Below are 72,089 nucleotides of genomic sequence, written 5' to 3' on the forward strand. Positions count from 1 at the left end.
ACTTTTTTTTCTACCTTCCCCAAAAGTTCTAATTTTACGTGTTTCTCCCAATTTTCTTAGTTCACATCGAAGATAAATACATCAAAATTAATAATCTTTTTTTTTTTTGTTTTCAGATGAAAATTGCAAGTTGTATCTTGTACAGAAGTTGGATACTTCAGTGGCAAGGCGCTCTGGGAATCTATTGATAACTCGGCTTAGAATATATTGTTGGAGATTGTACAAATTTTTTTTTAGTTCAAATATATATTAAACTATCCCCAAAACTTCATTTGGCTAATTGTTTTTTTTTCTCGTCCTACAACGCTTCGCGAAAACTACTGAATTTAGGACATCTAATTGGCCCGCCGGCCTTAAATTACTTGCAGAAAAATAAAACAGGGGCTATTTATTATTATTATAATAACAGAATGAACTTTTATTTGAGAATTACTCAAAAAAAATTTTTTTTAATATTTTAAAAATTGTTTTTTTTTTAATTTTTTAATAATAAATTGTTTATTTTTCTTTGACCTAGTTTTTTATTATAGTTTCTCAAGTAGTTAGCTGAAAATGTACTAAAATTAATTTATATTAAAAAAGTCGTTTTTGCATTATTCACGCATTCAATTATTTCATTCAAATGTATTATTTTAGCTAAGGCCTCTTAAAAACCAGCAAAATAAATTACTTTGTTTCTTTTTCAAACCAAAAAATATTTAATTATTATTTCGAAAAATACATATTTCATATTTCACATATTTCAATTTAAATTTTTTGTGTGACACTAATAGTTCCGAAAGTGCCATATCGCTCACATACACAAAAGCTATTGCCTGTAAGCCGAGATCGAACTACAAAACTTATGAATGCCTGGAGAATGCGCTTAAATTGGCAAACCTTGATATAAATAATGTAATTTCGCCATCTGGTTTGCAAAAGCGTGCGACAACTCAGAAATGAGAGTTGTTAAAAAAGTTATAGAAAAACTGTATACCATGCCTTACTTTAATTCAAAACAATTGTTTTTTTCTTCAATTGCACCTGTCTTTGATCCGAGTAGTTTTCATATTCCAAGCTCGTTCATAGACATCTTTGAAAGGGATTATTAAAATCAGCGTAAGTTCAAATATTTGATTATTTTCTTAATGCTGAATGTTGAAAAACTATTTTGTATAACAGTCAGAAAGTTATAAGTTATAAGTCAAAATAAGGAAATTATAAGTCAAAATAAGGAAGTATTAAGTCAACAAATTAGCAGATATGTGAAGGATTTCACAATAGTATTTCAAATATCAATATTTCATGTTCAAGGCCCGCTAAACTCTCCAATTCCCAAATCAAACAGAGTGAAAAAGGATTTGGTATTTTTGTTTTTGAGTTAAATTCTTTGTACATTTACATTTTATGGCATTAAGTGACTAAATAAGAAATTTAGGAAACTGTTAACTAAATTTAAAAAAAAAAAATGTCATCATAATATAGCTGTATTGTGCAAAAAGGTGAAGTAGACTTTTTAAATAATAAAAAAAGACTATTTTTAAATAATAAAAAAATAATAATGATTTACCAGGCATTCCCTATTTTTGGTCAATAATTGCACTGGAATTGCTCTTTCAAAGAAAGTAATAATAAAATGTTCATTTTCTCTTAAGAAATAGACATTATTGGAAAGAAATAGACATTTGATGGTTATAAACGGGTTAAAAAAGGTGTTACAGAATAAAAAAACCATAAGCCCTAATTCCTTTACTTTGGTGGAATTTAACTTAACTTAATTTAATAAAAGGAAAATTGTATTTAAAACATTTTTTACTCAATAATCTATTCAATTTGTTTTTACTCTTAAGATCAGATGTGAAATTATGGTTCGTTGCTAACTCGAAACCCCATACGACCAGGCCGACGTCACTCGAACGACTCGAATTTATATTGAATCAGCACTTACTCCAGCTGCATGTCCCAAAAATTTGTTAGCAGCGTTTTATGCTGCCCCTTGGGGGAGCCTGTTATCCCTAGAGGGCGCGTTCCCGGGTGGTGGATAGGAAGGTAGGAGAGTAGGTCTCCCGCGAACCACACAGGCCGAAGACGTAAACTTCGTTAAAAAAACTCCCTCAACCCAAGGTGTGATGCGACCCGTGCCTATTGGGTGGGTTTGGCAGCCGGGGGACTAAACAAGGCTGTCTTCGAACGGAGCCCTCCTGATATCAGGCCGCCTCAGGTTGTAACGGTGGCCTTGCCATGGTATGGGGCGCTGCCATGGTCGACGGGTTATTTCCCCTAATTCCTCCTTCGTCACCGCGCATGCCGACATGCGCAGCTCCTTGGGCGGGGCAGGTGACCGTACGAACCAGAAAAAATTAAGCCAAACAAAAAACAAAAATCGGATAGTGGCAAGAAACAGACGGACAAAGTGACGGACAAAGTGACGGAAAGACAAACGGACGCATTGACAGCACAAGACAGACAAACGGACACACATACTAAGCGACAGGACAAACAATCGGTCACCCATGCCAAACTGGGGATCGGACCTTCCTCCGAGGATGAGCTCCTGGCCTCTAGCCAGGAAATAGTTGCCGCCACAAAGGACCCAGATTTGCACGTTCCCCCCAACAGTCGGTTCTACTTAACCGGAACGTCCTGGATTTATATCCAGCCAGGGACTGTCACTTCAGCAGCATTCCTCGTATATGCATGGGGAATGTTTATGCTGCTACAACAACAACAACTACCCAGATTTGCATCCGACTGAAGCATTCCCCAAAGATGCATATGTAATTTTTCATGCTGCTTCAACATGAAACCTGAATCGAAATTTTAATTTACGCAATGATCTGACAATTCAAAATGAATTACAAAATAATCACTCTGCTCGAAACGAATAGATATTTGGACGCATAAGTGGAGAATCAGACGCAGTTAAATATTAAACAAAATATTAATTTTCTTAGTTTCTCTTCAAGTAATAAAATGATACCCAGAAATATAAAAAAAAGAAATGTTTACTTGTCTGCAAAATAATCAAGGTTTGCTGAAGAAATATTTGAAAAAGTTTTAATGCTCTTATGGGAAATAAAGTATTAACAAAATAAAAAACCCAAATCAATTAATAACTCAACAAAAACAAAGTCTCTAGTGACGGGAAATTCTCATGGCACCCGCACAATTTTTTTTCCAAAACTTCAACCGTCGAAACCACACCATCGAAAACCAATCATCGTCATGCAGTAACAAAAGTTAAAAAAAGGTAAGGTACACACTCATCCAAGTCAGTCAAGCAAGCAGTCATGCCGTCGCTGACACTCCTCGCTTCTTTACACGCTTCACATTTGCACATTTCCTTGTTTGAAGTTGCATCTTAAAAAAGCTGTTGTTGTTGTTTGTTTTTCTTTTCTTTTCTTTTTTGTCTCGCTTTGTTGTCGTTTATTACCACTAATATATTGTAATTATAATTATTTAGTACATAACTTTTAATATTAACATTAATATTAATTTGTTTTTAAAATTTAATTGTAATAATTAAGTTTAATTTATTCATTATCATTATTAACTATTTACAGTGTTTTTTCATTTCCATTCTTTTTTTGTTTTAATTTTTATTCAATAATTATAGTTTGTTTTTGCTTTCTCTGATTTGTAACGTTTATGAGTGTATGTGTATGTGCGAAATAGTACTAGTTGTTTTAGGGCGTAGGAAGTAAGAAAAGAAGATGGATATGAGTGACTCCACCCACTCACTGCAGTAGAGCTAGGCAAATGAAGCAAAATGTTTTCGAAAATATTTTTGGTGAAATAAATGTTTGTATAGGATTTGGATAGTTCAGTTTGCAACTGTTTTAGATTGAAAATTTTAAATTTAGTCTTACTAACAACGCCAATTTAAAACAAAGAGCTTTTATTTAAGTATTTTTGAATTTTCAAATTTTAAATTTAGTCTTACTAACGCCAATTTGAAGAGTTTTTTATCTAGGTGTTTTTGAAGTTTCAAATTTTCTAGCTTACAATCCATATGAAGATTCGAAATAAATCCTGTTGAATATTTTAATAAATGCTATTTTTGTTTTTTTTTTAATCTTTGTTCATACATTTTTTGTTATTCTTATTTATTCATTCTCTAACGGGTCTTCTCTCCCTGCGGTGCTGCTATATTTATACATATAAACGTATGAAATGCGGAAGTACATGGGCGTGTTTTGAAGAGGTGAGTGGATTGTATGAAGTTTCATAATGGCAAACAACCGATTGCCTTACGAGTAAACTACAGTGATTACAGGTCCTCACAAACTCGTTCAGAAAGTGGAATAACCAGGGAAAGTGGAAAAACCATAACCAAATGAGTATTTGCTCTTCTACAAAATTTGAAAATTTTTAAAATACTGGCTTACGAATTCGATTTTTTCACACTTTTTTTAACTTAAGCACACATTGAGTGTTTGAAATTTATTCTCAAAAACTGAAATTGGCGTGAAACATTTCTTTATACATAGAAACTGGCCTTTATTCAAAAAAACTTCTGTAATTTTAAAGTCAAAATGTTTTTGCATAGAAATTTTGCTTTGGAAATAGATTTTTAGCATTGGGCTAATCAACGTACTTAGGCTTTTTGATTATCCGTATTACTATATGATAGTTTGCATTTCAAGTATGGAAGTTATTTAACCCCTTGAACAGAATTGCAGCAGACAGCGGGTAATGGGTTGTCGGATATGCGCTGTCAAAATTAGAACACATTTAATGGCATGAAATTGCACAGAATTGTGGCGCGGACGGATTTATTGCCGTCGGTTATTTTTACGGCGGCAAAATAATTAGACCCATTGGTATTTTCTCCGACGGGTTGAAAACTCAGGATTGCTTTTCTGATCATTTGATGACAATTTGTTTGCTTACAAGAGAAAAAACAATTTAAAATTCAGAAAAATCTGCGCAGGCGTTTTTTTTTTTTTTTTTTTTGTAACAATCAGCTTCATCGGGTTGCTTCTCAATATAGCAAACGAAAATAGAATTAATTTTATTGTAAACACAAAATGTCAGCTGAGCACCGTCCCGTCGCAATTGTGTTTAACCGACCGAATTTCCCGACGGAAGTGGATTAGCTGATCACCACCCGTCAACCCGTTACCCGCTGTCCCGCTGCAATTCTTTTTTGGGCCTGATTCTCAAAAACTGAGTTTTAAACTGACAATTGAAATCACAATTTCAATTCACATTTCGTGAATTTTGGGTATTTAACAATACAGACGAAATGATTAATTGCCCGTTTAACTGTATCCGGGATTTTTTTTTAATATAAAATATTCGAAAACAAATTTCCAAAGACAAAATAAAAACCACCAGCTTTTGAGCGAATCAATAGACTCGAAATAAATGGTTTTTCACTTGTAGTTTGCAAATAGAAATTTGAAAATGTTTGGTTTGATTGGTTGAAAGCTAATTTTTAATATCAAAATTCCAACCATCAGGCACATTTTCGATTTGAGCTAATTAGCCAGCCCACTCTAAATAATGGATTTGTCGCTTACATGTTTCAGAACGTAAAACTGAATTCTTGATAATAATTTTAGGAAATTAAATTTCAATCTCATAATGTCAGCCGTTGCATTTTTGAAATTTTGCTAATTAACACATGCCGTATAGTAAACGATTTATTATGCTGATGCTTCAAAAATCCTTTGGGGACAAGCATTTTATACCACACAAAACAAAAAAAAAAAAATTAAGACTACTGTACATCATTAAGTATCCAAAGAAACTTGTGGCCTTAGTTGCATTTTGCAACTTCAAAATTGTTGTTACAGAATTGTCCAAGAATAATTTCTAACTGAGAATTCGTGAAAATGAACCTTATTTCGACTGTAAGTTCATATAATATTCGCTTGCATTAATCAGAAATTAAAATAGTTTTGAAATTTTAAAACGTATTTTTAAGCACGGCAGCAAACTCGGAGTTTGAAGTTTTACCATTAATTGAAAATGCAACATTTTCTAATGCCCTTTCAAAGCTGAACACCCCGCTATTTTCCGCCTAATTATAAAATTTGTATTCACTTTCAAAACGAGTTACACCGCAGCAAGTTCCGAATTTGGGATAAAACATTAAATGCAAATCGGTTGTAAGCTTATATATTAATAGTTTTTGATTTATTTTCTTTGATTTTATTAAAATGTAAAAAGTCGATCTTGAAAATAAGACCTGATATACATATATCATAATAAGCGAATGTTGTATTCCAACTTTCGGCGGTAGCTTTTATTTCACTGCCGCCTTCTTGACGTATCTAACTATATATGCTCTCTCTTTCTCTCTCTCTCTCGTTTTATTCTCTTCTCGAGGCTAACTTTTATTTCTCGCTTTCCATTATTTCTTCTCTTTTAAAGATTTACAATTTTTATTAGCGTAGAAAAAAAACTATGGTAGTAGAAATTAAAATCTAAAGCGTTACTTAATTTATAGCTAACGCTACTTATAATTGTATTCTCTATATAACGGATTTGTTTAGTAAAAAATAATGATAAAACAAAAACTTAAAAAAAAAGTAACTGAAAAACAAAATATGTATTTTAATTACAAAAAATGAAAATGCATTGTTGTTTTTTTGTTTTGTTTGTTTTGTTTGTTTTTATGTAACTTAAAGCAAATGTAAATAATTTAAATGAAATACAAAAAATCGTTCTCTTTCGCATTTCTGAGCAGCAGCGTGAAGAATTGTGTGTGTGTGTGTGTGTGTGAAGTCATGCGGGGAGTCGCAAAAGTGGTAACTTTAATGTTTTTTGTTACGCTTGTTAATGATTCGATATACAAAAACACTTTACAAAACACTAGCATCCTTCTAAACTGCGACCAAGCGGAAAGAAAATATTGAAATCGTCACTTTTTTTATTAATTTTTGTAGTTTAAATTTGAAACTAATTATAAGGTCATTCTGTTACTAAAAAATTTGCGCTGAACAAGCATTAATTCAATAAACTTGCAAAGATTTAAGAAATACCATCCAAAATCGTTTTTACATGGTACTCGTACAATTTTGGTATTGAAATTTTTGTTTGTTTTATTATTGCTATTAAGAACTGCATGTCTGACACAACAGACTTCGCCCCAGATATTCTTAATTTCGGCGCAAGAAAGAAAAATTTAATGCAGAAAATTTGTTCAATAACTTGTGTTTTATACGCTCTCGCTCTCACTCCCACTCCCACTCCCTTCCTACCCACTTACCCAATTCATTCAACGCGTGCTCTTTTCTCTCTTTGATTCTTCGTCTATCATTAATTAGGACTTTTCTTTATACAATAACACTTCATTTGTTGTAACGATGATTTTGTTTTCAACGAATTTCACTTTCTTTTCCATTTAACTCTCTTTTTCTTTTCCGTTTTTCTTTCAGTTTCAGTTTTTGTTTTCCTTTACTTTTCTTTCCTTTTCAATCATAGCTCAACTCATTAAGTATATATGTATGTATATATATGTATAGATGCATATATATGTATATATAAATTAATATATAATCTACAAGTAATCTACAAGTACATTATTAATTATTAACAACAACATCTAGTAAAATTACAAGAGATTGGTAAGGTATAAGTTGTTGTGTTGTCGTTCTTGCTGCTGCTACTATACTGCTACTGCGGCGCCTACTCCTAGCGCTGTTGTCAATACTCAATTTGATTGAAGTTAGTTGAGAATATATTTTTGGGTTGATTGTGGCACATATCATGACGGTAACAGTGGTAACGCAACTGTTGAATGAAACGAAACTGTTAATGTGCATTGTGTTTACGCGCTTCTCATCCGCTCTCTCGTTTTTCGCTTTCGTAGCCGCTCAGCTTTTTTGGCATGTACTAGCAACTTTATACACTAACCAAGTGTGGCAAGGAGCACCTCCTCGAATTTGTATGCCATCTTCATCACAATAATCAACATAATCGTCGTATTTTCAAAGCATTTTGCGCTCAGAAGGCAAAACTGTTGTGGCAATAGCGCAATAACTACAGCTGCTGCAGCTGCAACTGCAGTGGAGACACACCAAATGCGACACATTGCTGTCGCCGCTCGACCTGCGACGACGACGGCTGCACACAATTGTGCGGCGCACTTATTTTCATAGTCATAAATTCTTATTGTTAGTTAGCTCCCCGTGTCTCACCTGTTGATTATTGCGGAGGCGAGTGAGCCCATCGTTGCCGCAACCATTGAATTACCAGCACTACCGCCACCACCGCTACTACTGTTATTGCTATTATTATTATTGTTGCCACTACCACTGCTACTGTTGCCGTTGTTGCTGTTGTTGCTACTAACACTCTCAATAACCTTGAGATCATTGCAGCTGGTCGTCAACGCACCGCACGTTGTCGTTGTTATAACATCCACAGCCGCCGCAGGGGAATTCGAGGAGGCTATACTCACCAACGACTGTTGGTGTTGTGCCGTCGAATTCGTAGTCACTTGCGCCAGACTGACACTCATCCCGTTGCCACCACCACCACCACTGCCACCGCCGCCTGCCGCTGCTACCTGCAGCTGCTGCACTGTGGTTGCATTACTTACCGCTGCACTTGTCGCTATCGGCACCGTACGCATATTAGTGAAGATCGTTTGATTGTTGCCAATGCGTCCGCGCAAAAGCGCGTGAGTCATGCCTCCAGGCCCAATTTGCATTTGCATTTGACCGGAGTTGTTCTTTTGCAGCGGTTTCATATTCAGCAGGCTTGTGTACAACACGCGTTTACTATTCTCAACAGCACCGCTGCTGCCCGCACTAACTACGGTGTTCGTGACATTCCCTGCGTTCACCTCCATATTCGAGGCGCCGATTATATTTAGTATACGCTCGCGCTTCAATCTTTGCTGTTGCAGATTTGCATTCGCCGACGATTTATTCAACACAACCGCTTGTTGTTGCGACGTTGCCTGTTGTTGCTGCTGATGCTGCTGTTGGGAGTGACTGACTGCAGCCGCCACTGTTTTCGCATCCATAACTATACTACCATGCTGCATGCTAACTGTGCTGTTACCGCCGCCGGAGACGCCACCACCACTACCACTATTGCCTGCTGAATTAGAAGTGGACACAAAGTTCACCTTCAAATTGGAGTTTTGCAGCTCTTTATAATGATGCAGCTTCTGTGTCATGCTATTGCTACTGTTGCCGTTACTGCTGCTGCCGCTATTGTTGCTATTGGACTGTTGTACAGCAACAGCATTAGCCAGCTCGCTAGCTGTAGCGATTGTGAAATTGGTGCCGCCACCACTAGTATTGTTGCTGGTGAGATAAATTTTATTACCACTGGTGGTGCCCTGCTGCGTCACTGATTGCGACGATGTGATTATCGCCGTTGTAGGTTGCAGACTGTAGTTGTGATTGGAAGCAATTGCGGCGGAATTGTGCTTCTGCTGTTGGTGCTGTTGTTGTTGTGCGACATTCAACTCAGAAACGAGCAGTGGGTACGAGGACATTTTTATCACTTTGCCACCTTGCATCTGCACTTTCTGCAGTTGCTGAGCGACCTGAGATGTTGTGCCAACCAAAGTTGTTGTCACACCAGTACCGGAGTTCGTCTGCCCATCATGGATAGCATTCACGCCGCTATCATCATCTTGATGCTGTTGCTGTTGCAACTGCTGTTGTTGGTGATGCAAATGTTGTAAATGCTTTGTGATTTGGATTTGATGTTGTTGTTGGGTGATTATTTTTCGTTGTGAGAATTTGCGGTTCAACAACAATTTGTTTATGTCTGAAAATTTCGATATCGAATTATAAAGTTATGCTGTTTAATTTTTCGTCAATAAATATAGTAAAATGTTAAAAATTAAATGAAAGGAAACAAATCCTCTGAGACTAAATTTAATAAAAATAAACTAAATACATATAAATTAACTTGATCACACACCTATTTAAATTTATCGTAATTATACTCAATTCCAACTTAATCACCATTTCCTAAATAGGGTAAACACTATAAACCCATATACCTCAACAACAGACTCTTACAGATGTTTAAATTTCTCGAGTGCACAATATACTAATATTTTAAGGCATAAGTCATAAGCCTTATGAGAAAGAAGCGCAAGTATGTGTGCTATTCTTTCTGTAATAAATAATTAAACGCCGTTTCTTCTCAAAATACACTCACCTGTCGCACCATCTGGCCCATTCAACTGCCGCTTTTGCCCTGGTCTACTGGCCCATACAATTTTGTTGCCCGACGAGCCTGCCGCGGCTGCTGCAGCCGCCATTGCCGCCGCAGCATCGGCACCACTCACGGTGGTAGCCGCACTTGACGCCGAATTGGTTGTGCTCCCACTTATCTGACGCCATACAATTTGTTGTGTTGGCTGATGCACAAGCTGTTGCTGCTGCTGCTGTTGTTGTTGCGCTTGGCGCGTCGTTGTTGTAACAATGAGTGGCGTCGTGCCTCCGGATACAGATGACGACAAATGTTGCACCGTGCCACCGCTGTTGCTCGCACTAGTCAAATGCTGCATTGTACCGCCACTAATACTGTGTACCACTTGATGCCCCCCCGACGTACTAATGATGTTTACACCCGAACCAGTTGAACTCATAGTCGGTGCCGTTACGGCATTACCATCAATTGTTAGTATATTTGTTGTCGTCGCTGACGTCACCCCCTGATTTGAAGATACACTACCATCACTACTGTTCTCCAGCTTCACATTGGACAGCGTAATAACAGAAGCCGGTGCTGTGCTTGTAGACGACTGGCTGTTAGAAGTTTGCGCTGTCGACGCAGATAACATTGCGGTTGCGCTGGTGATTGAGGGTGTGGCTTTCTGTATGTAAATTTTTTGTGAGCCACCCATTATGCTGCCATCCGCCGATGTGCTAGTGGTATAGATGGTATGATTTCCAGTAGCTGTGGCGCCAATAGGTGTGAGAGTGGGCTGGCGAAGTGCAGTTGTTGTTACGGTTGTAGTGCTCGCATTTGTAGGCGTGGCCGATACATACTGCGTTATGACTGGACCACCGGAGAGCAGATCACGTTGCATCTGCAGCAGATGCTGACGTTGCTGCTGTTGCTGTATTTGCTGCAACTGCTGCATTACATTCTGTAGCCGTGGCTGTCGCAACTGCAATATTTGATGCTGCTGCTGCTGCTGTTGCTGCTGCACCTGTGCTTGCTGCAGGTGTTGCTGCTGCAATGCTGGCACATTCGTCGACGTCACCGTAATAATATCACCCACGGCAGCCACCTCCTGCAACTGTACTTGTGACTGATGCTGTGGTTGCGGCTGCTGCGTAACTAATTGCTGTTGCACATGCAGCTGTGGTTGTGGCTGGCGTTGATGTACGACTCCGGATGTTGCAATAAGTTGCGGCTGCGCGCTGTTCGCAACGAAATGTGGTATGCTGGCGAGGGTTGTTACACCGCTGCTGGCGCCGCCGATACGGACGCCAGCTGCAGCTGCAGGCGTATTTTGCAATATTTGCGCGGGTATACTTGCTATCGACGTTGTTGTCTGCCTTTGCTGCGTCGTTACTGCCCCACCAACTTCAAGTGTTGGTGGACCAGGTAAGTCATCAGCGGGCTCGGTTTTGACAACTGTATCAAGTTTTTCAGACGTAGTAGACGCCAATGCGTCAGTCGCACCGGTCGGTTCTACCTTTGGCTGCACTTTTTGGAAAAATACATCATCTGGAAGTGAGTCACTAACACCCGATGTATTAAAACTTGTGCCGCCATACATTGCACAGCTACTGCGCCACTTGCCACTACCACCACAGCCACCTCCAACGCTGCCTTTGGCACGAAATGCACGTCTGCCGTCCTTGTGTTTCGGTTTGTCGTCGATGCAGGCCATTAAGTCAGTCTCCACATCCGCAGCTACTTCATCAACTTCTGCTTCACCTTCCAATATGCCATTCCAAAAGTTCGTAGCCTGATTCAGTGTCTTTATGTCATCGCATTCCTTCAATATATTCACAAGCATATTTTCGTCCGTTTCATCACCGTCACCTAATAGATTTATGTCGGTTAGTGAGTCACCGCTCAGGTTGAAATCTATAGCCGAGTTCGAATTGCCCGCTGCTCCAACGTCTGGACTCTTGCTACTGCCGCGAGTTACATCTGCCGCAAAGTACGTTTGCAGTAACTGCGTGTCTGGTTCGAGTTCGGCATACTTGAAGCTATCACTTACGAAGAGTGCATCGTCGGAATGTGTGTCCCACAGACTACTCAGTGTCTGTCCAGAGATTTTATGCGGGTGCTGTGTTTTACGTGGCTCAACATTGTCACACGGTACCCGCAGCATTTCAACAACTATTGGTGTCTGTTGCGTCCACTCAACCAGAGGTCCCGCCGGCACCAACTTGCAATCACTACTATCAGACAACACATCGGTTGGTGTCTTCGGACGAAAGTGTAACCAATCACGGCGTATTTCGGAGAGCAGTTCATTGCACACGTCCAAACGCTGGCTGGATGTCGGTGAAAGACTGCCAATGTAATCATATTTATCATCATCACAATGTGTCGGTGATTCGTTGTCGATTATGACGTTAATGCCAGTACTACATGCTTCATCGACACGCTTTTGCTCACGTTTCAATTCCTTGTTGAACTGCAGAGACTGCCGGTACTGCTGGCGTATGACATCGGGCATCTGATTTAGCGGTGTTGACACAGGATCATCCTGGTCGCACATTTTAGTATATACACAATTTGTGGAGTTGAATTTTGTGGCCTTAGTAAACGATGCATGCGCTATGCCGCCGTCATCCAGTGGTTCCTTTTTCACGGTGTGTCGTATTAGACTGCTTAATTGTGCCAAATTTACATTTTCTTCATCTTCCAGCACTTGCAAATCTGAAGTGGTTGCAACGTCCATTAACGCAGACGCGGTTTTCTTTATGCTGCTTAAAGGTTCATTCGAATCATCGGCCGAGGCACCGCCGCTTGTGCAGTCTATCAGTTCTTGTTTGATAGCTTTTGTTAGTGGTGCTACCGACGACGTAAACGTTGCTGAACTAGGTGTCGTTGTGGTCGCCGCAGATTCTGCCCCTCCTGCAGTTGCTGCCACTACTGCTGCTGCTGTTACTGGCCCCGTCGCCGATGATGGTGGGCTGGTGCCTTCGCTTTTTATCACATTGAATTTATCGCTAATGCTTACATTCTTATTTATATTACTACTACTATTGTTGTTGTTATTGTAGTTCATTAAATTGTTATTAGAACGGTGATTTGGCCATTGTTGTTGTTGCTGCTGCTGCTGCCGCACTAAATCGATCACCACTTCGTCGGACACATCATCTCCATTCAATTTCTCACGCTTCACTTTTTCACCCAGCAAGAAATTACTTATTCCGTTCATATTCTTGTCATCGATTAATTTGGACAGTCGATGCAGTAAGCGGCGTGGCAATGGCTCTTTTGCTGGAGGAACTGTTTGTGCCTCAGATACTGCCTTTGCATCCACGACAACAGCATCGGTGTGATTGAAGCGACGTCGTTTTGTACTCTCGCCATCAGCTCCATTCCCACCGCTTTCCTCAACGCCCTTTTGACGCTGCAGTCGACGACGTCGGCGCTTCTGCTGCAAGCGTCGTAATCGTTGTCGTTGCCGTTGCCTCAGCATAGTTAGTGACGAAATGTAGTTGGCATCGCGTGAGATATTCTCATCTTTGCACAAAGCCTCCTCATAGTCGTCATCGTCATCAAAGTCTGCCTCGACACCATCGTCGTCACTGCCTTGAGTTACGATAGTATCGATTTTGTGTGACACATCCGTTGGTGCATCCGTGGGCTCAAATTTGATCGTTGTGGTGGCGGGTACTTGTAATGAAGACTTTGTAGTCGTGGCGGTAGCAATTGAACCAGCTGCGTTAGTTATGTTGGACGGCAGCAGGTCAACAACCGTTGGTGGAGAGGCGGGTTTTACAGGTTCTTTTTTAATATTCATGGACTTAGTCGCCGTCGAAGCGGAATCGCTTTCAAATATCGTATAGTCCAACTGTGACCAAAAATCGTCCATATTTGTGGCAGTGCGATCCAATACGACACGACCACCACGGCCCATGCGACGTCTGGCGAAACCAATACAACGGGGCCTGAGAAAAGAGCAACCATATATCTTCAAACTTTTTAAAAAAAAATATGTATACCTACCTCGGATGTTTTATTGAAGTTAGTGTGAAACGATATTTCGGATCACCAAGTCCATAATCTTCCTTTGACTCCCAAGGCCAATTACCGTCATGGGCTAACGGCTATAAGTAAACAAGAAGCAAAACTAAAGTAAATTGTCATTCCATGTAAACAGAAATCATATAATACATATAACATATGGTTTTTAAAAAAAATCGTACATACAGAAACATGCTTAGACAAAACTAGGTTCAATTGTACTGAGAAAACTTCATATCTAATCTCTAGCCATCGCAAAAGCTCACCCTCTGATAGTCGCAATGCTGCTTTCGCCTAAATGCAAACGGTGCCTCCTCTTCGCTCTCAGAGCCTATTTTGTGCGCATGATGACCACTACCACCCCCACCTCCTAAGCCGCCACTGCCAAAATCTTCCTCCTCCGTTTCGATATTAGACTCATTAGCAGCGGGCGATGAGCTCTGTCGATGCAGCTGTAGCAGATGTTGTGTGCTTAGCGTTGCTCCCACTCCACCCAGTGCAGACGCTGACAAACCATTACCACTGCCAACGCCACCCAAATACTGTTGTTGCTGATGCTGCGACAGATGTTGTTGTTGTTGCTGTTGCTGTTGTTTATCACGAGGCAATTTATGTTTTCGTTTCTTATACTGTCGCTTTTCCTTTCGATTACCGCCACCATTTGCGCCAGCGTTGATTGCATCTATGGATTGAAACATAAAAATACAAAAAACAAAAAAAACACATTAGTAACAAAAATATTAGAAACAAATAAAATTGTTAGGATACCCACCAATCGTTAGACTCGAAGGATTCAGGTACTGCGAAGCCGACGCATACAAATGGCCACCACTGCCAGACGCTACACTATTGGCACCCGCCGCTGATGTAAGCAAACCGCCTGGTCCCAGTACACTACCAACACCGGCAGCATGTGTGGCCGCACCTACAGACGCAACACCTGTGGGTGTGGTGCCCGGCGCAGATCCATGGTGTGAGTATTGATTCGTATACAATGGGGCAAACGCGGGTCTGTATGGTGACGGTGGAGAAGAGAAAACGGATAAACAATTTAGTACGGACTTACCCACCAACAACAGAAGATTAATCAATCAAACATACCTAGAATTCTTCAGAAAAGAACTTAACTCGGAGAATAGAGCACCACTGAAGTCGCGCAGTTGGTATCGCTTCTCGAAGATTTCTATAGATAAATGCAATTGCTCACGTTTCGTCTTCTCGCGTCGCTTCACCATCTCCAGCACGGTGGTGGCACGCTGTAGGTCGCGCCTAATTATATATGCACGCGAATAATTAGTATGATTGAAGTTGACAAACAAATTAGCTCAGTAATGCTACTACCCCACGGATTACGGTGTGAATTCACAGGGATTACAAAATCCCGTTTCTTCAACACAGTTTTTTAATTTGAAAAATAGTTCTACACAAATGAGTCAGGGGGCTATTGCTACTTATTCTCTATCTTTCATCTTTCTCCTATTTACTTCCTGTGTATTTAATTTTACATTATTACTGCTAATTAATAAAACTTATAGTAAATACTACTTTAGTGTTTCAAATGATAAATTTAGTTGGTAAACAGACTAAACTTGGTAAACAGAATGGCGCGATTTTGGTATTGGACACTCGACCATAACACTCGGTCTGGGTTCAACTAATCCTATTGACTATTGTTTGGATGAACTATATTTTAATAGGTTATTTAGTACAAGAATTCCAGCTAGACGAGAGTGGGTTGACAATATAGGCATAAAGGCATACAAGGAAATGGTAAGGCAGACAAAATTAGCAAGAGAGGGCACTACCACTCGCCTCCCTCTTGGTATGGAGATTGTACCATAGGTATACCCCTCTCAAACCCTCCCTACAAACTGTGTGGTACAAGCAGCAATGCCACTTCAGCCAACACGAGTTGGATTGATGGTCTGGCATGTAAGACTAGAAAAAAAATTTGGTCAGAATGGGACGTCAGGCGCTACTTAATCGGCTAAGAAAAACGTCTCTACGTTAGTTGTTTTGATCACAGGTCACTGTGTCCTAGGTCGACATGCTTAAAGATTGAATGTACCTTATTTTGACAGAAGCTATAAGAACAAGAAGGAGGAAGAGACTGTCAGACATCACAACAAAATGTTTTAACGAGCAGTAGTACGTAAACGGCTTTTGTGGTATACCAATGGATCGGAAACGGTCTAAGCAAGTTGTTTTACAAACCAACTGCCACTTCTACCTATCTTCCTACCTATCTTTGACAAGATATAAATACGTACCGCTTCGGTAGCATTGAAAGTGGTTGCGAAGCGCGTTGCAACACATGCAATGGCACGTTCTTACAATGAAGAAGCTTCTTATACCTAAACCCCATCCGCCAATCAGTGACGGCATAAAACTTTAATGAAGTCTTACTGATCTTTACTAATATTAGGCCAAACACCAAGCGTTAGCAAGAGGCGAATAGATGAAGCACCTATGATGGGTGATTTTTTAGCTATTATCTTTTTAATATTAGGCCAAACGCCAAGCGTTAGCAAGAGGCGAATAGATGAAGCACCTAAGGTTAATTTTTTAGCTATTATCTTTTTAAACAGTTGGTTCAAACAGCTGACGCACGTTTCGTGTTTTGTTTCACTTTCAATTATCTTCAGTTTGGTCTACCTTCTGCTCAAATATGAACGAGACGGTATCAATAAAACGGTCCGCGGATGACATATGGCAAAAATAAATTTTTGGTTTTTTGGTAGGACTGTTATAAGCTTACATGGCAAATTTCAGCGTGATATGTCACATAGTTTGTTTTCTGTGCTACTGTAAACAAGTCAAGCTCGAGTGTGTTCTTCGAATTTAACGATGGAAATTCAAAGAATTTGTTTGAAATTGTGTTATTCCAACAAAATTTCGGCTTCAGACGCCGAAAATTGGACTAAGCGGATGGACCATTTGAAGCGCAGTCGCGATCAACATTCATAATCTTCAAACATTAAATTATATGGACTGTACTATCGATTTAAATAAAAATTTTTGCATTTTTCTGAATTTTACGTGTGTTTTTTTGAAAAACTTTCCTATAGCTCTTAAAAAATCACCCTTTAGTATACATCAACACGGTGGAATAGAGCTGCCTAAAATTATATTTGTTTGTATAATAGTGAGTTATACGAGTTTTATGAGGCGAATCTTGTGCGATAACTTTGTTGTTGAAGTGGCAAAGTGGTTGTTGTTGTTGTTAGAGCAGCATAAAGATTTCCCATACTTACATATGGGGAATGCTGCTGAAGTGACAGGCCTTGGGCTGTCGTGGAAACGAAGTGGTAGACGATGACAACCGGTGACTACACCGTACCGACAGGAGGTTATGGCCTTGTAGCATTTCAGAACAATAATCAAGGAATGCAATTTTTCGTCATAAGATTATTTTCAGCAATGTACCTATACCATTATATCATACCATTACTATTACTGAACCAAATATCTACTTTACCTAACTTTTTATTTTTTTTCTAATTATGCACCTTTTAAAAACACCCTTTTCATATAAACATGTATACCTTTTGTCTAATAGTTTTCTTTAATTATGCTTAACTGTGATATTCAAGTTTGTAGTATCATCTTCATTATTCTTAGAAGCTGCATAATATATATTTTTTTAATTATATTCCCTTTTAACAATAATTTGATGTTTGCTTATTTGAGCGTAAATAACGAAAACCTGAATGTCATTACTGACACATCCTTTTAGATGAAAATAAAACAATAACATTTCGATATTCATAGTGTATTGTAGTTCACCTAAATGATTTTTCAGCAAAAATAAGATAATAACAAATTCCGAAACTATTTTTAATGATTAGTTTTAAGAAAAGCGAGAAAGAATTATTAAAACTACTTGAATTTTTAGCTTTGCCCGAGGCATTTGTAAACGAGAAAAAAAGAGATGCCTTATTTCTTAGGATTTGTTAAACCCAGGTTAAAAAAAAACCAATAACACTCAACTGTATTATGGCTCTGACCATGACCAGTCCATTCCCTACCTAACTTTTAACCGGATATTTTTCAAAATCTTGCAACTTTATTGACTTATCGTTAATAATCTTACTATTACAGAAACATTTTTGAGTTTGCATTAGGCAGTTCTCCGAACCAACTTAACTTAACTTTACCTATGTTCACTTTGTAACATCTTATTTATAATTTTATTTTAGTTTCCAATGTCAAAAATGGCACATTTAACAATGGCGCAAAATTGTAGCTCATTAAGCGACAATTTGCAATTTCTGAGGAAAAAAACATTGTAGATACTAATTCGAGGTAAGAGCAAGAGCGTACTCTTTAACTTAGCTACAGTACCTACTCTGCTCATTCCGAGAACAACACTTTTGAGAACAAGGCACAAGGAAACTTATTGAAAAATCACCTGTTCTAAAATCGAAGTAAATTGTTTGTGCCTACATTTTGCAACCTCATCTATTTGAATTTATTTCTTTCTTTGGGAATTAAAACGAATAGTCATGTAACCGAGCGAAGTTTCCAGACTTTTATATGCTGATTTTTATTTCAACTATAATTTACTCACTTTTTATCTACTGTAACTTTTTTACTCTTACTTTTACTCTTTGATGTCAATTAATACTTAATTTTTTCTCTATCAAATTATGTATCTCAGTCACTATATAAATTAGATTGTATTCATTCCCGGCCTAAGTGTTCAACTTCTACATCTTTAAATTGACTCAAACTTAGAGGTAACTAAACGCTTTGTGATACCAGGTTCAATTGCCTGCCCATAAAGTAAATCGTACGCACCTCAGTTTGAGCATCTTCTCATAGGACGTTTCATCGTTTTTGCGATTCTTTCGCGTTTGCATCTTTTCGGTGCGTCGGCGAAATGCTAAGTACGGATTGTTCGAAGATGCGCCCGGACGATTCTCCGTTTTCACAGTCAGTATCAGCGGGTGTTGCTGTTTAATTCCAAGTTTTAATTTAGCAAATTTGTTTGTGCAAATCGATTTAATTGAATTTTTGGTTTTGTAATTTAATTTCAAACAAAATTATACACAAAAATTGTGCCATTTAAGAATTGGCGCACTCTTTTTCTGAATTTTAATATCATTACCATTTTTAAGCGTTTATTAAGCCAGTAATCGTAAACTGCAATGCTGACTTCATCGTCCTGTTTAAGCAATGCTTTCGCCTCATTCAGCTTAACGACCATTTGACCCGAACTCTTCTCCAGCCGATCCATCATCTGCTCGAACTTCAGTGGTGTCAGATCAAGGCGTCGACTCTGCTGGCTAATCCAAATCTCATCGCTGCTGTCCATATCGTAATCTGGCACATCTTGCTCGAGACCCAGCGCTTTAATAAGGGAGCGCGACAAATGAAGATCGAAAATTAATCTCAATGTTTCAAGTTGGAAAGTCATTTGAACTTACGTTGCATGTGTATTAGTTGCCGCGGCATTTTGTAATTGGGAGGATACATGCGATCGTAGGCTTCCTGATCGGTGGTAAAAACCTCTGGTGTGGGTATAATGAGACCAGTACATATTGCCCGCTGCAGATGATGTTCCTTGAAAAACAAGCAAAAACAAAAACAATAGTTAATACGTGATATTGGTTTAAATGAAGCGCTTGGCCTTTATGTATACGAGGCCACCAAAAAAAAAAAATCAGAATGGTCCAGAAAAGTAAAGTTATGATTCGAGTTTTGCAACCCCGAATGGAAACAAGTAAATTTAACACAACTATTAATGTTCAATTTGTTTTATAATTTAAATTACATTGAATTTAGATTTTATTAAAAAGTATATGTATGCTCATGCTCTCTATGATCGAGCTTCGAGTTATTTCCGCCACAATGGGTATTTTAACAGCCGAAATGTTCGACGGCGATGTATTGATATATTTCCCTTTTCAGAAAAAAATCTGTTTAGCCCTTTGGTTCTTCATTGCCGAAGTAGTCGATAAATTCAAGCCATCCTATGCCTTGCAATCTTCTTCTTGATGTCTTATTCGTTTAACCTAACCTGAAGTGTAACCCCTCCAAGTTTTGACTATGAATTTTCAATACTCTTATCTTAGACTATTTTATCAACACACCATATCTCAGTAATCACCTTGATCAACTGGTGTTAATTTTTTTTTTTTTTGCGAATGTTTACGTATTTCATCTTGATACTGGGCACAGGGGTATAACTGGGAACGAAATAGCGGACGCGTTGGCCAGAAAGGTCGCAGGACCCGCACCCTTCCTTGCTATGGGACAACACACCATCAAGGAGAAGCTTAGGAGTGTAGGGCTAGGGCTAAGGGAGGTTTGCTGGCATCAAACCATAGAGCTACCCCAAGCGAACTGCAGATTGCGTAGTCATCTGCACATGATCGAGGTTTGGCCTACGGTCTCCTGTCGTTTCTGTCACCAATCTCAGGAGACTCGAACGCGCCTTCTCCTGGAATGCAGCATTACAGCGCGAAGAAGGTTGAGACATCTTAGCTAATTGCAACCAGAAGAAAGGCACATACATTCAATCCAACCCAGCTCTATGCTGAGTTTAATAAGAGAACTGGGTCTGGATGAGGTACTGTGATGAGAGAGAAATGTCAATGGCAGAAAAAAATTGCCAATGTCCATGTACTCGTTATGAGTTATTTTTATTTTACATCTGCGAAAAAGGATCCGCTAAATCCCGTTGCGATACAATTGCGTTAGGTACAGTCTTAATCCAAAACTGATCACTAGGAGAATATTATTGCATTTTTGTTCCAATTTGAATGAAAGTTGGCAATCGTTACATCAAAAATTAGAAAAACCAATTTTACCCCAATATTAATTGACTCTATGTTCTATGTTTAAGTCTTGTTCCATAGTCGTACAACTTTTCACATTCAACTACATTAATTAATGAGGCTAACGATGTTATAAAATTACGCATGCGCGAAATGCCGGTCGTTTAGCGTGAAGCCATCACTATGTAATGCAGTAGATTTCTCACTTCTGTAAACAAATAAGTCTGGTTATAGCCATCACATGAGTTGTTATTGTTTTTTCTTTTTTTGTCGAGAATACGTTGAGTATAACTCGCTGTCTCCACTAGCGATTACTCATCCTCTGCCATACATCTCCAAAGAGAAATCGCCAACCTACTAGTTGTCATTTTGAGAGTTTGGCAGCTGCAGTTTCATTTCGTACCAACGCTCTTTTAAGCAACAACGTATGTACTGTCAGCGTCGAAAGAAAGTATGCTCCACATTTTAATAAGTGTTGACTATTTATTTATTTTGCATTTTCAATTATTATTTTTATAAAAATATAGTTCAACTACTTACACACCAAGAACTATATAAAGAGTTTCGATCTTTGTAAAAACGTGTCAAAGTTTGGCAAATTTTCATCAACATTTCAAAGTTTTTACTCAGAATTTTAAGAAATATTTCGGGTATGTAGATCATAGAATTTTACATACAATAAAGTGCAAGTTTCAATTGGTGCAAAAATCGCACCCATGTTTGAGAATTTTTTCTGCTGACGGTATTCGGTGTTTTCTTCCATATAAAAAAATAGGTGTTAAATGGATTTTCTCCAAGAAAAAAATTCTCAAAAATCAGTAGTATGAAAAGAATAGTTGAAACTAAAAAGCAAATAAATACACAGTCAAAACGTGTCAATATACGTTGTACGCTTCCTTTTAACGTGGACTGTATACACAAATTTTTGGTATTTTGCGCGTTATATGGAGATATTTTCAATTAATTTATTTAATAGTTCAAAAAGTGGAGTGGAACAAGACGAAAAGATTAATTATTATAATCAGTACTGTGTACTCACTCGATTTTTTTAATTCTCACAATGTTTTCTGTTTGGGAACCCTCTCAAGTAGGTTTTGTCGATCTTGTCCCAATTTGGTTTTGAAATTTCGGGACAATTTAAATTTGGATGCGATACATATAAATATGAAACAGTTTGGAACTTCGTAAATATAAAGTGAAATTTTAACGTTAAAGACTAAAAAATCTCCATGAGGGAGATAGCAAAACGAGTATGATGCAGATACATTACTACAAAAAGGACACCAGGGAATGGATTGAAAAAATAAAATGATTTCTGCCAGAATGAACTGCAATTCAAAAAACTCATGTCTACGATTCTCCTTTTCGTGATCAGCAGTACTAAGCTCCGAGATAGAGAAGCCAAAGAATTTTTTTCGTTTTTTTACTGCAAGGAATCTGAGAAGAAATGTTGCTTACGACATTTAAAGCAGTTCTGAGTGACGTTGCGCCCGTCTTGCACTCTTTTTATTCAAATCTTAACAATTGTATGTGCAAAATTATATCATTTAAATGTTCCACATAAGCACGACCACGTGTAATTGCTAGGAACATCAATATACGAGGGATGCCTTTCATATTTCGGGATTTGGCAACCCTGGTGTTGCAATCTGACAACTGACAGCTGTATCGCAAAGTTTGACATTTTTTGACTTTTACGTACTCAGAACGTTTTGAATTACCAGCGCTATTTGTGTTGTTTACAGTAACTTAAAATATTCATCTCTGTCCAAAAATGGAATTAAATCGTGAACATTTTCGTGCGATTATTTTTTACAACTTTCGACGTGGATTAACTCAGCAACATTGCATGGATGAACTTAATTCATTTTTTGGCGATGAAGCTCCACCAAGGACCAGTGTTTATCGATGGTATGGTGAATTCAATCGTAGTCGTAGTTCACTCCAAGACGAATTTCGTGAAGGTCGTCCAAAATCAGTTGTTGTTCCGAAAACCACTGATGCTGTGCGCGAACTGATATTGCAAGATCGTCATGTGACCTATCGTGAGATTGAGACAATCTTAGGCATTAGTGGGACCAGCATACATTCAATATTGCATAAACATTTGACTGTCAAAAAAATTTGTTCGCTTTGGATCCCACACAATTTGTCAATCGCTCAAAAAAAGGCTCGTGTCGATTGGTCGAAGGAAATGCTCAAAAAATACGATCGCGGAGCTTCGAAACACGTCTATGACATCGTGACAGGTGATGAATCATGGATTTACGCGTATGAGCCCGAAAGTAAACAGCAGTCGACTATATGGGTGTTTCAAGATGAGCCAAATCCAACAAAAATTGTTCACGCACGAAGCACTTCCAACCGTACCACTAGAACAACGCAGAACAGTAAATTCTGAGTGGTACACAACCATTTGTTTGCCAGTTGTCTTCCAAGAAATTAGGAAAACCAATCGCCAAAGACGGATCACTCTTCACCAGGACAATGCGAGCTCTCACACATCGGCTCAAACAACTGCATTTTTGAGCACCCAAAACATCGAATTAATGGGTCATCCGCCGTATAGTCCTGACTTGGCACCGAATGACTTCTTTTTATTCCCGTACGTAAAAAACAAACTGAGAGGTCAACGTTTTTTGTCACCTGAAGAAGCGGTTGCGGCATTCAGAATGCATGTTTTGGAGGTACCTCATTCAGAGTAGCAAAAGTGCTTCGACAATTGGTTCAAACGCATGCAAAAGTGTATAGATCTTCATGGAGAATATTTTGAAAAACAATAAAGTGACTTTTGATGATTAAAATTTGTTTTTGTTCTCTAATCCCGAAATATAAAAGGCACCCCTCGTATCCACGTTGAAGGTTGTTCAGCAACACTTTGCACTACAGCAGCAATATTCTCAATAGAATATTCAGTTGTTGGTCTGCCAGTTCTTTTTTATCCTCGAGAGAAGCAGTTTCTTGACATTTCTATTCAGTTTCCAAATCATTGAAACGATTTTTTCCCAAAAAATATCACGAATTTCACAATAATTTTCATAAGTTTCAATAATTTTAACGAATTGTTCTACCGTGAAAAATTGTACATCTGTCTACTTTACAAATGTCAAAGTTGACATAAAAACAAGCTACGGTTTAGGAATTATTACTACTGACATCTAGGCGTCACTTTTGAAAGATCTTGTATTTGGAAAAATATGTCATCGTTATTATTTGACCAGCAGTCTCTGGTCAGCAATGCAATTTCTCTTTATTTAAATAGAGTGGTAAATGCCCATATTTTTTTTATACAAACAAAATGCGCTACACCGTCAGGGGGAAAAATTAACAAAAACCATCGAGAATTGCGAGCCACTTCAAGCTTTCTCTTTATCATAGTAAAATTTAACGGGCTATAAAACTGAGTACCTAATTTGTTTTTTATTAAAAAGTTTGAAATATGTATTGACAAATTATCAAAAATCAAAGAGAATTTTAAGCCACTTCAAGCTTGCGCGTTATCATTGTATAATTTAGTGGACTAAGGAACTGAGTACTAAATTTTTTTTTTTTAATTCTGTTTAAACAGTTTGAAGTTTTGATGAAATATGTCCGACTTTTGTAAATCTTGAATTAAGTATTTATTAAAAAACTTATTAAAAAAAATAGTAATAAATTAATATGTAGTCCACATTTTACAAAAAAAAACAGTGTTTTTATAATTTAATGCCTTTAATGCTATATTTTTCAGCAAAAAATTTTATTTATTGAAACATTTTGTGTAACAAATGTTGGCTTTACGTTATTATTATTATACTTGGCGCGTATACCCTTATTGGGTGTTTGGCCAAACTCCTCCTCCTATTTTTGGCGTGCGTCTTGATGTTGTTCCACAAATGGAGGGATCTACAGTTTCACCCGACTTCGAACGGCAGATATTTTTATGAGGTGCTTTTTCATGGCAGAAATACCATCGGAGGTTTGCCATTGTCTGCCGAGGGGCGACCGCTATTAGATAAATGTTTTTCTTAATTTTGGTGTTTCACCGAGATTCGAACCTACATTCTCTCTATGAATCCCGAATGGTACTCACGCCCCAATCCATTCGGCTACGACGGCCGCTGGCTTTACTTAGTATTTGGTAAATCAACTTTTTTCTATAAATTTCAAAACGAATATACCGCTTTCAACAAAAAGCTTCAATAACTGAGCCACGTACTTTTAATCATTGCCACATATGTATGTATGCACTTATATGTAACTTAGAAGAGTTTTCAAAAATGAACCAAGTTGTACATTTTCAAGTCCATCATTTTATATAAAAAATTATTAAAGAAAATTTTAATATAAGTCTTGCTAAGTAGCGACAAGAAAAATGTCAATGTTAGATGAGAGTTTTTAAGCACCATTTTCTTATCGTTTTTACTACATTCATTTTTCTATCAAATACACCAATTCAATATAAAAATAGCACTTAAAGTCCTAAATGACAAGTATATTAATGCATAATACCAGCCAAAGGGCAATAAAATGAAAGTGAATCATTATTCACACACACATACCTATACACACACACGTCGCAAGCTCATGCCTGTAAAATCCACCAAATGGCATGAAATAAAGCAACTAAACCTCTACAACACTTCACGTTCATCACATGTGGACAACAACACTATCCACAACACGTCAAAATGTGTGCATAAATATTACAAGTACTGCTCGTTACTCGTAAGCATGAAACATATGTATATGTATGTGTATGTTTGTGCGTAGAGCAACACGATCGTTTATTTTTTACTACATTTAAGGTGCCACTAAGTATGGCAGCAATAAACGTGCTTTCAACAAGCAAGATATTCTGATACGATTTTTGAAAGCAATTGCAGAAGCAGTCACCCTAAGCATGAGACTGTCTTCGGAAAATATTTTTTGATTTAAAAAGTTAGCTGTTAAGGTTAACATTTTTTTTAACATAACTTTTTGGTCGTTCAACCAGCGTTAACCCCCACTGATCCCCTATAGTTTTTTAAATTAAATAGTGCTTAGAGAAATTTCCATCTGTCAAAGTGCAATGAAGAGTGTGAAATGAATGCCCACAATTTGTTATTAAAAAGGAAACTGATCCTAATGGATGTGTTAACGATATAAAATTATTGCACTATGTTAATATATGTGAGGAACTTTTGAAAGACTTTCATTGACAATATTATTCCATTTTATTTGCCTAAAACACAACTGGCCCAGTGAAAAACGTTGCAAATAATACATATGTAACTCAAGTCATGTGTTGACACGGTGAAAACACCATGTATCACATTGAGAAAAAGTCCAAATATGTATGTAACATTGCTAAAATATGTTCATCTCACATAAAAAATATATAAATAACTCACACCAATTAAATATTTGACTACAGAGTTATTGAGAGTACACAGCGATCCGCCAAAAATGTCACACGGCAACACACTTATGGTCAGAAGGGCGACTTGCTAATGCGACTTTACGCTTTCTAATAATTTCAGTCATTCTATGTAATTTTCTTTCTCGAAATTTATTGTTGAAAACGATTTTGTGAAATTATCCTCAGGAAAGTAAACATTTTTGACAATAAAAAAGGTTTGCCACGTCTGACCGCACCTTTATTTAACACATGTTCACTTTCAAATTACAGCTCGTAGTAGCTCGCAAGGAAATTTGCTGCACTATTGAAAACGTACATAAAGAGGATAAATGCGCGCCAATTTCGTGAAACAGCCGCTGAGCATTTAGACTTTCACTGACATGCCCTACAGTGGCTGGCACAGAGTGCCGGAAGCATGAAAGAAAATAAATGATATTTAGTTAACTAACGAGTGGTATTTTTGCAATTATGCACAGTAGTTGGGTAGATGAGATAATGTTCAATAAGGTCGAACTAAGGTGTGATGAGATGGAGAATACAAAAATGGTGCAATATTATGAGGAAATCAAGTTTACGTTATTGCAAAACAGATATGGATTGTGATTCACTAGACCCTCAAAAGATCTGAATAAGAATAAGAATGAGGTGTACGAGGCAGCTGCTGCCTTTGTAACAGCATAAACAACGCTCCAATAATTTTTGAGACGCTGGTGTATTGATAATACCTTACTGGTAGGAAAAAATGTGGTTTGTTTCGGTAGCGCGGACTTGAATTTCAAGGGGAGGACAGTATCTATGCGGGCCCTCTTGAGATTAAAATAAAAGACAAGCATCAGAGATAAAATACAATAATTTAATAAGAACGCTTTTATATAATAAAAATTATATATATTATATATTTTTCGATTACTATCATACATTACTTTACAAAGAATAAAATAAATGTCAATCATTGAATCCCTTCTATTTTGGGTGTTACCCAACAAAAGTGAAAAAAACAATTTTTTATACATACACATATATTCTCATTTATGTGTGGGCAACTGTATTACCAATCACAAAATAATTGTTGTTGCAATAATTAACACGAAGCGAGTATTTTTAAAGCATTTCTGTCTATCATTTTGATCTGTAGCTTAAGAGCGCTACTCTCACAGCCATAAAAGATTATAAAAAAAAAATTAAACACAAAAATAAAAAAACATAAAACGTCCAAAGCAAAAAAAAGAAGAAAACATTTTAATGATAAGTATCAACGTAGAACAACAAAATTTTACCAAATGGAAATTGAGAACTTGTGAAAGATGCCAGCCAACAATTAGCAAAAACGATAAAATGCCACAACAAAAAAATTCTGAGCAACCACAAGCGTCACAAAATCTTCAAATATTTAAATATGTATTTATGTACATTTGTATAGTGCGCCGCTACACTCGCATTGGCTAGTATGCCTTGATGCGACATTTAGTAAAGAATAAAAACAGTTTTTTTTTAACTTATCTCGTGTGTCTAGACTCGGCCCTATAGTGACTATCGGTCAACCAGCAGCTGGCGTGCAACGTGTTCAAAACGAAAGCAGTTGCAGTCGTTTATTTTTTTAAGATAAACCAAGTAGAAATATATGTTCTATATGTACGTATTACATATGTATATGTAAGGAAAAACATTTATTATTATTTTTTTTTTTTCTTGCGAATTTAGTCACTTTGGCAACACATTTCCCAAAACAAAAGTTTTAAATTTTTTTATTTCCAACCAAATCAAGCGACAAATAAAAGAAAATTATTGTTCGAATTTTATATTAAATTGCTCAGAAAATACCCATTCTCTAATACTATTAAAGCAATATAAAATTAAAAATTTGAAATTCAAGTAAATAATTATATGTATTTCAATTACTTAATTCGTTTACTAAAATACCTTAACCGTCTTATGTAGCGCGCTAAATTTGAAAGTGTTAATCAATCCAAGCCAAAAAAATAAGCAATAAATTCACCTATAGTGATGTATGTACATATATAGTATATCACTGGTGATCACAGCAAAAGCCGTTCTCCATATCGATAAATTTCTGCTCTCTATGGCCCCTATTATGAGCAACATTCGATCTTCGACTGTAGTCGAAAGTGCTGTTCGAACGAATTTTCATTTGGTATTATGGTGCTCATTCGTTGAAGAATAGGACTATTGTGAATTTCGATCGCTCGACGCATTTACAATAGATAATTTTTTCTCAGCTGATACAGCAAATCAAAATAAAAGAAAAACCGATTGTGTTGAAATTCTTTGCTAACATTATTTTTAAAAGGTAAAAAAAGTATTTTTTGTGAAAATGAGTACAACGGAGTTGTGGTTCGACGATTCATCGGACGATGAAAGATTAGTGGAACTAGCTAGAAGTAGAAAACAGTTGAGGGACGCATCCAACCACCTAGAAATGGCTTCCACTGAGTAAATTTAGAAATTTCAAAATGTGTTGACGTACTTAATATTACAGAAATTTCCTTACAGATTTTTAAAGAACTTTAGATTATCTAAAGAGCCGTTTGTGAACCTACTGTCCAGTACAGAAAACCAGTTGCAGCAGTGCACCCGAGCCAAATTGATTCCAAATATTTTAAAGCTAGCCACAGTTCTGCGAGTTTGTGCTCAGGGATCGTACCAATTGAGTATTGGTAATGAAGGTATGCTAGGACTTGCTCAACCCAATGTGTACGATGATGCTGAAGATATTGAAGTGGAGTCAAATAACGGAGAATTAGAAAACAACCAGCGAATATCGAAGATCGAATACAACTCATAATAGGGGCCTATAATTTGGGTTCTACCTCGAAAGCGTAGTCGTATTAGGAAACTTATAAATTTATATTAAGCATATTTTCTTGCATAGAAATAAAAAAAATTGGTAAATTTTGCTTAAAACTTATTTGCTCGTGATACATATGTACATATTTATTGTATATTAATATATAATATAATAAATAAATATTAATAACAATAATATTTGAAACAAAATTAACTAAAAATAATCAATTACAATTCATAAACATGACTGACACCTGGTGATAGATTTACGATGTGAACACTGGTGATGCACTGGTATATGGAGAACGACTTTTGCTGTGATCACCAGTCATGCATTGGTAGTCAATATGTTAAGTCGTAAAATTTTATTATTGTTTACAACTTTCTCAAAAAATTATTGAAAAGTTCGAAATTTGAATGGAATTTTTTTTTTGTTTTATACATATTTATTTTTAAGTTTCCACTTCAACATTGCAGAAACGCAAGAGTTTCAATTAGAAATTAAATAATTGCTACGTGGCAAGCAATAGTTAATTTTCACCGAACCTTAACTCCAGTTTACACTTATCTACTGAATATAAATATAAAAAATCCCATGTATTCTCAATTCATTTACAAAATTAAATGAATTCAAAGTTGCTGGTCTAACAGAATATGTTATGTTTTTTTTACTTAGAAGTAGATTTTTTAAGTGCCCCCCACTTTGATTGATCATTAATTGACGTAATTCTAGGGAAATTTCGGCCCACGACTCATTTTGGTCTTTATCCGTTGAAATCGCTATCAAAAGTGATTGCGTATGCAATTCCTAAAACGTACGAATAAGTTATATAACGCCAAAAGTATAAGCTAACATAAAGAATGTGCCAATACTTTTTTGATGTGAATTTGTGCCTTATTTTACCTTTCAAGGTTGAGCTAATAAATCTAAGTCGAAATTAATTTTTTTTGTTCAGATACGTAATAAATAAATACTTTCAGAAAATACCGTTTTTTATATTTTTAGTCTTTCATTATAAGAAAAGTTATAACACTGAGAACTTTGATTTTTCGAGTGTGCCTATACTTTCTGACTCACTGTAAGTTATCAGTAATCATAATAGGAACATCCGTTGGCCGTTTGTCTTGTTAAAAACAGACAGCCACGAATTTCCCAATAATATTGAGTATTCAACTCCAAAAGGAAATTCTAGACACAGAATGTAACTCTTATGGCCTCTGGAGACGATACAGCATGCTTGACTGAGCTTTGTGTGTGTTAGTGCAGTCGGGTGTCGTCGTGTCACACATACTTGTTGTCGGCTTTTGAATGATGAAAATCAAAAATTTTAGATATTAGCGTCAAGCACCCGACACGCACACATATAAAGTTCTTGTCAAAAATGTTTGACCGTCTCCAGAGGCCATTTGTTTCACGTAGAATATTTGCTGGCAATGCCTTAAAGTTGATGCACAAACATCCTGTGAAATACCTAAAACATTTACATAACTAGAATGTTAAATAAGTAAATATGTATGACGGAAGAGTGCAAAGTGTTACAATCTACATTTTGCACTCACGTACCTACAATATTTCCTCTTGGCTCTTTTCAAAGAGATTCCGTGAAGCACTAAAAAGGCAACAACGTTTTAAGAACAAAGATGTTGTACGGAACACTAACAAACAACACAAAGTGAAATGGTGGCTATGAACTCAAAAAGCAACGACAACAACGAAAGCATGAATTTCAATACCAATAAAAACCAAGCACTAAACAAAACGACTTTAAGAAGCTCCAAACTTTTTTGCAACAACAACTTTAAAGAACAAAAAGAACGAAAAAAACTATAAAAGAAATGAACAAAAATTAAGCAAAAAGCAGACAAAATAAACAGTGTTGATAATATTAACAAAAACAAATATAAAAGAAAAGAAAATTGAGTCAACGTTACGCGCTGAAGAACGTACCAAATGAAGTAGAGTAGCCTGAAACTTGGAGGCAAGGCAAATCGAGAAAGAAAAAACATTAAAAGGAAGCAGTAAAACATTGCCATCACATTGCAAAACAAGTATGACACAAAAACCACAAAGAAAAAAAATGTATACTACAATTGCAGAAACAATAGAAAAAATATCAGAGGCATCAAAAATCCGACAATGAGCAATTTTACCAGGTCACGACTCACGTTAAGTCGTTGCTAGACTAACGCGGCAGCGGCTGGGGAACGGTGATCCCGCGTACGAAGGGCCTTGTGGGCCTCGAGTGCATGATGATTTCAGTTGGTTGACTTGGTCGCCTCACAAAAAAATTTAAATTAATGATAAAAGATAGAAAAAAGGCTTAGGAGAAGTAAAGAAGATAAACTGAGCGATGCAGAGTAAATACGACAATGTGAAAAATTGTAAATTAAATGTAAAATACTTAAATGGGTTCATATGAAGGAAACGAATTAAGATAGACTTTTTTATATTCTTAACGCGATGTCTTTAGGCGGTTGCTGGAATCAGCGGAATAAGTTTATGTTGACCAAGCAGGGAAAGTTTGCTAATTATTAATGTGTAGCAACAACAAACACTTCATTATGCTTGGTGTGGCGCCTTAAATTAAGTTATTAACAGTGTTTTTTTTTACTTTATTCGCATACAAACACATATATTTTTTGTTTTAATTTGTTTAGTTGGCGCGGATTGTGTATTATGTTTTTACTAATATAACGTACTAGCATTTGTACGTACATACATGAATACTTTATTGGCTTTAATTATACACTTGTGCTCGCATAATTAAATCAATACAATATTGCAAAATTTTTCAAGTTACATTTTTTTCGTAAATTTTTTATAAAAAGAAATCTAGATCTCGGTTAAGAAGTACGCAAAATGGAAATAAAGTTTTAATTTTGTTTAAACTTTTGGAAATAATAGCCTTATATGATTTTAAGCTGTTAAATTTAATAGCTGTTAAACTTTCGTACAGATTTTAATAAAAATTGCAGACAATATAGTCTAATATAAAGTTAGTATAAACAAATTTCAATCTGTCTAAAACCCGTGAAAGTTTTTTTATTGAATATTATATTTAGTTGATTAGGCAAGTTTTTTTTTAACATTTCAATTCAAATTTTATTCCTTCAAAATTCAACTATTAATTAAAGATGGAAAATGATGGAGATTGAAGATTATTTGACATGCACAAATCTGTGTATGAGCCAGGTACCAGGTACCAGAAATGCTGCTGGAGTGACACTACCTGGCCGAATATAAATACGGGTCGTTCCGGGTAGCGTAAATCCGTGCAGCAAATATCGCGAGCGCATACTTAAAGCGAAAATTTCTTTTTTAGCTTTACTATTTTTTTCATAAAAATAAAGAGTTTAAAAAGTTAAAAAAAGACAATCAACAAAAATGTACGACAAATATCATGCACGAAGTGAACTGAAGCTTCTTATGGAATAGCAAGCTCGGTGATAATTAATGAGATTAAAGTGAAATAAAGTATCTACGCATATAATCTAAACCATGTACCCTCAGACTTTACATTTCTAAGGTCTCTACCGAACTCCGTTCAATACAGGCCGGCAAAAAGAACTTGAATCAGTACGTCGCTCAGAAAGAAAAAACAGAAAAAATTAAAGAATTAAACTTTATTATTTTTTTATTATTTAATATTTGTCTTTAATTTGAGCTTGAGATACTTTTCTTTCAAATAAATACTTATTGCTTAGTATGGAATGTACCAAATAATTGGAGCAACGAGAGTTCTGCACCGCGCTGTATTAAAAAAAAAACTCATTAAATATTTAATATAAAAAAAAAATTTTGCGTACCTAAAAATAGAGTACCCTTTTGTGTGCCTAATAATGTGCACAACTCTGCATCTGATTTCTAAAATAAAATGACTTAATGGAAGTATGCACACAAAATACACTTTCAGTTAAAATATCAACATACAACCTACAGTATTTATAGACTATGTTACAGCCCTACTTACCGAGTTGTTGCCTATTATTCACAAAATACATATACGAGGAGCTGATTAATCAATGGAGAGCCAAAATAGTAACAGTGCATGACTTAATCTTTGTAATCTTATCAATAAATAGTAAAAAAAAATAAAAAATTATGAAAACAACTCATACAACTCAAATAAAGAAAAAAATGGAAAAGAAAATAATTATTTTTATCATTTTCAATGAACTTGAAACAAGTGCTCTATAAACGAAAAAACAATCATAGGAACGTGCTAAATACACTCTCATGCACACATACATATGAATATTATTGTACTTGATGTTAAGTGATTAAAGGCATGACGGTCGTTGATATAACAACAAAATTGTGGGAAGGGTTTCGTTTTTTTTTTTTTTGTTTTGGCCTGATCCACGAAAAAGTGCAAATATACTAGCAAAACAAACGATCAATTCAAAAATGCGTACATACAAATAAAGGAAATGTCTATGGCATGTTCTGTTGGGTAAATCTGATAATCTTTACCAAAAACCGTAACGTTTCTTAATTAATTTATTACTTTTTTTTAAATAATTTAATACGTTTTTTTTTAATTCAGAAGCTTTTTCATGGTAGAAATACACTCGAAGGTTTGCCATTGTCTGCCGAGGGGCGACCGCTATTAGAAAAAAGGAAGAACGATCACTAGGCAATACTACAGTGAGTTATTGGACCGCTTTCACAAAAAAATTGAAGGAGACACGGCCGCATTTGGCGAAAAAGAGCCATTTGTTCAACTACGATAACGCACCAGCACCATTCATTCGGAGTTGTCGCCGCCAAACTGCGTGAATTGCGTTATGAATTGCTGCCCGCTACTTTTATTTGTTCCCTAACACGAAGAAATGGTTCGCGTGAAAAAAATGTAGTTGAAACGAGGAAGTCATCGCCGAGACAGAGGCGTATTTTAGAGAGTTCGTCAAATCCTATTTTTGGAGGGGTTAAAAAAGGGTATGTCTTTCTAAAAGGGGACTATGATGAAAAGTAAAAACAAATGTTTTGAAAAAATGGTGTCTTCAATTCTAACACGGGTACTTATTGAACCCCCTTGTATGTTATATGTGGCTAAATAGTACCCTGTATAAATTGACTGCTTAGTTTTAGTTGCATCAACTGAAAAAAATGAAAATAAATAGAAATGCGACAAACGCTAAAGCCCACCCCAGAATCAAATATTGCAAAAATGAAAAAAAATTAATAGATATGTGAGAATAGAAATGGATGGATCATAAGCAATGATTTCTTCATTTGCTTAAGAACGACTTTCTGTTCTTTATAAACTGCCTGAATACTACTAGAAATACTTACTTAACTAAACAAATGTTAGCACACACGCACAAATGCGTATACTACGTAAAAAATTCACACAAACATTCGCATACAAACCACTGGCACCGTTTGAGCCGAAACAAGGGGCGAAGCAACTGAAAGGTTGCTAACAGCGACAACATGCACACACACAACCACAATTGTTGAGAATTTGAAGGTAATACGACGCTCAAGAAATCCTACAGCTGCAGGCAATGTACCAATATTCCCACAACTTTACTCTTAATTTCGGAAAGATATTTGCTTTGTAAAGTACGACTCTTAGGGGAAGAGTGAGTCAGAGTGTACATACACGTGTTATTGTTGTTTCTGATCTAACGCGTCTGTTCCTGAATCAATAGATATTAGTTTTGATACTGCTAAATAGTACACCCGTGGTCAACTAAATAGAAACAAGATATATTCACCAGTGTTTATAACTTTTTTTTTCAATTTTAATAATTTTTTTTAACTATAGTCCGATGTGCAAAAAATATGTTTCAAATAAATAAATGTTCCAAACTTTTTAGGAGATTTATAAAAAATTAATAAATTTTCAAAAAAAATTTAAACTGTTTTATTTAAAAAATACTAATTAAAAAATTTATAAAATAAATTGTATTATAATAAAGTGCCGGTTTAAAGTGGTTAAAAGGTCTAGTGGATTTTAGATAGCCCGGCGGTGTGAATTTTTTTCCATAGAAAGTCAAACAACGTGCATTTGCTATATGGAGAAATTGTACAAGATCTCTGGGGAAAAAATCACCAAAAATAAACGACCCCTTCAAACCCGCACTTTATTACGCTGAAGTTTGATGGCCTATAAGATTCTGATAAAAAATTTGAAATTTTAAGGAAATATGTCGAATTTTTATAAATCTTAGAGTGTGAAATTTTGATTATTATTGTCTTTGGTATAGAATGAACTAGATTTTTATAAAGAAATTTACTGAAATTATAGTCAAAACTTGACGATATGTGGTGCCTTTATAATAAGTTCCAGTGCTCTAACAGGCAATTTTAACTGCAAAAAATTAAATTTTCTTTATTTCTAATGCATACATACATACATATGTATGCATATTCCATCCATTTAGAATATTCCATTCCTTTCACTAAAATGTAGAAAAAAAAAAAACAGTGGCCCACAAAGTACATTAAATAAGTAACTTAGAGCAGCTGATTAATTAATTTCTATTGTGGTCTCTACGATATTAAAATTTAGTTTAAATTACTCTAAACTGTCGATCTTTGTTTATAGCTTTTGACATTATGGCCCCTATTATGAGCAACATTCGATCTTCGACTGTAGTCGAAAGTGCTGATCGAACGAATTTTCATTTGGTATTATGGTGCTCATTCGTTGAAGAATAGGACTATTGTGAATTTCGATCGCTCGACGCATTTACAATAGATAATTTTTTCTCAGCTGATACAGCAAATCAAAATAAAAGAAAAACCGATTGTGTTGAAATTCTTTGCTAACATTATTTTTAAAAGGTAAAAAAAAGTATTTTTTGTGATGAACGATGAAAGATTAGTGGAACTAGCTAGAAGTAGAAAACAGTTGAGGGACGCATCCAACCACCTAGAAATGGCTTCCACTGAGTAAGTTCAGAATTTTCAAAATGTGTTGACGTACTTAATATTACAGAAATTTCCTTACAGATTTTTAAAGAACTTTAGATTATCTAAAGAGGCGTTTATGAACCTACTGTCCAGTACAGAAAACCAGTTGCAGCAGTGCACCCGAGCCAAATTGATTCCAAATATTTTAAAGCTAGCCACAGTTCTGCGAGTTCGTACCAATTGAGTATTGGTAATGAAGGTATGCTAGGACTTGCTCAACCCACTGTGTACGATGATGTTGAAGATATTGAAGTGGAGTCAAATAACGGAGAATTAGAAAACATAAGAAATGAAATTTTGAGAATATTATAGAAAAATCTAAAAAGTATTAAATAGAAACCTTTACGCCACAGTTTCTGTTTTATTTTTGTTATAAATTTTCTTTATTCAATTATTCGTCATTCGAAAAAAATATGAAAATGTATTTCTATAAACATCACAAAAAAAACCATTATTAAGCTTAATCCATTTTGCTGCCGTTCTCACTGGTGGTCCCAAGCAATTCAGCTCCGTTGTAAATTCCTCCCATTTTTTTGCTGCTTGAAGTTTGGTGCAAATCCCTTTTGCGAATTGTGGATTCGCCTTTCTAATTGTTGTTTGGTACTCACGACTTTCGCCCTGCATAAAATTAACAAAATTAGTATATATTTATTATTTGGTTACTATAAAACCATAAATAATTGCAAACAACTTACACTTTAACAAGTTTTCCCACTATACGCTACACGATCGAAAGCAAAATTGCATTCGACTCTAAATTCGGTAAACAACGAAAATTTCGATAGGGTTGCACCGCTAATAATACCAAATTGACATTCGATTTTCGATCTTCGACAACCAGCGAATATCGAAGATCGAATACAACTCATAATAGGGGCCTATATGTATGAAAAATATGGACATGCTGTCGAAAAACAATCCGAATATTTCTCTTCCTTAAAAAATTTTGCTGTTCGAATTTAAAATAAAAAAATAACAAACCCCAATGATATCAAGTAAATTGCAAATGCGTAAAAACGTAAAGCATAAATTTTCGCTAAGTGAAATTGAATATGAATAAAACAATTTTTATTATACCGAATTGAGGGTACAAAAACATTACTCGCTTTCGTTGCTTGCTGACTAATGTCTTAATGATCGGAATAAATGCAATCGAATATACAAACACATATGTATATGCAAGTAAACAAGTGAGTGTGCTGTTTTTGGATTACTTTTCCAGTTATTTCAATTCGTTTTGCGGTTATTCGACAAAACTGAAAACATTTCATTTGCCTTTTAACCATTCCGCTACACAACTACATAAGTAACTTCACGTACGAACACAACTTTACTTTCATTATTTTTGTTTTCCTTCAAGACAGTTTTTTTTATGAAAATACTTGCAAATTTATGTGTAATCACGTAAACTTACCGACTCCTCTTCCTTCTCCATGCCACTGGGCATTTGTGGCACCGCACGATTTATAGCCGAATATTCAGGCAAATCTGGCAGCTCCTCTGCCAAGTAGATGGGCATCTGCTTGGAGGGATCTAGCGCACGCGCTCGAAATGATAATTTTGACATGATGATTATAGAGATGTGGTTGTTTATGGATGCAACGGTGGTTTTTCTTTATTCGCCTACTGTTTTTGTTGATTTTTCTCACACTTTGTTACTTCAATCGCTATTTCCACAATGAGCCGACTTGTGTTTACACTTACAGCCAATTGATTATGCCAAAAACCACTGATTAACGATGTATGATTTTGACTTTGTGTTAATTTTTTCACCCCTTTATCTTCCTAATCAGGCTTTGCTGGCGCTAGAGATATTTTTTATAAATTTCTCCGCTTTTACTTCCCGTTCTTTTGACTCTGATTTAATCTAAGTTAAGCGTAACTTTTGACGTGAACAAATAAATGTTGCGGCTTTCTCGGTTGTGGCGTTGACTTTCGTAGTTGCACCAAAACGTGTAACAACGTTGATACGTCTGAATATGTGTTGGAATGCGTCCTCTGCCGCTTTTCTTGCAGCAGCAGCGGCGTTGAACTGCTACTAAAAAGCCTCTGCGCTGATGATGTGGAAAACGGTTTGTTGTTATTAATCAAATTTTTGGATGTAAATGAACTGTCTTCGCAGTTGTTACGTGGAGTAAAAGAAGGGTGCAAGGATGGGTGCGTGAGATCCACAAACGTCGGTGCTATAACCGCCGCGGCTACGTCTGTTTTTTCAACAATTGTTGATGTGATTATACTATGCTGCCTAGTGTAAGTTTTAGTATTGGACTGGAATAACAGTGTTTTTTGCGGGCTGTCACAATCACTGATTATATTCTGGTTATTACCGCTGCTACCGCTTTTGCTACTTCTGCGGTAGTTACTATCTTTGCTATTCTCGAACCAGCAGAAATCACTGGCTCGATAAACCAATTGGTTTTGTTGTTGAAGGCGCTGTTGTAAACACCGGCCACAAGTTGTTGGTAGAATGCAGTTTCTGTTACTGCGTTTCCAGCTGATGCTACTACTACTGCAACTATCGCGGGTATCGATGTGGGCAGTAGCTGTGAGCTGAGTTAGAATGTAAGTATCAGAAGTGTGGCTATCGATAGACTTAGCAGCCTGTATTCCCGATCTTGTAGATAAATCTGATGCAGACGCGAATTGAGTAGGGTGATTAGGGATTGATTTTTTTAACCGTAATGCACAACTACAGCTATTGATGCAAGGAATATTATTGCAAATGTTGATTTTCTTGTGTTGTTGTTGTATATGATGACAAGGGCAAGATTGTTTGTTGTTGTTATTCTTGCTAACGCTGTTCGTTCCGCAAAGCGTGGAAAACAGCGAAGATATCAACAACAAAATGTGGACGAAAAAGTTATTGCAATTACAGCACTGCAGTGGTAGCAACGACAACGACGAGCGGTGCAAAAATCGAATCGACGACATTTTTCAAGTTGAAATCGAAGAAATCAAATGAATTAGCATAATTACGATGACCTTTGCACATTTCATTGCAACATTTTAATTCTTTAAATCTAATTTTTAAATTGTATTATCACACAAAATTTTTGTTTGTATACAGTGCGTTTTACTGTCGTCACATTAACCAATTGTGCTAGAGCCGTTGTTTACGAAGTGGTTTGTTGTTATACTGCTTCGTTGTTTGCTCGCTTCACTTCGTCGCCTATTTTTAATTTGCTTTTTTCCCCTCTTTCTTGGCTTACTTTATATTAGCTCTTTTCATTATTATTATATATTTCTCTCCAATTTATTTACTTTTTTTGCTCTTCTCACTCCATTGAACCTTTTAAAAATAAAATAGTTAGAAAACAAAACCATTTAGTTAAAAAACACTCGCTTTCAATCTTTTTGCTGTTGCCATTGTTGTAAATATGTTCTTTGTACACTTTACATTGGTTTCCGAGCGAATTGAAATGACAACTGTCGGACACCACATAGCTGTCAAAACACTAAACACAAAATAACGGAAATAAAGGGCGGGCATTTGTACTATAAATTTTATTTGTTATTAAATACGTTTTTTAAAATCGCACTAGGGTCAAAATTATAAAATCATAAATTTTTTCTAAATTTTAAAATGGGTTTTCTATTTTTTTGTTGCCTAAAAAATTGGCGCAAGTCACGGTGATGTAGTTAATAGCACTCCTCCGCGACCTCTCGTTGACAAAAACAATAAAAAAAAAAGCGGTTACACGACTACTTTCGTACGTAAATACATAACCTCCCTAACATGCAACCGACGCACAATTCGGGAAGCGATGACGACGCCACGCGATACGACACGGCGAATTCATCAAAACAAAAAACATTCGGCGAATTCGAAAACGCTGGCTATGCACCAAAATGCCACTGAAAAAACACGAAATTTTAACAAAAAACGAACTCCATAACGCAAAGTGAGAAACATGTTGCCATATTTTGCATACTATACCATACTACAATTTATTGAATTATGCACTATACCTATTTCGCCACATATAAAGATCTTTATTAGAAGCAAAATTCATTTTCAACATTCCAACTTTCAGAAAAAATTATAAACAAATTACCGATTTTACTGAATAGCGTGGTTTTGGCATGAAAGCCATAATGGCGGAAGACTAGTCGTCGTCGACGTTCTCGGCAACGTTCGCGCGCACCAACGCAAATATACGCAGTGAACGATACTCACGGATCACAGGTTGTCGCATTCACACTCAAGCCTCAAATTAAATTGGAAAACACTAAGAAGTCGAACAGAGCAAAGTAGAAAACACAAAAACATGCTACGAAAAACGACACTGACCGAATCGAGCACGTTGCGTTGCCATACTCCGAATCGCTACTACATACACACTATTTTCAACTCTTTTCTGCACACGCGCACTGAGTAGTACGAAAACAATTTTACGAAATTAAACTTGCAGCGTAGCTGCTCGCACATAAATCCGAATTTTCGAATTAGTTTGCGCTGCGTACGCAATACAGCAGCCGTTACACATCCTATCCCACCCTTACCACTACTAATATACTCTAACTAAGACGCACCGCGTTCCACTGCCCTACAACTAGGCACACATTTTCCATTCATGCGTACCATACACGACTACTCCACTATCCTTCCATCTACTTCACACAATGCGCGCACACCGCTCCCTTTCAATAAGATTCCATTCCAACCGACTAACAAACCTAAGTACACATTGTGCATACACAAACACACCCGTGTCGATACGAAACGCCAAATGCGCCTTAAAACTGTAATCACTATTGACTTCTCCTTCGCACTTTACCAACGCGACATGTGTGCGAGCGAGAACCAAACACGATGACCATACTTTTTCGGGTCGGGTAAATGGCGAGTACCATGAAAATTTTTTTCACCAAAATCGATCAATTTCGATTAATTCATACTTTTTTCACAACGTATTTTCTGGACTTAAACTACGCCACTTTCACACATTTTATATGCAAAACACTGCGTGCAATCGTTAATATCAAATTTCAATTGAATTCTGGAAATAATTTCCACTTTTTGCGTTAAAATTCGTTACCAATTGTGCAACGACACGAGTTTTTCACAGGGACACGTTCTTCACTGAACGTAATGGCGGCTCGGGCAAACCATTTCCGAATTTTTTCGGAGTTGTAGCGCTACTTGCCAAACAACGAAAATTAAAACACTTCATTGAGGGGCATTAAACTAAGTAAAATTCGAATGCGACTGCATAGAAAAATCGCCAAAAATTTTAGATATTTATTGAAATAGTTTTCTCAATGTGTCAACAAAGTTTACGCATGAAATTATTCAAAATTATTCCTTTGCTGCATTTGCTTTAGTGGTGAATGTTCGAAAAAGTAAATTCAGCGACAATGAGTGCGTTCAACTACAGGGTACAAAAAAAATTTAGAAATATGAATACATATGTGTAAGAATAGAAATTTTTTAGTAATCATAGCGCGTTTTCTCTAAAGCAGATTTGTGTAGTCTCAAGTAATTCTCCTAAAGTTGGCTTAAGAAAGAATTAAGTTTTATAATATTACTCTATTTTGCAATACAAAAATATTATTCTCTACTGACAGATTTTGTTTAAATTGAAGAAGAACAAAATACATACTTTAAAAATAAATATTCAAAAACTTTAAGATATATAAACATACGGTTTTTTACGCTTATTATACATAAGTACTTATAAGTCAATGGTTTATAAGGAAAATGACACAGAAATATATATATATATATATATATGTATGTGTATATTTATAAATTTATTAACTCATTAATTCTACGTACATACAAATTTAAAATTCACGTTTTCAAATATAGTCAAATGCTTAAATGAACCAGTACAATATGAATATTAGTAGTACTATATATTGCTTATCCTATGCACACCTGTTTTCAAAAGTATTCAAGTGGATATTGCATTTGTTACAACGGCCGCTAACAGAAAGGAAAAGAAAGAAAATTGCAAGAAGATAGCTTGGTTTGATTTTTTTCAATTCAGAAGCTTTAAAAGAATGTATACAAAAAGATATTTACGTACGATCCCGTACGAAGGTCCTAGTAGCCAGTGTGCAAATTAAGTTAGGGTTATATTGTATATGTCCCCTATAAATACTAATCATTTACGTACGAGTTTGAAAAATATACATACGAAAGTGAAAAATTCTTTTTATTTTCATTTTTTTTATTTTTATTAAATATAAATGTAATGAAATCATCAAATATGGTAGTTTCTTGCATACAACTTTAAAACATAAACACCACTTTTGAAACTCTCGCAATCGCCTAAGGGTTAACATTTTATAATTGCACACCACAATGCTGTGCAGTGATGTCCTCACAACATCGTTTACTATTCAATATCTTCCTCCAAAAAATAAAAATATACCATACCTGGTACATACACAGGGACCTACAGTTTTAAGCCGAATCCGACCGGCAGTTGGTTTTTTATGAAGAGCTTATTCATGGCAAAAATACTCTCAGAGTTTTGCTATTGTCTGCCGAGGAGCGACCACTATTAGAAAACAATTTCTATCAATTAGTGTTTCGTGATATATGGTATATAAATTGTAAATATCCTATTTGAGATATGTATACATTTATTTATGTATAAATTCGTGTTGATATATTCCATATAACACAACCATTTTTACCTCGCGCATTCGCCCAGGGGTTAATACTTTCCAAACGAATGTTGCAATGCTGAGCACTAAGATATGAGTGATGAGTGACTACCGCATACTCACATCATTCCTGTAATTTAAATCGATTAATATAGATACTTTTTACGGTACAACAAACATGGAGTCATTTTTATGTATAAACAAATCTTTCTAGGCTAGCGTATATATACACTTACGCAGCTATGCTGTAAAGAGTCCATACAAGGTACTCATTTCATTGTTATTACATACAAGCTTTCATATTTCTCAGACTACGTTGCTGATAAGCGTCAGGTGAGAAGCGCCAAAACACTCCGACGACACTGATAAGTGCACTCACCTGCAAAAAAAATATATATGTATACATATTTACGTATAATATAAAACATGGTACAATAACAAAAAGAAGTTAATTATATTGTTATTAATACAAATACTACTACTACAAAAACATAACCAAAAGAGCGAGAATGCGATTAGAAACTGTGCAACTGATAACTAACCACATTGATGAATTAATTGGGCGAATGTTTAACTCTTATCCTCAAATAGAATTCAGTCGAACTTTAAAATTCATGAGGTGCGCATATGAGTTATAACATTTTAACGGCGGAATTGCTGAAACCCGTTTGCAGCACTACTTTTAATCGTTTGAATAGTCGTTTCATTAAAACAAAGTGGTCGGTGAATGTTATCGTTTTAAATTACCTATCGGTACTATCGATTAAGATTTTACTAGCAATAAACAACATATAAGAAAAAAAAAATAAAATAAAATGCTTGAAGATTTATAAATTTCGTATACCATTGACAAGTGACACATCCAATAAATTTGCAAATAAAAAAAACATACCAACATATGTACATGTATCTAAATTTTATGATACTTTGTCAAAAAGTTTATTGTTTTCAGTGCGAATAAAAAACTTAAAAAGACGATGTCATAAAATATTATAACTGGTCCAATGCGAATTGAACAGAATAACCCAAGAGTTACCAATCAAAGTGAATCACCATAAGGTGATTTGCGAATCCGTTCGTTATTTTCGCGCTGATAAAATAAAAGCCTCATTTATTTAGAATTCTTATCGATAGACTCCAAATATACATAGGTATGTATATTTATACACCTTGCTACTTACCAGTTCGCTAGCGTATATTTTCATGCTTACATACATATGCCCGCTATCCAATGGACATACACACATACATATGTATGACTGCATACCTTTGCCTATTAATCACTGAAGTCTTCCAAAGGCTCATATACCTATGTATGTTACATATGCATACTATAGTTTAAGTGCGTTTCATAACTACCGCAGAAGAGCTCACTACAAGGCTTGACAATTAAATTGTTTCTGCATTAATTTAAAAAAAATTTCGCAAGAAAATATAGCTCATTCTACTTTAAAAACTACATATATAAGTAGAAGTTTTAAATTCAAAAAAATGTTATACAAATTTCAAACAATCAGAGTTTTGAGAAAAATTTCTAGTTTGCAGAGTTCTAGTCCATTGAATTTCGGTATAATGAAGCGCAAGTTTGAACTGGTTCCAAGATCACATTGATTTTTTTAATTTTTGTTGCTGATGGTGTTGGGTGTTTTTCGGTCGATTGTGGATTTTCCACACTGATAAGGTCCAATCAGTTGGTTGATGGTGGGCTCCACAGCCTTTCATAAAAGACGTTCGGTAAAACCTTAAACGCGATATTTGGAAGATTAATCCCGCTGTAATTAGCTCAGATTGCAGAATCACCCTTTTTATGGATTGGGCAGAGCACACTTAAATTCTAATTGGCAGGTATGATTTCATTTTGCATACTAGCTCCTCGCCTCCATGTTTTAATAGTTCAGCCGGCAGTCCGTCGCGTGTTTTTGGGTGTTTGGCCGAGCTCCTCCTCCTATTTGTGGTATGCGTCTTGATGTTGTTTCACAAATGGAGGGACCTACAGTTTCAAGCCGACTCCGAACGGCAGGTTTTTTTTATTAGAAACAACTTTTTCTTCGTTTTGGTCTTTCACCGAGATTAGAACCTACGTTCTTTCCGAATTCCGAATGGTAGTCACGCACCAACCCATTCGGCTACTGCGGCCGCCGATGATATTAACATCATCGGCCTTAATAACCGCGCTGTTAGTTCTGCCTTTTCCAAACTTGATAAAGAAGCAAAGGGATTGGGTCATGGGGTGAACAAGGACAAAACGAAGTACCTCCTGTTATCAAACAAATATTTGGCCACGTCACTGTTGGCAGTTACGATTTCCGGAAGTGGCTTCGTTTATTTAGGAACCAGCATTAACACTGGTAACAATGTCAGCCTTGAGTAAAGTCCTCTCTCGATGAACAAATCTAACTCTTTATAAGGCTACCGTATAGCGCAGAAGCTCGGACGATGACAAATATCTGATGAGGGGTCCCTTGTTTTTCTGATTCTGCTGAAGCTTTTTGAACCTTTGAGCTTAACGGCGGCATAGATAGAGTGCACTGAATAAAGATCCAGCGGCTTCGTTGGCTGGATCTATCGTCCGAATGGTTACAAACGCTCCGGCTCTGAAAGTATTCGATGCGGTACCAGTTGGTGGTAGCGGAGGAAGGCCTCCTTCACGTTTCAAAGATCAGGTGGAGAAGTACTGTGCTTCACTTGTTGTGCCCAACTGGCGTCGGCGCTTTGTTAAACTAGGCCAAAATCACTTAAGCGATGATCGTTCCAATCAAGAAGAAGAATAAGTTGAGTGTTATCTTCCCTATAAAGAAATTTAGAAAACTCAACAAAATTTTGGAGTCACTACAAACTATCTTTTTATTATATTAAAATGTAATCAGCTTCATACTGCATACTAAAATTTTTTAAAAATTCGAATTAAAAACTAAAAAAACTAAAAAAATTAATTATGATGAACATTTTGTGGAATTTTTCTAATTCCTTCATTAATTTTAAAACTTAACTGTATTTGGTTATTTTTAAACAATAAGCTATGTATATAATATTAAAAAAAAAGAAAAAAAGGAGCATTAAAAAAAGAAGATAAACAAAGAAAAATAGTTAATATTCAAAATGTTATGTACATACATACATACGTATGTTATGTTCCATAAGTGTATGTATGTATGGTAATGTCTTTCCGTATTTGATGTAATACAAAGTGATAATCTCCAGCAACATGATCATCGAATTCACATACATAAATTTTGCACATGTGCTAAATTCAAGCTTAAATCGACGAAAATGTGAAGTTATGGAGGTGGAAAAAATCAAAAAAGACAAAATTTTCATCAAAACTTTCAATATTTTGAAAACTTAATAATTCGTTGAAAAAAAGTCCAACGAGCAGCGATGTGATTGGTGTCAAGAGGCATGCAACTATTTTTGAGCTTAATAGCTAGCCAAAAAACATTTATTTAACTCTGGCTTCTTACGTCTTGGTATTTTTATTGGAAAGGAGGTGTAAGTGATATGCTCCGCACTGTGGCCATCTGATGCACCGAAGCTACTTCAGGCTCGGCATTAGATGCTCTGATTGGTTTGCCAGCACTTGATGCTTTCATCCAAGGAGAGGCCTTGAAGGCCATCTGCAGGCTGAAACACAATGGGAACTGGTACGGCCCCTGTCCGGCATTGGAAAACAGAGAAGGCATGGACGTCTATCCAACGATTTTCTCCATGCTCCTTGACTCCAGCCATCAAGAGTCGTACTTGAAAAGAGATACATTGTAGTGCTGCCAGAGGCTCAGTTGTGGTCAAACTCAGAAAATGAGCCCGGCAAATACTGTTTTCGCATTTTTACGGATGGCTCCAGGGCCGAGCATAGCTCCGGCTCTGGTGTCTACGTGGAATCCAGTGGGACAAAACTGCACTTTGCTCTTGGAATGCATGCATCTGTGTTTTAAGCGGAGGTGTATGCAGTTCAAGAAGCGATGAACTTTGTTGTGGAAAACCGATGGAGAGGCAGATCTACATATATGTGTCTGTAGCGACAGCCAAGCTGCGCTTATGGCCTTAGACAGCCCTCCAACCACATCAGGGGTAGTCAAGTCCTGTAAATCCAGGCTGAACTATGTCCAGCCTGATGCTAACATGGGTCCCGAGACACGAGGGTGTCGCGGGTAACGAGACTTCAGACTCCTTAGCTAAGATGGGCTCTGAAGCCAACTTCTTTGGCCCAGAGTCCGTTTTGCCCCTCCCTTCTGCGGCCATCACAGCCACGGTTAGCAAATGGGTAACTACCACCCACAAGCGAGCTTGGCAGGCTGAGAGAGGCTGCAGATGGACTAAACTGATGTTGTCTGTCATGACCGATCGACTGTCGCAAACCCTTCTGTTATTAAGCAGAGGGGAGTGCAGATGGCTGGTTGGACTAATGACGGGCCACTTTCTGTGGGCGAAGCACATGGAAAGGTTGAAAATCTCAGACAGTGTACTCTGCCCAGCTTGTGAAGAGGAGGATGAGACGGCGGACCACGTCCTGTGCGTCTGCCCGCCTTCGCTCGAATCAGGTTTTAGGTCTTTGGCACTGATGTGTTAAGACCAACTTGGCTCCTGGACACCAAAAGATCCACTCAGATTTCTTCGGACATCGGGTGTAGATTTAAAGAAAATTAAAAGGGAATCCAAGTGTAGTACAATGGACTTAATTCATGTCTGAGTGCTGCACTTGCTAGTTGTCCCGACAAAAAAAAAAAAAGATATGTTCCGATAGGAATTTTGCACTGCAATTCTCGTGAATCGGGGTATAATTCGGAGTTACTAAAACATTTTTTATTTGGTGTGGATGCAAATTGTCTGCGTTCCACTTCTGTCTTTCCTTCGGGCTAAATGCAGTTCATTGATAGTAAATGTCATTGCTTGTAAACGCAGCTGCCGTTGTCATCCACTGATAGGTATTCTTTTTTTCCTGTGCAGACGCGACTAACTTCGTCGCAATTATAAAATTTTACCTCTAGATCTTTAGGCTCTTTTCCCAAAACATGCGCACCTGACCCTCTCTTTGAAAATTCGAATTAAACTGAAATACTGAAATACTTTTTATAACCTTTCCAACTTTACCCCATTTATGCAAATTGGGTCAGAAAATTTGATTCGTAATTTTGAACACGAATTTAGCCCATGTGTAAAATTTTAGCGAAATTGTAAACCATGTCGCAGGAGGTTATTACCTTTAATTTCTAATGGTTGTATATGTACATATGTATGTATGTAGGTGCTTGAAAGTACAAAAATATATTATTTGTATACAATGTACCTCTTGTTTTTCTTTAAAGCGCTTTCTATGTCTTTGAAAAATGGATAAAAATTACATTAGTTCTCCAAACGATTTTCAACATATGGAGGGTACTGAATCGGTTGAATTCAAACGTACTTTCGCTCTCGATGGGATCGGTGAAGATGAATCCTTGCGGTTATATTTACGCAAAGCGGGACTATCGGATGAAATTGAATATTTGACACCGGAACAGCGACGTGCCTTCATTTACGATATTATAAAGAGCAACAAGATGCCGGGATATTGGATGGTAATTAAGAGTGCTCATACATCCTCATGACACATTTACACATCACTACAAAATACTTCATTTCAATCATTTTCGTTGTTCAGGCTTACATTTTTGATCACAATTACATACTTCTTTGTAGATGATTCGAAAGATGAATTACTTATTTTGGTGGAATTGCGAATTAGGCAAAGATCCCTATCTTCCATAAATTTTATAATCAAATGGAAGTCGCCTGTTAAGTTAAAATAAAATTAAAATAAAATATCAAATGCAAAGATGTCGCAAGTAATCAATTAATTTTGGAAAGACTTATCGATGTAGATGTATCGGTTCTCTTCTTACTATCATACCGCTTATATAAATACAAACTTCTGCATGTCAAAGCAAATACATTTAGATTATATGATGCATTTCAGAAATACTACGGTACTTCACGATTTATTGCATTTGGTCTTGCAAGTATACTGGAATATTAAAAATTATACAAACGAAATATACACAATTTTAAGCACAATTGTTAGGTTAGGTTAGGTTGTACGGGCTGTCCACTACGGGACACACACATTGTGATATCGCGTGCAGGAAGCAGAGCCACGAATAACGTTGTAAAATCAATTTTTTGCAAAAACTGTTTTTTTTGCAGATTACCGTTAATATTACTTACATCGCTCAAACACCAAATCCCCTAATCAAAATTATTTACCTTATCGCAATTAAAATTAGAAGGAGTCAGTCAATGGAAGAACCTTGTAAGTTAAAAGCAAAATGACACGATCGGAATTATCGAAAGTAATTGATAAGTGGAAAAGATGTGCAGAAAGAAAATCGAATGTTGAAAATTGGAAAGATACAATAATAAGAATAAAAAGTTGAGAAATATTGAAAATGCGTATATAGCAAGAAAAAATAAGAGTATACCTACCTGCAAAAAACACAGAACAACAGAACGAGTAATAGGAAAAATGTTTTAAGTCAACATTATGGTATTTTTATAATTCTTTTTTTAACTATTTCTATGTACTTAGGTTCGTGATTATGTATGCGGCTTCAATTGCCAAAAATTTACCAAAACTCAAATACAGAAAATTTTTTAAAAATTCTACGAAAAAATTACAACGAACAAATGACTTGGTTCGAATTGAGCGAGCCTCGAAAAAGAAGAGTTAAAGAAGGTATTTCCTATCGCAACGTTATTATCAATTACTTTTAGCTGAATCCGAAAAGTGAGAGGCAGGGAACTTCAAAGTTCTACTGATGACCCAAATATACTTAGAATACGAAAAAATCAAAGTAGTGCAAAAACATGGTTACGAAATTTGGCAAGTTATAAGATGCCGCCGCAAGAGGAAGAATTAAATGGGTTCTGTGATAAAAAATGGGTCAGTGATAAAAAGAATAAAGATTTCCTAATTCATATTTGCCTGAAAAATAAGCCGGTTTTATATATCGATCTGCTGTTAATTAAATAAAATTAAAAGTTTTTACTTTAAAGCAAACCAAAATATTTTAAAATTTTTTAGAATGTTTTCTCTTACGTTCTTGCTGAATTATGCTGACTTCATTTTATGTTTTAAATAAATACATTTCTTACAGTCATTTACTATATACTGTACTATATATTTAAAGACAGAAAGAGTAGTGTTTTCTTGACGAAAATAAAACTTAAAGTGCGATCGTAATTCCCCTATTGAAACGAAAATAACGTTTCAAAAGTTATCAGCCATGGAAAAACAATTTAACTACCGTTGCGCTTTGAATATGAAACGTTCTTCCACTGAAAAAAGCTTCAAACCGTAAATTTACTTCTAATTCGAAATTAAAATTCCTCGATTTTCTACATAAAAGTTTTTATTATCATTAGCAAGCTAACAAATCTCAATACAGAACAAGAACAAGCATATTACCTTTAAACTACGTTTTTTTTTGTTTCTGAAAAGTTATGATTTTGTCACTTAAAACGTTTTTCGCGGCTTTCCTTCAATTCATAAAATCTACGTCTGAAAGGAGCAGGGCAGTGGCACAGTGCTACGACAACAGCAAGCGGCGACCCAATTACGACAACAGCAATCGGACCCAATTTAAAAAAAATCTTATTGCGGGCCTACTAATTTCAACTCTACTCTAGATACTCCTCAAACTTTCTTTTAACCCTTTCGGTCAGTTTTTTAGGGTTTGGCATTATTTTAACTTATAGTGCCACAACTAAGACAACTTTGAATTACAGTAGTCTATCTTTGACTATCTTATTACGCCCTTCAGTACTTGAATTATATTATTTTTAGGATTTGAGAAGCAAGGTTAGTATTTAATATGCGTGGAAGAAGTCTACTAGTTTCTGAAACATAAAATGCTTGTATTTGTGGTAGTTTTTGTAGTGCTGATATTATTTATGATGCGATAACAAATTTCCTGGATGTATAATACCTGTATGTTTACAAGAATTATCAAAAATATCAAAGTGATTAGATTTCTTTTTTCGATCATTCGAATATATGTGAAGGCGAATAAACCTTGACCGGTACGCGACCATCGGTGCCGGGCGTATTAATGTGTGACATACAGACATACATAGATGGTGGGCTCGATTTACTATATAGGTATAATACATGAAGTTTTTTCTGTTAACATAGTCCCTGAACAGGTTATTTCTGACATTAAGAAGTTTATCAAAAACAAAAAAAAAAAACGCTTGTTGTTCTGAGGTGGCATGGGCTAGCCTAACAAATCTAGTATTTTAGTGTAGTTTTGGCAATTGCTGTTTTGTCAGATATATTTAAGAAATATTTATCTCAACTAATAAGTTGAAATAAATATCTTTAAGCTGAAATAAAAGATATATATTGTATAAAATAATGAGATATGGGATTCACTATTTTTTATTGCATTTTATTGCATCCATTTTCGTCTATTTGCACTGCTTGACCTCGTTTCAAAAGGATGCAGTCAAGACGAATCTACATGCATATGTAAGGTGTTGCTACTACAGTAATTGATTTTTTTCTTGCAGTTGTTGGTTTGAATGTCACTTTACTATTGCTTTGTTTGTTGACCTACATTTTGTTTGAAGTTTTAATATTCAAACCACAAAATTACAAAACCAAAACACATGTAAATGTTTTCGTTGTTCTAGTGATTTCTCTTTTTATTCGAGTGTATTCGCCTTGGATGAGTGATAAACCTTATTAATTATTTTTAATATCGATATTATTTTTAACATCGCTTGGCGTCATTTGTGACCTTATTTTGTTAATAGCTCAAACAATGTTCCCTTTCAGTGCTTAATTTCTGGTTAGTTTTAGGCAAAGACTTGTGGCTTAGTATATTCTTATGTTCGAAGAATTTATCTTTGAAGCGTCTAAAAACAAATATCAATAAAAGTTGTCAAATATAATAATAGAAATACTTACTCATATGATAGCCGTACTTCCGCTGCTGTAGAAGAAGTAAACATATGCCAAACGTCAGCTATCCCTGGCGGTTCAGAGTACAGTACCTTTCGTTTCTGCATTAGTTTTTATTATTTTTTTTTCTATTTACCATATCTTGAAAACGTTATGTGTAGAAATAGAGCAACGAGTTGTTCGTCCCCTTAGTATTAAAATAGCCTATACATTTTTTGATGTTTTGAGAAAATGAATTTCAAACTTTTTGTCGAAAGTAGCTCTCACTCAAATCTCGTTATGTCTGTAAATATTTATTATTTTTTGACTGACGTTTTGACCCACTTTGTGGAACTAACATAGAATTTGACAAAATTTTGACCACATATAAAATCGACGATGGAGAATCCAAATATTCAATAAAAAAATAATAGCCTATGAGCACATAGGCTATTGTTATACTAAGGGGACGTGTTGTGGAAAAAAGCTATTCGAATTATGGAAAACCCAGTAATGGGCCCTCCACCAATGTTAGACTAGGTTAAGGTATATGGCTGCCCACGTGATGGTCAAAGAATAGAAGTCGTCTATTGTGATGCTATACAGAGGAAAAAAACAGAGGGAGAAGAACCAAACAGGGAGGAAAACTGAATAAGGGGCTTTTACGGTGGCTAACTACATTTATATTAACCATTTCATGTTGTGATATTTAAACTAGATATTAATAGTTAGCTCTCATCGAGCTAAGCTTCAGATATCTGGGCGCTTACTTTTTTCAGAGCAGGACGAGACAATGCACTAGCTTATTCTGCATTGCTTGTCAAGTGGTTTCTAGTCAAGTGTAGTCAATTCGTCTTATTTGCCGGGTATTGCGACGGGTGACTTATACCTGCTTTCTAAGATGAAATCTGCATTAAAATATAGAAGACTAGGCTCTGAAAATGAAAGCGATACACGTAGGGCAGGAACTGAAAGAAGATGACTTCCAGCTCCATTTTGAACAAAAGAAGATGCGAGTATATCCGAGCATTGTTGGGATAGGGGGAAGGAGGAGAAGTATATATTGAAGATGATAATAAGTGTTTGCATGTGTATGAAGTCAAAATAAAATAGTTTACAGTATTTAGAGTTATTATTCTAAGTAAAAGACATTTTGGCCTTTAACAGTATTTTCTATTTTCGAAGGTAGCTTAAATTTTAGTTTTTTAATATATAGATTTTTAAACTAAAACTGCAACTATATGTATTATATATACATATATGTATTATATATAACAGTTGCTAACACCTTTGATTGGATCGAGCTCCTCCTTCTATTTGTGGTGTGCGTTTTGATGTTTTTCGACAAATGGAGGGACCTATAGTTTTATGCGGTCTCCGAACGGCAGATGAATTTTTTATGAGGAGCTTTTTCATGGCAGAAATACACTCGGAGGTTTTCCATTGCCTGCCGAAAGATGACCGCTATTAGAAAAACATTTGTAATAATAAGAAAATGAAGATAAATCTTTTGGTAATATTTTATTTAGAAATCGCCAACATTTTTTACTTACTATATACATATGTATGAATGATTCCGAAACAGAATTTTTTTGAGTCCTTTATGTCATCAACTTTATTATCAATTATTCACTTGCAATTTTCATATCACAACTCACACATTTTTATCAACGAATACGAATACAACAAATAGCTTAAGAATTATTACGTAGTTCCAACGCTTACATATATTGACATATACTTACACACATACATACTTAATTATATCGAAAATTCCCTGCAAACTAATTTATATTTTATATAGACATTTTATAACATTCATGCTATATATTCTAAGGGTTGACGTTTCCGTGCTTTCCAGTCGAACGAAGCTTAAAGCTTAATTTCTAAGGTTTAAACTTGGTTTAAATTCTTCACTTAGGTTCACAATGCAAACTTTCTTTTTTTTTGTTTTCTTTTGTAAAGGACTGGTTTCCGATGTATTTTTACACCCATCACGACATGATTTGGAGAAAATTTGGAGCAAACCCCTTAAAAATGTGATTTTGGGGGTTTTCACCCCTAATTTTATCAAAAACGTGTCTCTATCACGTCATGTTAAACTATGAAAAAAAACAAAAAAATAAATAATTGGCGCGTACGCTTCTGTTAGGTGTTTGGTCGAGCTCCTCCTCCTATTTGTGGTGTGCGTCTTGATGTTGTTCCACAAATGGAGGGACCTACAGTTTCAAGCCGACTCCGAACGGCACATATTTTTATGAGGAGCTTTTTCATGGCAGAAATACACTCAGAGGCTTGCCATTGCCTGCCGAGGGGCGACCGCTATTAGAAAAATGTTTTTATTAATTTTTCTTTCACCGAGATTCGAACCAACGATCTCTCTGTGAATTCCGAATGGTAATCACGCACCAACCCATTCGGCTACGGCGGCCGCCATGTTAACCTATACTTAAATGAAAACTATACTAAAAAGAAACGACTTATTCTAATAAAATGTGGTTAACCCTTTGGAGCCTAGTGATTAAAACCATATTGCAAATTATTATGAGCAAGCGATCCCAAAAAGGGGCGAGTAGTAATATTTATTAATGTTGTAGATCTGTGTTGTTCATCAGAAAGCGAGGGTTTTTCTCTATTGGTTTCCCTTTAATTAAATTCCCCCATTAATTTCATCGACACCTTTCCAGCCTTCAACAATGATATCGCCATCTCCTTATAATTTACCCACTGCAAAGTCAAATGAGCGTTCTAAACCACCGCCACCACCTGCGCGCACCGTCACCGCTTCACCCGCTATGCAACGAAATAAGAACTCTGCCATGCCGGTAGCACTTAACTACGCCACCATTAGCAGCTCTTCGTCGAACAACAGCCTGCAAAGTTTGGACCAAAGCAGTCCCATTGTACCTCGTCGTTTCCAACCAACACCACCCACGCCGCCTTCGCCCTCGACATTTGTGACTAGCATTAAAGGTGGCCGATACGAGATAAGCGGTCCAATGAACTTTCAACACATAGCTGGAGATATGACGCGTGATCGGACGCGCAACGCATTCGATCTTACCATGACCATGAATGATAACGTACTGAGGAAGTATCTGTTGGAACGCGGCATTAAGGAGCAAGACTTGGCTGGCATGCGCAAGCAGGATATCATAAAAAACATCGTACAATCGAGGTTCACATGGATGGTAAGTTAATAAAAATGTAGAAAAAATGTTAAGTGCATCAGAATCAAGCTGAATAAATTAATTACAGCCACCTCAGCTCAATGTTAATGGAACTGTTAGTCATCCTCCACCCAATATAATGTATGCCACGATTTCTTCATGCAAAGAACATACACCACCCGGTTCGCCAAGGATTTCACGCCCCCGAAAATCAATGAATGCACCACCGCCACCACCACCACCTCCACCGCCACTACCAGCAACGTCAGCGTTAGCCCCAGCATCAGCAACAACTTCGAGTATAGCACCAATGTCTAATCAAAAACAGATATCAACACCTCCTCTATCGTCAGCTTCAAGTGCTACTCCAACAACTTCAGCAGATTCTCTGTCGAATTTAAACATTTTGGCTGCGCGTTTCGCAAGTCCTTCAGAGTTTCCCTCTATCGAAGATATTTACAGCAACAAGACTGAGGTGGAAGCCATATTTGCACAGACATCTACTCAGCCCAGACAGACTTATAGACAAGCGCCCCCACCACCCGTTAAGCCGAAACCCTTCGAGGACGCGCCTCCACCACCACCTTCTCTTATCCAGGTTAAAAACAATAAATCTTCAGTGATTTACCATTCCAATCAGAGTTTGGATAGCCTCAACGAGTGGACGAGCGAAGATGATAGTGACAATAAAATCTTATATGGCAGAACGATTGCCGATCGAGCTAAAGTGCCACCAGCACCCAAGCTAATGGTACTACCAACTACCGTCAGCAATGATTATGCTTTAACGAAATCGGTAAATAGCCAAGATGGTGGTAGTACAGCTACCTCGGTATTATATGCTAGCAGTGTTGGCAATAGAAAGCAAACTCCGCCACCAACACCTCCAAAGCCTGCGCTAAAACCACAATTCTTTGCGAAGGTTTCAGCAGTGCCACCACCGCCTCCCCCTCCTCCATCTCTTCCCGCACCAGAAGTTGCAGCGGCGTGTGTATCTAAAACCTCATCTCGTGCGCCAATTGTTATCAGCAAGGGGAGTGGGGCATCGCCACCACCACCGCCTCCACCACCGCCACCTTCTACTAATAACGCGCCTATGCCACCACCACCACCACCTTCTACTACTAACGCGCCTATGCCACCACCACCATCACCCATATTAAATGCAGCAGCTAAAAGTAGCGGTGGCTCACCTGTAGCTCTATCTACAGCTAATGATAGCGGGGACGCGCGTGGCGCTTTGCTAGATAGCATTCGAAAGGGCGTCGCCTTGAAGGTACAACTCATATAATGATAACTCTGTATAATTTCTTCTTTTTTTTGTGATATTTTTCAGAAAGTCAACCAGAAAGCTGCCACAATCAGTGGCGTCAAGCCACGCGCCGAACGCAAACCACCAGCTAACGACTTTCTTTCCGAATTGAAAATGGGTATTACATTGCGACGGGTAAAGGATAAGAATCACAATATTTATGCGGATGAAGATCCAGATGAATCGCAAGCTTAAGAAGGATCGGTTTATACAAAAACACACACTCCGGTTTATTTGCATAGCAAGAATGTATTTATGACAAATATAATAAATATGAAACTCAAGAAATGTTTAGATGTGCTAAGAATTAATTTGCCATTACTTTTATCAAATTGTTTGGAAAGATAAATCGAACTGTATATCTAAAATCGCTGTACCGCAGCAAAGTCAAGACTAGATTCTGATAACAAGATTTATGGTTAGTATCAATAAAAGTGGTCCACCAATGTAAAGGGTGGTTAAGTTTCAAGGGCCGGTGTTGATTTTGAATGAAATACATTTTTTTTAAATTATTGTCATTTCTCTTTATTATGATAATATTGGTATGGCACAATTACGTATGGAACAAAATATCGGCCAAATGGCCGCCACGGCCTCGGCGGCACACCTCTATCCGATGGTCCAAATTTTCGATGACGCTGATGCTTAATTGAGGTTCTATGCCGTTAATGTGCCGAATTATCTCATCCTTTAGCTCTTGAATTGTTGCTGGTTTGTCGACGTACACCTTTTCTTTCAAATAATCCCAAAGAAAGAAGTCCAACGGTGTCAAATCACATGATCTTGGCAGCCAATTGACATCGCCACGATCATGTGATGATCGTTAGCTATGTGATAAGTGGCACCGTCCTGTTGAAACCACATATCGTCCACATCCATATCTTCATATCTTCCTCGAAACATAATTCGGGTCATAAAAAGTTCGTTATCATCTCACGATAGCGAACACTAATCAGAGTAACTGCCTGACCGGTCTCATTTTGGAAAAAATACGGCCCATTGATGCCGCCGGCCCATAAACCGCACCAAACAGTCACTCTTTGTGGGCGCATTGGTTTTTCGGCCATCACTCTTGGATTATCATTCGCCCAAATGCGGCAATTCTGCTTATTGACGAGTCCACTGAGGTGAAAATGTGCCTCATCACTGAAGATGAAATGCGCGATGTGCATATGATTTAAACGCCCGTTTTCATAATTAGCCTGAATAACTTTAACGCGTTGCTCGACTGTGTATCTTTCCATGGTTCAAATTGAATTAGTCTGAAATTGAAAAATGTCGAATGAAATGGAGAAAAAATTTGATGTTTAGGTGTGGTTTACATTCAACATCGGCCCTTGAAATTTAACCACCCTATATAATAGAGCGAATATGAATAAACAAATAGTTTGGGGGCAAAATGATACTCAACATATTTGCCAAAATACCGATGCTGAGGGCACGAAGATGGGAGTCTATTAATTCGTCAATTATTTTTTTTTAATTTCAAATAAATTAATTGTCACCTGCAGTGGTGCTAATATTGATTTAATTGCAGATGGAGTTTTCTAACCACTTTATTTGGTAAGAATTGCTTTACCCCCACTCATAACTCCAATCAGCCTCAGTCCGGTTCCCTCTCTCCAAAATCACCTAAATGAAGGTTTAAAAGTAGACTTCTAATGAGATATAAAAGAAGGGTGGTTTTTTGATATACTAGTGCTCGTCCATTGGTTCACATTCAAACACTTTTATATTTATCTTTGTCCCTCCTTTTATTTTCATTCTTTTCCTTATCTACTTACATATTCAGTTTTGATTTCATCCTTGATTATCTTAATTATCTGAATCTATACATATTTTGGCATTTGCATTTGAAAATATAAATATTTTGGCATTTGCTTTAGTGCCACTTTTGAATTGATTTTTTCATTTCATATTAAAATAATTTGAAATTTTATTAGATTCCTTCCACATTATTATGCACTTTGTTTCGGCGATTAAAATATTTTACTGGCAATTCTGAAAAAAAAGAGTCCGTGGAAGCATAGTTCTGAAACGGATTTCAAGCCTCCAAATTTTTAATTTTTGTTATTAGTCCCCAATTATGTTTTTTTTTTTTGTTAAATTTTATTCGAAGAAAATGTATTTGGCAGAAACTGATTTTCCACGTTTATTTTGCTCAAACCCTCTGTTAGAGAATATTTTATCAGCCATAGCCTGCAGTTTCTCTCTTTAATCCTACTGTGGTACCAATACAGTACGTGATGTGGAGCTCAATGGTTCACTTTTTGACGAACAACCAATGTAATGGTATTTTTTAGCGTATTTCGAAGCGTCTACTAACACTGCATAGCACAAAAAGGAGATTAGATTCTGTCTCGAGTTTTATGAGAAATATTTTGGTTTCACATTTTAATCCGTTATATCACCCTTATAATTAAGAAAAGGTGTTGTTGTTGTTGTAGAAGCATATTGCAGCAGAATGCAGCTGGACTGACAATCTTTGAACGGATTTAAATCCGCTTCGTTCGGGTAACGTAAAGGGTTTTCCAATAAGAGGTGTTATATTGATATTCCAAGAAAAATTATATACTTTAATATAAATGATCGGATGTTTATTTCATTATAAAGAGGAAGGTATGCCGTTAACAGTGGAAAATAACATCAGGCAAATGACCACCACGACCACGCTTACAGGACAATATCCTTTTCATGAAATTTTCCATAACCGAATTGCAAAGTGGCTGCCCCATGTTCTCGATAGCCTAACGAATTCCATCTTTGAGGTCTTGAATCGACCCGGCGCTATTGGCGTATACCTTCTCTTTCACGTGGCCCTAAAGAAAACAGTCACAAGGTGTTAAATCACAATTGTGATCACCTCTTCGAGAGGTAACACGGTCCGGAAACTTTTCCCTTAAAAGATCAATGGTTTCGTTGCTTGTGTGGCATGTACCGCCGTCGTTAATCATCTCTCTTGTTTAACACCTAACACCTGTTATTGGAAACCCTTTAGATGCGACAGACATGAAAACGAATAAAAAGCGTGAAATGTCTTCGCAAAGCCTCAGTAGATTTTAATAATTAATTAAAACTAGTTTATTCTTATATAATCTTACGCTGGTAAACAAAATAGTAATTTAAAACACTATTCAAAATAAAAAAATGCACCAAAATTTAAAATTGTTGTATATTTCATCTTCATGCACCGCCATTCCTTAAGATACAGTAACACTTTATATATCATTGTAAGAAGGTAAATATGTTATTTTGAACGAAATATAAAACTTTGTAAATATAAACTTAGGGGTAAGTACATATTTATATGCTTCGAGCTATGAAGTGCTTTTTCGGTCCTGAATCCAGATCTTGAAAGTCAATTAAAAATTCGGCGTATGACGTTTTTTTCTACTAGAAAAGTAAAAGAAAAGAAAAAGTATCCTCAAACACTTACTTTGTCACACAATCAATATTATATTGAAAAATAAAGTGAATTGTAATGAAAATAATTCTTTTTGGAATTATCAAATACTTTTATATTTTATATTGTAAGGGTTAAACTTCAAGGGCCGATATGGAATGTGAACCACACCTAAACGTCAAGTTTATTTCTGCATTTCATTTGACATTTTTCAATTTCAGACTAACTCAATTTGAACCATGGAAATGTTCACCGTCCGTCCACCTCAACTCGTCGTCGTGCCCAACAATTGCACCTCTCACGCTAGCCGTTGATGAACATTATGCATAAAGACTAAATGCAAGTCGCAAAACGCTTACAAGGTGCAATTGACTCAAGAACTAAAGTCTCTTGACCATTTCAAGCGTCGTCAATGGTCAGAATGGTAGCAGGAAATGGTATCAGTGAATGACCAATTTTTGAAGAAAATCATCTTCAGTGGTGAGGCACATTTTCACCTCAGTGGATGCCGCATTTGGGCGAATCATAATCCAAGTGTGATTGCCGAAAAACCAATGCACCCACAAAGAGTGACTGTTTGGTGCGGTTCATGGGCCGGCGGCAATATTGGGCCGTATTTTTTCCAAAATGAGGCCGGTCAGGCAGTTACTGTGAATAGTGTTCGCTATCGTGAGATGATAACGAACTTTTTATGGCCCGAATTGGAAGATATGGATGTGGACGGTATGTGGTTACAATAAAACGGTGCCACGTGTCACACAGCTAACTAAACAACGGCTCTTTTGCGCGAAAAATTTGATGGCCGAATAATCTCACGTCGCGGCGATGTCAATTGGCTGCCAAGATCATGTGATTTGACACCGTTGGACTTCTTTCTTTGGGGTTATTTGAAAGAAAAGGTGTACGTCGATAAGCCAGCAACAATTCAAGAGCTAAAGGATGAGATAATTCGGCACATTAACGGCATAGAACCTCAAGTATGCCTCAGCGTCATCGAAAATTTCGACCATCAGATGGAGGTGAAAGTCGAGCCCGCGGCGGCTATTTGGCCGATATTTTATTCCATACGTAATTGAGTTATACCAATATGATCATAATAAAGAGAAACGACAATAATTTCCAAAAAAATTGTATTTTATTCAAAATCAACACCGGCCCTTGAAACTTAACCACCGTTTATATATATTTTTTTAATAATTTGACATTACATAACTTCAGAAAATAAGTTTTCTTCCTTTAAAAATAGTCAAATTGAGTATACGAGTACATTGCAAAACACTTTCCAGCGTGAAAGTTGTGAGAAAAGTAAAATCAAAATTTTAATTTCATATAGCCAAAAACTACTACTAACTATAAAGAGGCTCGAAATTCATTTTATAGCTATGCTTCGATGGACTTCTTCGTTCACAATTGCCAGTAGAATATCTCATTTGCCGAAATAAAGTCGGTTATTTATTTAAAAAAAAAAAAATTTACCCACTTTAATGCACATACTTATTCATATATATATTTTATGTACATGTAAAACATACAAATATTTCGTACCAGCAATACTACTTTTATTGTTTAATTTTCTTATAAACTAATCAAAACTTGCAATATTTTGTTTCTACGCCAGATAATGTAAAAAGCTGTGTAAATAATAAAAGGGGGAAAAAATACATTGGGTATGGGAATAAGTTTCCGTCCTTTCTTAGCCAAAGTAACGAATTATTTAAACCATTATATAATATTATATGATACATGATATTATGTGAAGTATGTGCCACTGAAAGCTACAACTTTATTCCATCTTTCAGGCAGCATACGGATTCCTCTGAAGAAAAACTCGAGTTCCTTTGATTTGATTCATTCATTGAGCCAGTTTGCGATGATCTCGTAAGAAGTGAACCTCCTGCAAGGGCTGACTGTATTGATCGGAACAGATGGTAATCCAAAGGTTCAATGTCTGGGGAATACGGGGAGATTACCCAATTCAGTTCCTCTAAATATTTCTGGACCGATTTAGCAAGAAGCATCTCACACGCCATGAAACGTCTCTCAATATCCCTCTCCTTCAATTGATGTGGCACCCAGTTACTTGCTTTCTGGACCATTCCCATCGCGTGCAAACGTTAAAGACGGTTGATCTGTCAACATCAACAGCACTTTTCTTTAAAAGGTAATAGTGAAGCATAACTTCCCGCAAATGCTGTTTTGACGTCAGATAAAAAAGGATCTTTACGCATCAAACGAATGTCAACCACTGCGATCGAGACATCACATATACACCTTCAAATCACCATTATATTACTAGAGCGACACAAAAATAGTATCAGCAGCGACACCTCTTTTACACGGCCGAAAACTTATTCCCATACCCAATATACTTGTATATATAATATAATATATAATTGGCACTTACACCCTTTATTGGGTGTTTGGCCGAGCTCTTCCTCCAATTTATGGTGTGCGTCTAGATATTTTTCCACAAATGAAGGGACCTACTGTTTAGAAAAAAATATAGACATATTATCTAAACATGTGTATACGTATAGATTGTCCTTTATTTCTCAGTATTTATGATTGTCCTTTATTTCTCAGTATTTATGATCCTCCACAAACAAACTTTGATCAGCTTTGAATGGTGGTATAGAGCCAGCGACGTATTTACCATAGCGGGCTAGTCCATTTGCCTTTGAAATAAATAGGAAATAATAATTACCATCAAAAAAGTTTTACGTAATAGGTACATATAATATATAGACCTAAAATAAAATAATAATTAAAAACATCCATGCATAAGTAAAGCTCATTCCACCTATGTATGTGAGTCATAGAAACTTCAATATTTTGAAAATATTTTATGAAAAGTGAAAAATAACAAGAGCAACGAATGGTTAAAAGTACTCAGCGTTCCCTAGATAGTTGAGTCTAGGTTACAGGAATGACTAGGCCGTGGTATGTCACTCTAGTGGATTTCTAACTAAAGATATGTTTTATGATTACAACGGCAACAACAATCATTTTGAAAATTTATAGCTTTTTCGGTACGTTTTATCATTTCAACATGCATAACTTTTTCTGAAAAATATTTCCAAATTCTAAGTATTTTGAAAATCGTTCAGTATGTGAAACTTTTCATACGTGACAATCTCTTTATGGTTGATAGAGTCGTCCATAGGATTTATTCGATCTGTCCACGATTCCTAAAATTTCCTTTCATGATAGTCCGATCTTTGCTAGTTCTATAGATTATTTGCTAATAGTGGAGATAATGTCATGTCAGTAACTTAACTTCACTTTTTCGGCAGACTTATTCCGGCCACGCTTTTAAAGGTGTTAAAGATAGAACAATTCAAGAACATTTCGTACCACCTTTTTAGTACTATTTTCCAGTTTTTCGTTTGCACAGTCGGACGGACTGTTATAGAGGCATTTAAGTTCTCTCGTAACTTCATACATTTTGTGTGAACAAAGTCGTACCACCTTGCTGAACTTGTTGTACTATGTCGGGTATAAAACCCCAAAAACTCTCAACAGTGAAGCTAGAAAATGCTTCGAAGGCCACCACACATGTAGCTATTAAAAGATTTATTCCCGGATCGTACGTTTTTATATTTTTTCTGTATTCATTTATTTTTTACTTACCTTAGCTCGTTTTTGAAGTTCATTTTTTGCTTGTGCAATGTTTTCATTTTTTCCAGCCCAAGCTTCCAGTACTGATGCTTGCAGTGCACGTCCATACGAAAATGAGAGTTCCCAAGGATGCTTTAAGTTTACATTGTTTATTGCATTTAAATGCACGGTGGCCTCTTCCTCCGATTGACCGCCCGAAAGAAATACAATACCTTTAAAATAGTAGTCACGTAAATAGAAATTTGCCAACTGGAACTTTCAAAATGAGGACTATGTGTATTTGTGATAATTCCCAATACTACGGTTAAGAATACAACGAGTGAGAAGAGACGGAGTACTTCATAAACAAAGTACCGATAGAAGACTGCTTTTACCGTATCCTCGAGGCTTTAGATTGGGCAAATATATCATAAGTCAGATATTCATTATGTGCGAAACCTGGAGGAGACCCATAAAGATAGGACTGTCTGAAGGGCTTCTAAACTCACATGATGAATACGGCGAAAATAATACAGCTGATGAATATCCTGGGGCAAGGGATGCAAAGTTCTAAAACTCAATAAGAGGAAGTATATGTATGCTAATCTCAATATCTGTGCCGTCCTCTTGCTTTCGAGAAATTTGGAAGAAAGGAAAATAAATCTAATTAGTAGATAGGGAACAAGGATAACACCTTGCCTCTGGGTAAGTAAACCGGCAGGTAAAGCCCTCCAAAGCTTTAAGAAGAAGAACAAAAACCACATCCGATAAATCCATTATCAAATCGGTTCTAAGGTAAGATTTCTGTGAAAGTTTTATGACCTTAGGAATCATAGAAGATGAATTGATGAGCTCTGTGAATATTTATTTTGTTCGTTGAATTCGGCTGCACTGAAAAATTCAGTTCCCCGAATGGATTTCAAACGTTTGTAACTTGCGAAAAGAAGTCGATCAAAATTATCTATCTAGGGTTTTACGGGGATATTAAAGAAAAAACTTATGAAACATGTGAATATTTTGGTCTTATCAATAACTAATAAAATATAGCTTTGAATGTTCAAACATTCTTTTGTTCTCTGAAAATACCTGGTACAGCCGCTGGTACTGTTCTCAAAAAACTCTGTACTGTTATATAGGCTATTTCTTCGGGCGAGTTTCTGCGTGGGCATTTTTGGCCGGGTATAATCATATTCGGTTTCAAAAGCGTGCCCTCCAAGTATACATGATGATCATTCAATGCTTTATACTGGGCAGCCAACACAGTTTCCGTCACCTGTTTCGGTAAAAAGATTGTAGATATGTACAAGAATTGGTTATTAATATACCTAAGAACATATAAACAGAAATAATATTTTACTTTTTGTGCTCTGATGATATCGTGATCACCATCAACTAATACATCCGGTTCCACAATCGGAACAATGCCCTGCGACTGACAAATGGAGGCATAACGTGCGAGTACGTTCGTGTTCTCCATTATAGCTTGGTAGGTGGGTATATGCTTGCCAATTTTCAAAACGCAACGCCACTTAGCAAAATCACAACCATCGCGCTTGTATTTACCACAACGGCAATAGAGATCGTCCAGACCCTCGGTAGTGCTCTCATCCAGCGATCCAGGCAGCGGGACAATTCCCTTATCTACTTTAATACCAACTATTATACCACGATGCCGTAGCAGATCCCCAAATGTCTTTCCGTCATCTGTTTTCTGGTAAAGAGTTTCGTTATGTAAAATAGCACCCGATATGTGTTCCTGTAGATTTTCGGTTGTAAACAAAAGTTGTCGATATATACGTCGATTCTCCTCGGTGTTTGGTAAGTCAAACGTTAAAAATTTTTTAGCCATTGAACCAGGCGATTCATCGACCGCCAATATTCCTTTGCCAGGGGCTACTATAGCATTGGCTATTGTTCGGAGTTCATCCTGGAGAGCGCATGGTATATAATTAAAGTTTGTGCCCATTATTGTATGTCACTAAAAATTTTGTTAATTTGTAAATTGATTAATAATTTTTATTATTTATTGCAATAAAATTTTGATGAAAGGGGGAGACAAAAGTGAAATATTTTTTCTCAGTTACTTGAAGCAGGCAAAGTAAATAAACTTAAACAATTTACTTGATTTCAGAAGTTAACTTAAGGTGAAATAAAGAATGTATGGTAAATATTCAAAAATGTTGCACGCTTTCACAAAAACCTCATAGTAATGAACCAAACATTCTGAAAAACGAGACACCTTATACAGTCGAGTATCCCTGAAAAAGATCTACACTAAGGTGGTTGCCACTCTCCATAAGTATCTAGAGGGGCTGCTTGTGAAGAAGATCTATGTAGGCATTAAAATTTCTATGCAATTAGAGTATTCGCGATCCAATATGGAGGATTCCTGTTGTTTTTGAGGCAGGACGAAGAGAGCCTTTGTTAATAAAACACCCGCTATCTTTCGACAATTTGATCTGACACCATGGCAAAATGCAGATGTTATGGCATTTCATGTTAAATTTTGCCGTCCAAAAAATTACATGGAGAAAATTGAAAAATGGCCGCTATCCTGGTAAGATGGTGCATTCTTGTGTGTAATACAGGATATACCCAAACTCGCTCATAAGGTTTGCGGGGTTGGAATGACCAATTAAAAACAAAAATTGCTTTTAGCTGTAGTAATGTAATTCCATTTTTTTTATTTTTTGAACTTGAACTTCTTAGGCGTCGATGGACGAGCGAGAATGGAGAGTAAAATTTCAAGGCCATGCAACGTTTTGGGCATTTTCGTTCCGCGAGAGAGAGAAAATATATAACGTAGAGGAAAAGGAGAGAGAGAGAGCTATACCTTATACATATTTAGTGATGGACTAGTATAACTTAAATAAATACAGTGCACTCGCGGTAACTCGAATAGCCGCTAAGTCGAACGACGTGCTAACTCGAACACATTTTTTCCCCTATTGACTTCTTTGTAACTCGAACAATAAAAAAGCGCTATAACTCGAACAAAAAAACAAATTTATTTGTACACACATTCTTTTCAAACATGTACATTTTGTACATAGATACATATGTAATAGTATATGTATATAAATTATATGTATACTAGTGTATTGTCCATATGAATATGTCGACGTTAATATCCCGTTAGTTTTCTGGGAACAACATCTTGCATTGACCAAATTGCTTTAAATTTGTCATTTGTAGTGTATCAGTGCATGTGAGTAATGGATCGTAAAAGGTTGAAGTGTTTAACATTAAAAGAGAGGGCTGAAGTCCTTAACAAAATTAAACGTGGACGTAGTGTTACTTCTCTAGCGAAGGAATATGGGGTAGCCAAGTCCACCATAAGTCTTATAAAAAAGAAAGATAAGGCAATTTAGGGCTTGCACTAACGCTACCGGCAACCATAAGCTTAAACTTCTCGTTATTGACAAAGCAAGAAATCCTCGTATTTTCAAAAATTTTAACTGTCCGGTGGAGTACGAAAATTCCAAATCAGCCTGGATGACTTCGGCGATTTTCAAAGACTGGTTTCATAACTCGTTCGTGCCGCAGGTAAAATCCAGATTCATTAAAACAATTTTTTTAACCAAGTTAAATGACTTTAATATTTAGGTAAGAAAATATTTGAAAGATGGGGGACTACCTGAGAAGGCTCTTCTTCTAATTGATAATGCCCCATCACATCCCAACGAAATCGAATTAAAGTCCGAGGATGGTTTAATTTTAACCATGTTTATGGCGCCGAATGTGACACCATTGATCCAGCCAATGGACCAAAATGTAATTCGTATAACGAAACTATACTACAGAAATTTTCTACTGGCTTCCATTTTCAACAATCGATCGAAAAATCGATATCGATGACTGTTTTTTTAACATAGCACACTCAATTGATAAGTCGAACAAATTCGATAAATCGAACAGCGCCTGTTTTAATTAGTTCGAGTTATCGCGAGTGCACTGTATGTATATATCTATGTATGTATGTGTGTATAAGTATACTAGGGAGTGAGAAAGAGCACATTCTTAAGAGAGATTATTCGGATAGTACTCGTAATCCAAGAATGATAGAAACAAGATTGCGCCCATCAGAGCGTGCGTGACGTCACGTTTGCTGAGTTGTGCAGTATTGCCAACCATTTGCTCTTCGCAATAAATTTAGTGCTTTTTTATACCGAAAATGCGACAATTTTTAAGTTTGGTGTTTGTTTCTTTTTGTTTTTAATTTAAGGTTAGCGAAGCTTTAGGTTAAAAAAAAACTGAATTATTATACAAAAGAAGTTTAAAAAAGGCCACTCTGAGAAGATTTTAGTGCTAATGAAAATTTTTTTACTCCTATAAAATTTGATAATTTGAAAGTGCAAATTTAATTTTTGGCTCCATTTAAGGCTATGCAAAAATTTTAAATGCCCCGCTCTCAACTCTTCTTAAGATTGAAAACCTTTTTACACATTTTAAAAAGCCTTTGAATTTATTGAATGCGAATTAAAACCATAGAGGTGTAATCGTTTCTTCCGGTCATCAATCCTTAGTGAGACATAGAGCTTCAAGAGGTGTATTCATAGTAAAAATAAGCAACAAAATACCAGAAAATACTAAAGCAACCATACTGACATTTTTACAAAAAGAGTACCTTATCTAGTTACATAACTTCAAATATAGCAAAAACGTCGTTCCCTTAATAAAAGAGTCTCGCTTAACAAAAAAACTCATAAATTAAATTGTACATAAGCATAACACATTTATTTAAAAAAAACGCACATTCTACAGACAATTTGTCACGCATACAAAGTTCTTTAAGTAATTCAATAAAAATTTCGTGTTTTATTTTCTTTAAATGGGCATTTAGTGCGTTTTTATATCCAAAGCTAGGCAACTCTGCAGTAGCGAGAGAGAGATTTTACTGCTGAAAGCAGAAGAACACCAACAACACCGGTAATCACGGGCAATGCCACCAGATGTTAAAAAAAAGTAAAGCTAAATAAAACTGAGTGAATTATTTAAATAATTATTAAAAAATGTATATTTTACAAAATCATAAACATTACTTTTAATTAGAATAGGCTAGAAAAATGTCATGTGGAATGAACTAAAACTCCGAGACAAAAAATAATAAAAATAAAAAAAAAAATGCTAAATCAAGTTACGAAAATGGTAATCTGGCCATACTGGAGCTAAAATCACGTAACTAGTTGTCAAATTCGCTGAGCGCAAAGTAACGGGACCACGATGGGCGCCATCTCATTATTCTTTGCATCATGCTCGTAATCTGTATGTTAGTGTTATTGAGAATATGCAAATTTGTATTTAATCAAGAATGATAGAAAGAAGATTGCGCCCATCAGAGCGTAAGTGACGTCACGTTTGCTGAGTTGTGCAGTATTGCCAACCATTTGCTATTCGCAATAAATTTAGTGCTTTTTTATACCGAAAATGCGAAAATTTAGAAGTTTCGTGATTGTTTCTTTTTTTTAATTTAAAGCTACCGAAACTTTAAGTAAAAAAACAAACTATATTATTAAACAAAAAAAGGTTAAAAAGGTCACTCTGAGAGGATTTTAGTGCTAATGAAAATTTTTTTACTCTTATAAAATTTGATAATTTGAAAGTGCAAATTTAATTTTTGGCTCCATTTAAGGTTGTGCAAAAATATTAAATGCTCCTCTCTCAACTCTTCTTAAGATTGAAAACCTTTTTACACATTTTAAAAAGCCTTTGAATTTATTGAATGCGAATTAAAACCATAGAGGTGTAATCGTGTCTTCCGGTCATCAATCCTTAGTGAGACATAGGACATTAAGAGTTATATTCATTGGTTATATTCATTGTAAAAATAAACAACAAAATACCAGAAAATACTAAAGAAACCATACTGACATTTTTACAAAAAGAGTACCTTATCTAGTTACATAACTTCCAATATAGCAAAAAAGTCGTTCCCTTGACAAAAGAGTCTCGCTTAACAAAAAAAAACTCATAAATTAAATTGTACATAAGCATAACACATTTATTTAAAAATACGCACATTCTAAAGACAATTTGTCACGCATACAAAGTTCTTTAAGTGATTCAATAAAAGTTTGTTGGGTTATTTTCTTTAAATGGGCATTTAAGTGCGTTTTTATATCCAAAGCTAGGCAACTCTGCAGTAGCGAGAGAGAGATTTGACTGCCGAAAGCAGAAGAACACCAACAACACCCATGATGCAAAGAATAATGAGATGGCGCCCATCGTGGTCCCGTTACTTTGCGCTCAGCGAATTTGACAACTAGTTACGTGATTTTAGCTCCAGTATGGCCAGATTACCATTTTCGTAACTTGATTTATCTTTTTTTTTTTGTTATTTTTATTATTTTGTGTCTCGGAGTTTTAGTTCTTTCTTCATGACATTTTTCTAGTTGTTCTAATTAAAATGTCATGTTTATAATTTTGTAAAATATACATTTTTTAATAATTATTTAAATAATTCACTCAGTTTTATTTAGCTTTACTTTTTTTTAACATCTGGTGGCATTGCCCGCGATTGCCGGTGTTGTTGGTGTTCTTCTGCTTTCGGCAGTCAAATCTCTCTCTCGCTACTGCAGAGTTGCATAGCTTTGGATATAAAAATGCACTAAATGCCCATTTAAAGAAAATAAAACACGAAATTTTTATTGTGTTACTCAAAGAACTTTGTATGCGTGACAAATTGTCTGTAGAATGTGCGTTTTTTTTTAAATAAATGTGTTATGCTTATGTACAATTTAATTTATGAGTTTTTTTGTTAAGCGAAACTCTTTTGTTAAGGGAACGACTTTTTTGCTATATTTGAAGTTCTGTAACTAGATAAGGTACTCTTTTCGTAAAAAAGTCAGTATAGTTTCTTTAGTATTTTCTGGTATTTTGTGGCTTATTTTTACAATGAATACATCTATTGATGCCCTATGTCCCACTAAGGATTGATGGCCGGGAGGAACGATTACACCTCTATGGTTTCAATTCGCATTCAGTAAATTCAAAGGCTTTTTAAAATGTGTAAAAAGGTTTTCAATCTTAAGAAGAGTTGAGAGAGGGGCATTTAATATTTTTGCATAGCCTTAAATGGAGCCAAAAATAAAATTTTCACTTTCAAATTATCAAATTTTTTAAGAGTAAAAAAATTGTGAAGAGCAAATGGTTGACAGCACTGAATGTAATGTTTATAATTTTGTAAAATATATATTTTTTAAAAATTAGTTCAATAATTCACTTAGTTTTATTTAACTTTCTCAGAGTGGCCTTTTTTAAACTTCTTCTGTATAATAATACAGTTTTTTTTTAACCTAAAGTCTCGGTAGCCTTAAATTAAAAACAAAAAGAAACAAACACCAAACTTAAAAATTGTCGCATTTTCGGTATAAAAAAGCACTAAATTTATTGCGAAGAGCAAATGGTTGGCAATACTGCACAACTCAGCAAACGTGACGTCACGTACGCTCTGATGGGCGCAATCTTGTTTATATCATTCTTGAACAACACCGGCAATCGCGGGCAATGCCACCAGATGCTAAAAAAAGTAAAGCTAAATAAAACTGAGTGAATTATTTAACTAATTCTTAAAAAATGTATATTTTACAAAATTATAAACATGACATTTTAATTAGAACAGCTAGAAAAATGTCATGAAGAAAGAACTAAAACTCCGAGACAAAAAATAATAAAAATTACAAAAAAAAAATGCTAAATCAAGTTACGAAAATGGTAATCTGGCCATACTGGAGCTAAAATCACGTAACTAGTTGTCAAATTCGCTGAGCGCAAAGTAACGGGACCACGATAGGCGCCATCTCATTATTCTTTCCATCATGGTATTTAATTATGTGTGTATATATGCATGTTCTTGCGGGTATCATATGATTGGAAGTTGGGGAATTCAATTGAGTGGTGCGTTTTCGAAAACTTCCGGTAGATAGTTTCTAGTTATTGATATGTGTTTATAGATGTGTGCAAATACATTGTGAATTCTTCGTTTAATGAGTATACATATGTGTGTGTGTGCATATATCGTTTGTATAAAAATAATTTCAAAGTTCGATGACTATTTTATTACTACATACATATATACTTACACACCTACACGTAAGTTATACTTTAAAGCTAGAGTACAAAAACAATTGCTCATTGTCATAATTTAAGCTTCAATACTCTCAGCTGCTGTTTTTTTTTTTTTTTTGTAAATTTTGTCTATTTGTATTCTCTGCAAATGTTTTGAATTTATTTAGATACACAGGGTGAACGATATGAAGTGTACCTATTCAAAATACCATCACTCTTTTGTGTGAAAGTAGTTTTTATTGATTTCAAAGACAAATTGTTCAAAAATGCTTACAATTTTAACATATATTCACTTGAGCTCGATATGACCACCTTTTGCATTGACTATAGCCTTCAAAGGGTCAAAAAATGAGTTGCATGCTGCACGAATGTGATCTTGAGTATAATCGCTTTTTTCAGCGCATCCATACTGGCATATCTTTTAGTCCTCACCTTGCTCTCCAAAATGGACCAGATGGAATAGTCCATCGGATTTGCGTCTGGCGAATTAGAAAGCCATTGTGTGGACGAAATGAAGTGTGGAACATGATTTTTTAACCATTCTTGGTTCACACGAGCTTTATGAGACGGTGCCGAGTCCTGCTGGAACGTCCATGGTCTACGACCGAAATGTTTTCCCGATAATAAGTCGCATTCACTTTGACAACAGGCTCAAACGATTGGAGAGCGTCCGTCAGAGGTCACTGCGGCCCCAACGATTACTTGTGATGGAAAATTGCTTCGAGTGGCCATACGTAGGGTCAAATTCTTGTATGAGCGTTCGGTCAAGTAAACACGATCGTTTTGAGTGTTTATGAACTGCTCAATTGGGAAATTTTTGTCATCAGAAAACACAATGCTAGGAAATTCGCCACGGTCGTGCAAGCGCAACAACTCTTTTGCTCTTTCGCACCGAACTTTGTTTTTGCTGGGGTGAAAGATCGTGTGCTTTTTGGAACATGTAAGCCTTGACCTTGAGCTCTTTTTTTAATATGCGTCGAATG

General features: G+C 36.1%; 3 protein-coding genes across 17 annotated transcripts; 1 reads left to right on the forward strand and 2 right to left on the reverse strand.

Moving 5' to 3' along the window:
• Positions 1-6,093: 6,093 nt before the first annotated feature.
• Positions 6,094-41,260, reverse strand: LOC128867995 (uncharacterized). 14 transcript variants are annotated; one of them, XM_054109672.1, is made up of 11 exons: positions 41,062-41,260; positions 37,437-39,311; positions 19,560-19,695; positions 19,241-19,482; positions 18,931-19,085; positions 15,232-15,399; positions 14,903-15,141; positions 14,397-14,812; positions 14,113-14,213; positions 10,120-14,054; positions 6,094-9,720 (listed from the first exon to the last, which is right to left on the reverse strand). In XM_054109672.1, the coding sequence occupies exons 2-11, from the start codon at positions 37,587-37,589 to the stop codon at positions 8,126-8,128; spliced, it is 7,140 nt and encodes a 2,379-aa protein (XP_053965647.1). In that variant the 5' UTR covers positions 37,590-39,311; positions 41,062-41,260; the 3' UTR covers positions 6,094-8,125. The 14 variants fall into 14 exon arrangements, with proteins under 14 accessions (XP_053965647.1, XP_053965640.1, XP_053965641.1 ...); XM_054109665.1 differs by having other exon boundaries at positions 40,922-41,260; XM_054109666.1 differs by having other exon boundaries at positions 40,874-41,260.
• A 1,940-nt stretch (positions 41,261-43,200) lies between these two features.
• Positions 43,201-56,494, forward strand: LOC128868012 (uncharacterized). Of its 2 annotated transcripts, none has more exons than XM_054109710.1 (5): positions 43,201-43,393; positions 47,944-48,195; positions 54,245-54,748; positions 54,816-56,003; positions 56,064-56,494. In XM_054109710.1, the coding sequence occupies exons 2-5, from the start codon at positions 47,965-47,967 to the stop codon at positions 56,232-56,234; spliced, it is 2,094 nt and encodes a 697-aa protein (XP_053965685.1). In that variant the 5' UTR covers positions 43,201-43,393; positions 47,944-47,964; the 3' UTR covers positions 56,235-56,494. The 2 variants fall into 2 exon arrangements, with proteins under 2 accessions (XP_053965685.1, XP_053965684.1); XM_054109709.1 differs by having other exon boundaries at positions 43,202-43,791.
• Positions 56,495-61,953: 5,459 nt separating this feature from the next.
• LOC128866332 (fructose-bisphosphate aldolase-like) lies at positions 61,954-65,238 on the reverse strand. Its single transcript, XM_054106965.1, has 5 exons — positions 65,161-65,238; positions 64,397-65,017; positions 64,126-64,312; positions 63,073-63,272; positions 61,954-62,117 (listed from the first exon to the last, which is right to left on the reverse strand). The coding sequence occupies exons 2-5, from the start codon at positions 65,003-65,005 to the stop codon at positions 62,022-62,024; spliced, it is 1,092 nt and encodes a 363-aa protein (XP_053962940.1). The 5' UTR covers positions 65,006-65,017; positions 65,161-65,238; the 3' UTR covers positions 61,954-62,021.
• Between the last annotated feature and the right edge of the window lie 6,851 nt (positions 65,239-72,089).

Source organism: Anastrepha ludens, chromosome 6, assembly GCF_028408465.1.
Source record: "Anastrepha ludens isolate Willacy chromosome 6, idAnaLude1.1, whole genome shotgun sequence".
NCBI classification, from domain to species: domain Eukaryota; kingdom Metazoa; phylum Arthropoda; class Insecta; order Diptera; family Tephritidae; genus Anastrepha; species Anastrepha ludens.

What these genes read in the sequence shown, in the direction of transcription:
- LOC128868012 (XM_054109710.1), top strand. Translation starts at nt 47,965, where the DNA reads ATGGATAAAAATTACATTAGTTCTCCAAACGATTTTCAACATATGGAG. An exon ending in AATCGAGGTTCACATGGATG is followed by an intron (nt 54,749 to 54,815) that starts GTAAGTTAATAA and finishes AATTAATTACAG; the next exon opens with CCACCTCAGCTCAATGTTAA. An exon ending in GAAAGGGCGTCGCCTTGAAG is followed by an intron (nt 56,004 to 56,063) that starts GTACAACTCATA and finishes GATATTTTTCAG; the next exon opens with AAAGTCAACCAGAAAGCTGC.
- LOC128866332 (XM_054106965.1), bottom strand. Translation starts at nt 65,005, where the DNA reads ATGGGCACAAACTTTAATTATATACCATGCGCTCTCCAGGATGAACTC. An exon ending in ATATCATCAGAGCACAAAAA is followed by an intron (nt 64,313 to 64,396) that starts GTAAAATATTAT and finishes TTACCGAAACAG; the next exon opens with GTGACGGAAACTGTGTTGGC. An exon ending in AGTACCAGCGGCTGTACCAG is followed by an intron (nt 63,273 to 64,125) that starts GTATTTTCAGAG and finishes ACTATTTTAAAG; the next exon opens with GTATTGTATTTCTTTCGGGC.
- LOC128867995 (XM_054109672.1), bottom strand. Translation starts at nt 37,589, where the DNA reads ATGTCAAAATTATCATTTCGAGCGCGTGCGCTAGATCCCTCCAAGCAG. An exon ending in GCAACTAATACACATGCAAC is followed by an intron (nt 19,483 to 19,559) that starts GTAAGTTCAAAT and finishes CCCTTATTAAAG; the next exon opens with CGCTGGGTCTCGAGCAAGAT. An exon ending in ACTTCAATAAAACATCCGAG is followed by an intron (nt 14,055 to 14,112) that starts GTAGGTATACAT and finishes CTCTTTTCTCAG; the next exon opens with GCCCCGTTGTATTGGTTTCG.